Genomic DNA, 66,930 nt, shown 5'->3' with positions numbered 1-66,930 from the left:
GTTTTTACCGGTAATTTAAAAATAATTTTGGTTGTATTTTTTTTACTAATATACATAAAATATGGTTTTGTTTCTTTCTTTACCTTAAATTTTAATGATTATATCCTATATTAATTCATAATATTATTTTTTTAAAACAATGATAGGTTTTTAGAAACAGTAACATAATTAAATTTTTTAAAAAATAATTAGATGTATAAGTATGGAGATAACAGGATACAAGACTCCTATGGTTAAATTAGATCACATATGGTCTTTCTGATGCTGCAAAAAATAATGATAAAAAATATATTAGATTATACTCAAGGTCACGTGTGAAGATGATATGCAACAGTATATAATAGAAAAGGCAAGTAAGAATGGTGAATGGGCAACGGATATTGAATTGCGAAGTGTTGCCACACTTCTCAATACCCCGATATTGGTGTTTGCTAGGTATGGAGCTTCATTTTGCTGGCAAATGTATCCACCATTTAAATATGATGATGGAAATATAAAAAAATTTGACTAAAACATTTATATTAACAATTCTAAATCCCATTTTGTAAATGTTATTGATTTTTAAGATTAATTACAAATGTTGATATTTTATATTTTTTACCAAAAGTATTTTAGTTGATTGTATTTGTCTTGTTTTTATGCATATTTTTTATTTATTTCATATTATAAATAGATATATAGACTACAAAGATATCTTTTTTAATCATACCATGTTTATATACATTTCATTACAACATCAACACCATATTATCATCCCAATTATTATTTTACTTTGATTAATTTGTAATGCTAATACAATTTTTACATTCTAAAAATAAATTTGGAGATATTTTTAAAATCTGAATTAATCCTCTTTTTTTAAATCATCAACTCAAAAATGACTATATAAAAAATTTAATATAACATGAATATCATTTTTTTAAATAAAAAAAATTGCCACCAAATAAGTTTTAATAATGTTTTAACACTGTCGGGAGGGGGGGGGGGGGTATTATTTTTATGGTATTTTTTTAAATTTTTTATTTTTGCCTATAGGAATTGTGTTATTTCCACGTTTTATCATAGATAATTAATTCACATTTTTCATTATCATTTTATTTTTAATCATAATTTAAATTTTATTATATGATATATTACATTTTTATTTTCAAAGATAAATTACATTTTTTTTTCACACTTTAGCAAAAACAATTTCTCTATATATATCTTTTTTAAAAATAAAAAAAATAACTAATACAAATTGATGTATAAAAAAAATGTTATAAAATTTTCACCGATTAAATTTAAATAAAAATTGATATATAAAAAAATAAATCAATTGCCAAAATAAATAATAAAATAACATTGATCAACATATTCAACAGTTTTTTTAGGTTCCAACTTTTCTCTATATGACAGTTCCCCAATATGACAGTAGTGCTGGAGAGAGGATTTGTTCCGAAGACAAATGAACCAGTCTCCTATCAGTCTAATACAAATCAATGGGTATATGGGATCAAGAAATGTAGTTAAACTTCATTCTAAGGCAAAAATTAGAAAAAATAAAGAAGTAAGAAAAATATTTAGTAATAAAAATATTTCGAGAATTTTAAGAAAAACAAAAGAAGAAAATTTAGCATTTAAAATTTATATTTGGATAAGAAAGAGATTTAGAGTTATTTTAAAGGTGTAGGTTGAAAAAGAAAAATTATTTTACGGTAACTCATTTAAATTTCGAACTAATTTTTTACAAAATTGTGTATGAATATAATATCTAAAATTAATAACACAAAATTGTGTATGAATATAATATCTAAAATTAATAACAAAGAATTATAAAGGTAGCATTCATAATAGATAAGCAGGCGCGTACGCAGGAATTTGGTTTGTGGGGGAGGGGGGGGGATAATAAATTATTTTAGGAAATATTATTGTTTTTTAAAAATATCAATCATAAATTTATTAGAACTAATAACTATTTCTAATACACCATTTTAAATTAATGTGAATTATAAAAAAATTATATGTAAAGAATCACTTAAATGACCCAAAATAGAAATTTGAATTTTTTGAGCCTTTACACAAAAAGTTTCTTAGGAATAATTGTATTTTGTATGTTATATATTTACAATGTAAAATCCAATCTTCGTTGGGATTGAGTTAATTTTTCAATTATCTAATCCTTGCTGGTCGTCCCTATGTATATTCAAAAGATCCAAACCTTTCAATCTACTTTCAGATGTTGTACTTCTTGGTATGTTTTTCATAGATCTGCAGGCATGGCCCCGGGCCGGACAGTATTTTAATTTTTTAAATATACCTAGGCCGGGCCCAAAATTTTTTTTAAATAAACACCAAAGCCGGGCCTTATTATTTTTAAAAAAACACAGAAGCCTGGCTGTATTTTTTAAAACAGCCTATATTTGAAATCGTATTATTAGCTATAAAAATCAAAACTAAATATAATTTATTTTAAAAAAATCCGGGCCGGGCCTAAAAATTTTATTTTAAAAATAGCCGGGCCGGGGCCTGAAAATATTTTTTAAAAAGCCGAGCCGGGCCTAAAAATTTTTTAAAAAAGCCGGGCCGGGCCTAGAAAATCTTTTAAAAAAATCCGGGCCGTGCCCTGTAAATGGTACTTCTGCAGGCCTCTGTTATTCTTCTTAAAATAGAGAATGTTCTCTCATTTGTTTACTAATGGGAAGAGTTTATAAACCCTTTTAATACATTGAGAATATAATCTAAAATGTGTTTGAAATAATGAAATAATGCAGAGCATCCATAGCATTTTTTGGGACTATATCAACCATAGTTAATTTTATAAACATAGTATCCAGCTAGTAAGGCATCATAAGATACTTTAACATCTTAATAATAAAAATCTAACAAATAATTTTTTTCTATCACCATTTGAAAAAGGTTGGGAAGGCTTTTGTTTAAGTAATATTTGCAGATTAGTAAGTGCTGCATGATGAATTAAAAATTCATTTATTTGGGTTATATTATAAATGTTTCTTTATCTAAGATATACTCTTCTACTGATCCTATATTAATGTTTTAACGATGAGCTTGCCTTGCTACAAGTCGAGGGGCATTAAACACGTATAGCTGCTTTTGACTCAACAATAAAATATAAAATATGAAATTTTTCATCAACATTAGCCCTAATTTCCTTGAGTTCTGATCAAATGCTCTCCGCTATTCTCATCTTCTTAATCAAGTCAATGTCATGTTTTTGAAAAGTAATACTTAAAATAATTGTATAATTAAATAATACATTCCATTGAGAAATAAAATTTGGAATAAGCATTGAATCCAATAGTTTTCTTGCTTCTGAGGAAATATTTATTTCAGGTCATTGTGATATTTCAGTAATAGCAAATAATTGGCTCTTCTAACTCCTTAAAAGCTGTTGCTGCTTGATGGCAGAGACTCTATCTCGTTGGACAAGGTTGCAATTTCTTTTTCCCTGTTGGACTAGAAATTTCAGAAATAATTATTATTTGATTAGAAATTTGAAAATGGTAGATAATTACGCCACTAAATATTTGAAAATAATAAGTAAATAGCTGGAAAACCTGAAATCGAAATTAATTGATAAAATAACTTATCAATGTGATAATAAATGTAATTAAATATATATTTAATATGAGATACGAATAAATATTAACAAATATAAATTGAATATAAATTAATATAAATAATAATATTTGTGAAAAAAATATCCGGCATCTGCATTTTTTAGCTTTGAGGGGGATTTGTTCCCCTGCCTTCCCCCCACTGCGTACGCCAATATAGATAAGATATAAAGAAGTTTGTGTCATAGTTAGTTAAAGGTGATAATTTATGAAATTATCAGAGAAGTTACTGGTAAACATAGAAACCAACTGAATCTAATTTGGACTATGAGATATTTTAGATTTTAGAATTATTATAAGTTATTAAATAATTGATCCCTAGAGATAACAATAACAAAAAAGAAGAAAAATAAATTGCGAAGAAATAGTTTGATGATAATTTAAAAAATTCGGTGAATAGATTATAGACTAAGACGAATATACATTTATTGTTAGAAAATAGTTGATATTGTAATTAAATTCTTATTGAAGATTTTCGTTTAATTTTTATTTTAAGGGCTGCGAGTGAAAAAACAGCCTCAAAGATCTGATTTGTGAATTTAGTATAATATTAGGTTGTTTGTTGATTAACCAATAATCTTCATGAAGAGAAACGGCTTACGTCGTTAGAATATTTATATCGCAATCGAGTCCATTTAGATAGCGGATTTTTATTTTCAATCAATAATAAAAATTGAAGTCAATTAGGCAACATTATTCTAATAATAGTAAAAAGAAAAACAAGAAAAAAATAGGCAAATTCTAAAAAAATGATAAAATATATTTTAAATTGTTTTAATGGGGTTATAGTTATAAGAAAATATAGTGCAGATTGAAGAAATAATTTATTTGAAAAATGAATATGGATACGAAATACTTCGGAAGAGAAAAAAATTTTTTTTTGATATTTAATTAAAATATTAGAGTGTAAAATGTAAAAAAATAGTGATCTGGATTGATAGCTAAATGACGATTACCTGCAAATGGCTCAAAGAAGATATCGGTCTGGGCTTCATTGGGGGTAAAAGGGTGATAGAATTTGACATAATGGTATAATTTATTTAGCATATTTTGACTATCTATTATAATTTTAAGATTTAATTTAGAGAAAAAAGGGAGAAATTTCGAAGTTAAGCTATTTAATAGATTATGTAAGGAAGAATTAGATTAGAGGCGATAACCTTATACATTTAAGACGAAGAGGATATATTTTAAATTTGATATTGAATGTAAAAAAAGTGATAAAATATTTTAGAAGTTATAAAGGGTTAAATAGATTATTTTAGGTAGAAGTAGATTAGATGCGATATAAAATTTAGAGACAATCAAGTGACAATAAAGACAAAGTCGATATCTAGACATTGTCGTAGAAGACCTGAAAGCAAAAGATCTATACGGAGAACGTTAAAAACAGGCGGCTAGATAGAATAAATGGTCAAGACGTTCATGCTGTAATCGTTAATCTTTGACCAATATAGCCAATGTCTAAGATACAAAGACGATCATAGAGACAAGAATTCGTGCAAACAATCGATAATCGTAGACAAATTATCGTCAATCACCATCATTAGTTACGAGAAACCGTTAGAAACAAGCAAAGACTAGGATAATTTACCAAAGGAATTTAAGACTGAATATAATTAAAAAAGAGACTAGAAGAATTCATCGTGAATCGTGATAGCAGGTTCGTTAATTGCCTATAGGGATCAAGAGATAATCGTTTACCATAGGTTGACAAGAAACAGAAGATAGTATTCATGAATTTCAGACTGTTATCGGATACAAACAGTCCTTAGAAGTGAAGAATACTAGACAATGAACAACAATTGTTAAAACTTAGATGACATTAAAGATTAAGCAGAATAGATTTGGTAGAGATACAAGATCAGTAAAGTCAAAATCAAAAGAAATGAGGTCATTCGTAGAATGGTGGGTCTAATCTAAGTAGAAGGGCATTGTTTTTAAACAAAATCAAGAAAAACGAAAGAAATGTCTTATGCAAATTATTATATTATTTAATTTCAGACTATGTAAAACAATATTATAGAAAAAGTAATATAATTGAGGATATTTTTACTGTTACGGATATTTTTTTTAGCATTTTATTTTTACTTTTTCTTATATTGATTTTATTTTTGGTTATGTTTTCACTTTATATTTAATTATAATTAAATTAGTATTTAATAAAAGATTTAGAATTTATATTTTATTATTTAAATTTCTATTTAATTTTTAGACTCTATACAACTACAACAATTCCAATTATCAAAACTTTCTTATGTCAATTATAGTGCCTTAACATATACAATATTTTTTTAAATAATTATCTAGTCCTGCTGATTATTGAAGAAACTATTTAAAAAAATAGTAAAATAGAAATAGAAAATAAAAATTTAAAAAATTGGAGCTTATAATAGAAATATTAATTTTCAAATTGACATAGGATAACTAATATTTAAAAAAATTTAATTTTGATGTTTCCCCATATTATTAATTTAGTTGTTAATATTAGAATTAATATTCAAACTAATTTAGCTTGTAATTTATTTCATATCTGTAAAAGTTTTAAAAAGCCAATTTTTGTCCCTTTAATCCATTATCTCAGGTAATATAATTGTTAAAATTTAGTTTTGATATATAACTAAAAATAAATTTTTAAATTGAAAGGAATTGGTCAAAAGGTATTTGATTTGACGTAGAGTGACCTTATAATTAAAAATATAATTGAATATCTTTAGTGATCAGTATTATATATTTTTTTAAAGATTGTGGTAATAAACCTATATTTTTTGGATAATATTATTATTAAAACATTAAAACTATTACACAGAATTCGAGATTTATTATATTATTTAACACTTCATTGTTTTTGTGAAAAAGTATCATATAAACACTAACATCTCTTCTAAAAAATATATAAGCCAGAATATTGCATAATTTAGTTAACATTAAATTTTTTTGTATACTAAATATATTTTTATAACATGTTAACAATATTTAATAACTTTTATTTTAAAATAGATATTATTATAATCAATTTATTGGGTATGAAAATATTTAATAAAATTATTAATCATACATTATTGGATGTTTCATATTTTTTAAATAATTTATTTTTTCTTAATTTATAATGTTGCCACTGTAGTATTAATTGATCTTCAATAAATTTAGCACATTGAGTGTTGGCAATTTCCTTTTGAAAATTTTTTTCCTGTAATAATTCCAGAAAAAATAAGCATTGAGGATATCTTAGAAAATGTGAATATTGAGGTGTCTTCCAATATTCCAAATATTTTAGATAATTCAAAAATTTTTCATCTTTAAAATAACCATGCTGTGCTAAAAAATTCAGATAATTAGGATTTGAAAGGCATTGGATAAATTCTAATTCTATTTGAAACCGCATCTTGTCAGATTCTTCTTCCCTTTTATTATCATCATTAAGTATTTCAGTAGTTTGATCATTGTTGAGATTTGAATTAGGATGATTGAGAGGAGCATCTAGATTAAATTCCCAAAAACTCATTATTGATTATTATCTTGATTGATATTTAATAAGGCTTTTGACATAATTTTTTTTTCTTCTCTTAGTCTGGGTTTAACATTTATCACGTAATTATAACAGACAAAGCCTAAATTTATTCCTGTGAGTAAAGTAAACCCAAGTAGAGTATAAACAGTTGATTTATGTAAAGTGTCTAATATTTTTTTATTAACCATGTGCGTGTTTTAATAATAATGAACCAAACATACTAAGTAATTGATACCTGTCAAATATCGCATGTATGGCATTCATGCTATGTCAACATATTATTTAATTAAAGATTTTATATCATAATTTTGATTTTAGTAACTGTTAAATTTCTTATGTTTAATTTCTAAGTCGCCGAATTTCTAAGTCGAGATTTACTTAATCTTAAATAATGTTATCTTTCCATAATGCTGAATGGATTTTCTTTTTTCAATTTTATTATTTTTCATACAACTTTTTTATTTTTCATTTTTCTAAGAAAAAACAAAATCTTTTTCCAAAAAAATATAATTTTTTATTTTCATTTTCTAAGAAAAAAAAACAAAAAAAATCTATTTCAAAAAATAAAAATTCCAAGAATTGGTCAAAAAAAATTAGTCACAATTCAAAAAAATCGATAAAAGAAAATAAAAAATAATAACAATCCAAAAAATCTATAAAAGAAATAAAAATAATAATATCTCCCTAGATTTCATAACAGTAACATTTAATTTTTGTAATCTTACAAAGATCTAAATAACAAAATACGAAGTGTCGGTATCCTGGAATTACACAAACATAGATCGACCTCGAATTCTTTTGTTAACACTGAAATTTGAAATTAATATTGCAACATTCCTAATATCACTTTGATCCCCATTGCTTACGACACAATCAGTGCTTTTGGATTAAGAGCAAGAGAATCTTCAAATTACTCGGCCAAAAAATCTTAAATTCGTGTGTTCCACAGGAAAGCTTTTACCCACGGCAAGAAATTTCAATTAAAATTTTTAGACCACACAGTATATTAATACACAGTGCCATTTTTTAGAGGCACCTTCACACATTTCCTTAGACACATTTTTTTTTATAAAATTTATTATTATTTTAAAATATCTTTTTTCTCTTTTTAAATATTATTATTTTGATATAATTTATCGTATCTAATTTTATAAATTGAAAGTGTTCTTAAATTCAAATTAAATAATAATGATCATTTATAAATTATACTATAACGAGAAAATGGCTCGTCGTGACGAGGAATAATATATTTCTATTTTTATATGATCACTGGTAGATCAGAATTTCCCCATTGTTTTATGATGCATGAATCAGATATTAGCCAATCCATTATTTTTATAAAATTTGTTAATGTATATATCTAGTACCTTCGCTATGAACAAATAATTCGATCATATTTGTATTTATGCTATTTTCAATATATTTATATTACATCATATCTGATCACATATAAAATTTTTGCTACTATTATTTTATACATTTATATTTGTAATTTATGACCTAAAAATTTAATTTTTCGAGAAGACCAAATTATTATCTGGAATAAATAAATAAATTTTTTTAAATATAACTAATCAATATTCATGGCTAACATGGGATATGAATTATACCACAAATACACAACCCTAGAGGTGAAAAGATCATTGGAAAATGGTCTTCAGCAAGTAAACACTTGGGCAAATTTATCTAAATTTTGGATTTAGTAATAATAAATAATTTCAATAATTGGTGATAAATTCAAAAACCTTTTATAAACATTTTTATGGAAGTAATTGTTCTTCCACTTTCATGCATTGGGGGGGGGGTGAACAGCAATGCCGATTAACAGGAACTATGATGTTCATATATGCGTAGATAATTGGATGGTGATGAGCCATATAGTTTCAATGTAAATAAAACTGAAAATATTAGACGAAATATGTCTAATCTCAAACCTCGGAGTAAAGTGCATTTTTGCTGTCTTGTATGGACAATATAAAAATTTCACATGTAAACTAAAGTATTGGCCACCCTAATATCTATCATTTTATGGTGATCATATATTATAATTTTTAAATGAAAAAATAATAATTTTAGATTATAATATGATAGTATGCAGGTATTGTAGGAGAATAATTAGTCAATAAGGTATGCAATAAAGAAAAGAATGCAAGCACAATCAATATTTAAAATTTTTTGGTTAAAATAATAAAAGAAAAGTTAAAAAAATTGTAGGTTTGATTTATCCATCCTCAAACGAAAGAGAAATATTTGATTTACCCGACTTTTTATAATTTCTTTATCCTTATATTTAAGGGATGAAAGATGACAGAGGAAATAAATGAATTATTTCTAAATAGACAGAAAAGAATGATCAAGAATGAGGATTGAGAAAAGATTAATAAAAAAAGAATAAAAGTGATTTAGAATAAAAATAAGTAGGAAAAATAAAAAAAAACTAAAAATTAAAGAAAGATTTTATTTTTTTTATAAAAAAATAACGTACTTCTTTTGAATGGGAATTTCATTTTTAATTGACCCTTTTTCTTTTTTGATTGGACTTTTTCTTTTTAATTGACACATTTCCTTTTTCATTTGACACTTCTCTCTTTTTAATCAGACTTTTTCTTAAGTCTTTAGGACGTTTTCTATTTTTATTAACACTTTTCCTTATTTTGATGGATTTTCTTCTATGATTGGCATTTTTTCTTTTTTGATTGGAAATTTTTAGTTTTTAGATGGGAAACCCTGAATATTATAAATTATAGTTAGATGTTTAATCAACTAATCAGAAGGTGGGTGCTTAGGTTGCTGCACATGCCTTCAGAATGTCGTTAATGCAAATGAATTTGCAAATTTTTAAATAAAATTATAATTTTGTAATATGAAATTAACTTTGTCTTGCGCACTTCCTTTTTTTAAATTTATTAATGTTTGGTGTGGCATAGGCGTAGCCAGTATTTTTGAGGGGCATGGGCAATTAAGTTGGTTTTCTCCCATAAATACAAAATTCAAAAGAAATATAAAAAAGATTATACAGCTGCCATGCCAACAAACTCTTGAAGAAGTATTTAAAGAACAAACATGATCATAAAAAAAATCTATTAAATAGATTAGAGAATATTAAAAATATTTTATTTTCCTAAATGACCTTGTCTAAATTTAGAAATAAATATCTTAGACTATTCGTAAAATCGGAGTAATCTATACTTCGAATTATATAGTGATTTTATATTGGCACTGACAGCTATTCAAGTTAGCTTAGAGAATGTTTTTCAACAATAAAATTTATACAGAGTAGTCATTTGTCTGTAAAAAAAAGTATTTTAATAACTGATTCTTACCATTGTTTTAAAGTAAATAATGAATTTATAAGTTAGATATTATTTCCTTATGGAGCCTCGGCGAAGATAAAATTCTATAAAAAGTTAACTTAAATCACTGGAATCTATATCTAAGGCAGATAATATTTTTCGAGATAGTAGATCTTATTTTACCTCAATCCTCGACTCTAATGCCTGAGAGAATAATTATTTAATCCACCTCCACCATTTTATTTTGAAAATATTTTAGTTTCTTATTATTTTAAATATTTAATTTGAAATTGAAAATATAAATAAATTTAATTTAATTTAAAAAAAAATTAATATTTTATATTATCCACCTTTTTTTTAACTAGCTTCACTCTTGAACCTTTATTTTTATATGAACATATCAAATAGTTAATACAATTTAATTTATTCCTCTTTGAGGGTAAGGACAAAATATTTTAGATTCAAAAATTTATTTGTTTTGACGACATAATTTAGGTTAATCAATATAATAAGGAGTATAAGCTAATACAAAAAAGATAAATTATTTTTGATATAAAATAACCTTTATTTTGTTCGTTTTAATTATTTTAAACTTTGCTGGAATCTCTCAAAATGTTAAGTTGAAAATTTAAAATGAAAGTTTTAGGTAAATATTATATTAATTGGGGGGGGGGGGCAAATATTTTCAAATTTAAAAATAAAATTTTATCTACGTCTTAAAATAGATAATGAATACGATAAAATAATTTTTTTTATATAAACTTATCTAAGCCAAAATATTATAAGCAAAATAATGATTTGCAACTTGTCAAATTATTTAAGAAAGAAAATTAATCTAAAAAGTGGAAAAGTTTTGTTTATCGTTTTCATATTATTACACTTTATTATTAAAACAGTATCAAACAATTTTAAATCTATTGCTTAAAGGTCCATCCCTAATCTCATCATTTATTTATTCTTTGGGCCTCGGGTAACCTTTGAAGAATAAATATGGTGGAGTTCGGTTCTAGACTAAATATAAAAACGGAGCGGACCGGGAAATTTTGTTAAAAAATTATAACGGGCAGGGTCTGGGCATAAAGAAATTTAATTTAGGATAATTTATTTATAAAATATCTGGCAGGGTCTCGCAGATCTGATTTTTCATATAATATTAATAAGTCGCGCGGGCATTAAAATTTTAATTTTTTTTTTTTAATTTCAAGCTTAATTTTTTTATTTTAAATTAATACTATTTGAAACTAAATTACAAAATATGTTTGTTTCTTTGCATTTTAAAACTGTCTAATAAAAATACAGTAATATATTTAATTAGAAATGTCTTTTTTATAAAATAGGATTCAAGTTAGGCTCGGGTTGAGAGAAAAGCCAAATTGATTAACTACTCTTTGTTTGGTTCAGTTTACAATTCTGAATGCAACACATGCGTTGACATCTACCTCCAAAATTTATTCTTACACTTTAGAGACCGATCTTAAACGAATTAATGAGAATCGATACACAGCGCCGCTGGTGCGTTAAATTTAAAAAAATGTCGGGGGGGGGGGGTGTTTTAAAAAATGCTATTTAAAAAATATCAGACCGGATTTATTATTTAAAAAAAAATTTCCAGCCCGGACCGAGTTTTATATTTTCAGGCCCGGTACGGATTATTTAAAATACGGTATATTTTTATTTTTTTTATAGCTAATTAAAATATACGGGTTTAAAAATAAAAGGCCCGGCCCGGGTATTTTTATAAGAAAAATTTTAGGCCCAGCCTGGGCATATTTAAAAAAAAATTAAAATATGGACCGGCCTATGTACCCAAGCCCAAGCTTAGGGTTGAGCCGGACCTGCAAGTCTCTGGAGAATATTTATAGTTATTAAATAAATTACCAAAAAACGTAGCAATAGAAAAAATATTAATTCATGAAAATAATTTTTCAATTAAATTTTTTTTAAATTATAAATAATGTATTAGTGTTGTAAAATGGCCCCCGGTTAATATTTTCGCCAAAACAATATTAAGTAAGCCTCGAGATTCGACAAATATAGGTTCAAATCTTACTGCCACCTATATGAGCAAAATCTCCAGGCTTAAAAAAATATTATTTTAGCTACATTATCAAATTTTTGTATTACATACTACCACTATATTGCAAGAGTTATGTACAAAAAATAATTTAGGTTTATCTAGAGAAAAAATTATTTAGTATATAAAATGTATTCGCCTCGTAACCCCCCCCCCTTAATCATAGTTAGCGAGTATTCACGGCGAATTATATAAAATACGCTGTATCTTCTCCGCCACGAATTTGAGCAAACTGTGATTGCAGGGTAAAGCTTTTAGATTTAGGGCAATAGGGAATTTTTGTTAAAGACCTGATTTTGCTAAAATGGTATTCCGCCACCTGTTTACACAGCTTTAGAATATTTATCCTGTAAATTTCGGCAATTTGCAATTTCGCAGTTAATTTTTTTTGTTTTTTAAAATTTATATGTGCAAAACGTCAATAAAAATTAATGGACAGGTTAGGTATAAAAAACTTCATTCATTCTCAAACACGATTCTCTAAAATCAGGGGTTTTTTTAAAAAATTTTAAAAAACGCGCTTTATAAATGACTTAAGTTTTTAAAATTTTCTAAAAAAAATCAAAGCCAATATAAAAGAGCCTAGAATTTACGAGCCATACGTACTATATCTATGGGTATTAAAAATTTGATAATTTCCATATTTATAAATGACCGTAAAGGCCTTTTTGAAAAACAAGGAAATGAAAGGAATATAGTTATCTTTAAGTAACTATTTATTATGTTTTACTAAATTTCACATGTTGACGAAAGGGATGGGGAGATAATAATTATATAAATGAATTATCTAGGCTCAAGGAAATTTTTAGATTACTGATAATATAAAAAAATATATTCATTTTTCTAATAGTCCGCTAGTTTTAATAAATAGGATGCTACTCCATTTTTATAATATGGTGCTTATTTTTCACAAAAGATGATAGCACATAGCCGGATACACGTATGTGTATCTGATTTACATATCAGTTTCAAATCTTTGACGATGTTAACTCTTTCTTTTTTTTGACGTGCCAATAGTAAATATAGACTACGACCTAAACAGTTTTCGACCCCCTTCCTACTAGTGACGTCAATACTTTGTATCCCAGACTAATACAATAATAATCAACATTTATAGAAAATTATTATATAAAATTTAAAAAAAAATTTTACAGTTTCTTTGATTTAAAATAAGGGGAAGTGAACAAAAATATATTTTATAAGAATATTCACAACGTAATATACTATAACAAAAATATTGTTTACGTTAGATTTTCCTGGAATATTCGCTACGTTAATAAAATATTGTTTGCTATGAGAAGGTGTATATACAATATAATATGATATCATTTATTACTTAAATAGCTAATATTAATCATTTTTATTTTCCATTGTAAAAAAAATAAATTTTGAAGAAAATTTTAAAATCGATTTTAAGCCATGATTATCTATGGAGTAATAATTTTTACTTGCTTGATCAAGGAGTCTAGTGCCACAAGTAGTTTTTTATTTCAATTTTCTATAAAATGAAATTTTTTTTTATATGAAGAAAAAGGTGGTAATGAAAAAGTTGATGCTATATTTGACAAGAATGAAACTATTAAATGGAAACCCGGAAATTGTACTGGTTTTGAAAGTCCTTTCCAAAAGATGGTTCCGGAAATTGGGTATGTATATATTATGTTTATATATAACCATGTTAAACACAAAATCAAATTTTTTTTAAAAAAAATGATACAATCAAGAAAAGAAAATGTTTAATATCAATTATTTAAATATATAAGCGGAATTTTATCATTGATATGCTTGTTTTGTTTAAAATATTAAATATTAGGATATTTTCAATCATCCATTTCGCCCTTAATTTTAACTCTCATTGCATTATTAAAAAAATTATATTTTAAACTCATTTAGGTCGACAAATGTGAAATTTGCACCATGTAAAGTAAGCGAAATAATTTATTGTATGTAAACTTTTTTTCCCCATTCTTTGAAAAATTAATGCAAAATATCAAAAGAATTCATTATGGAAATTAGTTAAATAGATAAAATTTTTATTAATACAATTTAAACGATATAAAATCACTTTATTTTACCGATCTAATATATTAAATTTATTAAAATTCTAGTTAATGAATCACTTATGTCTTGAGAATTTTTTTGAATACACTTAATAATTTCTTATGCTTTAGGAATATTCGAACATAACATCTAAGGAAGCAAATACTAAAAATTGTGTTAAAGAATATGGGCAGAATTCTACTTACGCTGAAAGTTTTTAAACCATATATAATATATAGTTTTTTAATATATGGTAATTTAAAAAAAATATATAAAAATGTATATCAACTTTTAATATTTTATTTGTAATTAATTTTTATAGCTAATGGTTGCATCCTCCGTTGTAAAAAAAATGATAAAGATATTACCAAGAAAAAAATATTTGTTTCAGATGGCACTAAATTGCCGGATAATTCCATATGCGTAGGTGGGAAGAATTACAGATTATCCAAGTAACAAATAAAATTCATTTAAAAAATTTATAACTTTAAACGAAATTCATTTTCTTTGATTATAACAACGCATTAACTGCCTTTATATGTAGGCCCTTGATTATTGGAATTCACCCCATCGTAAATTTGCCTATTCTTGAAAATATTAATTTAATATAATAGAAATTTTCCCCCTACACACTCCACTCAAAATGAATACAATGATTTGAAAGAAAACTTAGTAAAAAAAAATATTTTAATAGGGAAATTTTTAGAAAAAGGAGCATTTTTATAAAACAAAATAAGTGAAACCCTAAAAATTATTTTATAAAAATTTAATATAATCAAAGGCCTAAAATAAATGGACCTAAAGACCTTCAATAAAATGTATAGCACAAAAACCCATCGAATAATATTTATCTACTCCACCCCCCCCCCCCCATCCTGGGCACATTTATGAATGAAAAAAAGACCCTGGATTTGCGTCACGAATCATAAACAAATACAATTTTAAGTTTGTTTTCACTAAATAATGATCATAATATTATGATATTGACTAAATTAAATTATGCAAAATATCATTTGATAGGCATTTAGGATTTATGCTAATAAGTCATAATCTCTACTTAAGTTCCTTATTTTTTTTATATCCAAATCAAAATTTTTATTAAATTAACCAAAATTAAGTTTCAATTTTTAAATATAATTAGCTTCAATTTATAAGTATATTATGATATTTTGAACATTACAACAATTAAATTATTCTATACGTATCATTATTAATAAATTAAAATGCATTTCAATTTATTATAAACATTGACAAAATTTTTATTTTTACAAAAAATAAAATTTCAAAAAAATGATTATATTCTTAAAATTTTTTATAAGGCACCAGGGTTTGACTAAAAAAGTAAATAGTTCAAATAAATAAGTGACGACATTCTAAAACATATTATAAGCTGAAATATTCAATTATAATTGAGTTTTAAAGTATGACCATTCTAATTATCTCAAAATAATAAAATTTTTAAATATTTTTCACACATTTTATTTAAGCAATAAACGATATAATATAATTAACTTAATATTTTTTTGTTAATTACTAATTTAGGAATGGAACAGAATACGAAGATGATTTGGAAGCCTTCAGCAGAAGGATTATGTCTTTAAAAATATTCTCATAATTAGCTATTAATAGTTTATGATTTATTGGGTTTATAATATTTTTAAATTGCTATCCTTTTTTCAATTTGGGAACTCGAATTAAATTCAAATAAAAATGATTAAAATTAACATAACATAGCCAATAAAATGGTTTAACCTAAAAATAGTTATTCTTATATATACGAGAACATTTTCGAAGAGATAATTTGTATAAAATATAGTTTAAGCCATTTATCCCCCTTTTAGGGTAAGGACAAAATATTTTAAATCAAATTAATTGATTTTGACTTATAATTCAGGTTAATCAATATAAATAGTAATATAAGCAATTAAACAAATTCAATAAGATAATTTATTTCTGATTTATTAAATTTTTAGCCTCGTTGAAATCTCGTTTAAATGAAAGTTATAGGTAAATATTAATTTTAGGGCCAAATATTCATAAATTTATAAATAAAATTCTATATATTCGTAATACGATAAAATAATTTTTTATAAACTCTATTATATCTAAGCCAAAATATTATAAGCAAAATAATGATTTGCAACTTGTCAAATTATTTAAGAAAGAAAATTAACCTAAAAATGAAAAAGTTTTGTATCTTTTACGGTATCATTTATAATAGTTTATTAAAACAGTTTTACACAATTTTTAAATCTGTTGCTTAAAGTACCAAACCAATCCCAATACTAAACTCATCATTTCTTTAATCCTTGGGCATCAGGTAAATCCTCTGAAGAAATGGTGATAGTTAAATTTTTCAGATCATACATTACAAATAAAAAGCTTAAATATGTAGGCTAAAAGATTTTATATTCAGTAAATAAAGATAATTTTTTTAAAGATTATGAATTTGCTACATCAACATGAGCTAGCTATTATCGCATCTCCCCTTAACATTGTTGGGAAAGAAAGAATATATGAAATATCATAGAAATATTCAACATAATATAAAACTAAGGTAAAATTTTTATAAATACTGATTGGACATTAGAAACAAGCCTGAAAAATAAAGTAAGCACAAATCAATATATTAAATCTTTTGATTATAAATTTTAAAAAAGAGGCAAAGAAAATTGTGGACCTAATTTATCCATCATGATTCACCCGTTATTCTTGATGGGTTAGCAGCTTGTATGATTATATTTTTATTACTTTATATATTCGTTGGTATCAAATTTATTTAATTTTAAAGGTATAATATAATCAAACGATCCAAATTCAAAAATTGTGATGAAATAATTTGATATGCAGAAAATATTAATTTTAAAAAAAGTTTAAAGGTCAAAGAGAAATAAAAATTAAGTGAAATGTAAAAAAATATAAATATGAGGAGAAAAAAAATCATTAAAAGCAAAATGTTATTATGTAATGTAGGATGGGAAAAAAAAGGAATTTGTTAAAAATGAAATAAAATTAGAAAAGGCGAAAAAAATAAAATAACGTGGATTGAGGAAAAGATTAAGAAAAAAACAAAGATTTTATTGTGACCTAAAGAGATCGCTAAAAGTTAGAAATAAAATAAGTAGAAAAAAAGAGAAAAATTTAAAATTTAAGAATAATTGACAAGGAAAAAGATTTATAGTATATTTAAATTAAAATACCAATTTTACTTTGTTGATAGGGGCATTTTCGATTAAGACTTATCCTAATCCTTTGGAACTTTTCCTTTTGTGATTGGCACTTTTTCTTTTGTGATCGCACTTTTTCCCTTTCTGATTAGACTTTTTCCTAAGCCTCTGGGTCTTTTTCTTTTTTGAGTAAGGCTTTTCATTTTTTTTGATCGGACCTTTTCCTTTTATGATTGACGCTTTTACTTTTAGATTGGGACTTTTCCTTGGGGTTGGAACTAAAAGAGATAGGGGCAGAGTTTACTGTACATGCCGAATATCGCTGGTTAATGCAGATTCATTTAGAAATTTTTTAAAAAAATTATAATTTTATAAAATGACTTTTTAATTTTGCTATAAGGGGTGGTTGGGGGGAGGGTAATTAGGTTGACTTTTTACATTAAATTTTATTAGAGATAAGAATCCCCATAACAGTTATGGTTTTTTTTTGTTTTTTATAAAAATGATTTTTTTAAAAAAAACGTGTAATTATGCTCATAATTTTAAAAAATTATAAACATTTGCTTATCTTTCTTTACAAATTATCATTTGAAGTGATATATTACGTATATTTTTGCAGAGGGAGGCAGTGGATCCTACACTTTCTGAGCACAGAATATCCCCTAAAAAATACACCCACCATCTCCCCCCCCCCGAAAAACGGTTAATTATTTTTTGACACCTTTTCGGCATTATACATAATTTAGTAGGAATTGTTAATAAATATTTATATAAAATTGATAAATTAAAAGGAATTCTAGTATGAATCATAAGTATCATCATCTTCAGAAGAAGAAAAGGCTAAATAATGTATATAAATATATTTTGATAAAATTATTTTACAATTCTCAGAATCTACAAATCTTTATATTCTTTAGCCTCCAGGTCATATGTAATAATTGCATCCCTCGTTTTAGCCATAATATAAATATTTCTAAACATTTTTTTAAAAACTTGACTTGAATATCAATCGTAAGATTCACAGATATCCTCAATATCATCCTTAACTAATGTCATTTCTGCCATTCCATTTGGTGTAAAAAATTATGTTTGATTTAATAACTTTATCGATTTATTAAACCGCCTAATATCAAATCAGTTGCAGCAGCATAATCTGGTTTTATAGATAAGATTAAATAATATAATTATCATGAAAGTATATATATTATCCTTTTTTTATTGTAATGTTTGAAGTCTAAACTTTCAAAATCATAAGGTAGATTTCTCCTCTGTGCCTTTGAAAAAACATTCACAAATTCAGTGTTATTATCTATTAGGTTCGAAAAATAATATGAGACAATAATTTAAATTATACATCTCTAAAATCAAACAATCTTTGGCAAATTAAATTTGATTTAATGCAAACCCTAGATCTTTCGAAATAGTTTGCAATTTTGTACTATCAACAATATTTTATCCATAACACAAAGTATAAAATAAAATCACATTTTATATTCTAAAAACAATAGCAGTAGCCATGGTAGAAGTGGCAGAATCTTCAGAATCCATCAAATTTGTCAAACTGCCCTCAAGGTATTAAAAAGCAGAAATTTTTTACAAAAAAATAAAGAAAATACTAAATAAATTGTGAGTCTATACGTTAAGAATTCGTTATATAAACAAGAGTTGTCATATAATTAAGTGTGAATTTAAACATTAAGAAAAATAAACAAAAATCTGGTAAGGTAAATATAGAATATAAATCTTTTAACACCATTGAAATACACGTGAATATCATCTAGGATCCCTAAAATATTTATTAGTTCTTTTATCGATTGGCATAATAGAATAATGTTTGGATTAAATAAGTTTGAGATCTAGGCTCTTATCAAAGCCTGTACTCCTATGATTCTTCTGCTCATATCTGAAGAACAATCAGAACTTTGTTCAACTAAGAATTCGAGGGGTAGATGCATGGAACTAAGTTTGCGTATTATATTTATTTTAATATCAAGACCAGTCGTGCTACCATTTTCAATATAACTTACTAACAATAGCTTCTGATTTCATATCATATGTACTATCAACTATAATTGAAAAACACATGTTAAATTCAATCTCTTTTTGATTATATTTTTCATGATTTTAATGAGAATATTTATATTATTATACAATAGATTAGAATATAATTTGGATTATAACTATGTTTTTTCTCTCTTCATTTTTTTGAATAATTTGAGATCAGGTCTGCAATTAATTTATTAATGTCTTTAAAAGCTACCATTTCCAAACCTTTTTTATATCGTTAAAATTTAGCCCACCATGTCTATCTCTAATATGGTAGGTCCATATATAATCTCTTATATTATGCCGTGTGCAATTATTAAATAAGCTTTTGCATTTTTTTTTGTTAATATTTTTGGGCATATTTTGAAATTGGAAAAAGAATAGACAAGAAATAATTTGGTTATGGATGGATGTGGCAAACAAAAAAGGAAATAAATTTTTTAAAAAAATTTCTCTTTTAAAAGGTACCCCCATTTAAATTTTAAGAGACGGTGACTTCTTAACACCCCACCCTTTGTTGTAAGAGCCACTGGGGAAGGTGTTTGTAGGGGAGAAATGTTTATTAATGATATTTACGAGAACAGGAAAATTTCCGAAGAGGGGATTAAAATTTGCAATTGCCCCCCCCCCCCCCCACTCGGCAAGCCATCATGGTACAAATAATCTTTAGCTTCATATCAAAAAAAATCATCCTACATAAAGAGCTTGCTAAAATTAACAAAATATCATGATAAACGCCAAAAGAAATAAAAGATTTTGATGCTAACATGCCAACAAACTCTTGAATAAGAATTTAAACAAACATGGTCATAAAAAAAATTTATTAAAAAGAACAGAGAATATTAAAAATATTTTATTTTCTTAAAGAACCTCTTTCAATGAATATCTTAGGCATTTAACAAAATCGGAGTAATCGATATCTTAAATCACATAAATTTCTAATGTTATATTGGTAATGCATGCTATTCAAATTAGCGTAGAGAGATGTTTTTCAAAAATAAAATTTATACAGAGATGTAATTTGTAGAGTTTAAAAAAAATCTTCAAATATTTTTTGCCTAGAAGATCAAAAAAATTGAAGGATTTTTCGTAAAAAAAAATTCAGAACATGCTACAAAAGATTTGAGAAAAATAAAATTTTAAAAACATAGGAGATTTTTTTTTTACAAAAAACATTTTTCGTCGCTCAAAATTTTCGCTTACGAAAAAATGTTCAATTGTTTTGATCTACAAAAGAGTAAAATTTTTGAATTTTAAGCTAATGTTAAACCCTGGCTAATGTATAAAATATTTTAATAGTCTCGCTATACAATATTGAAGATAATACAACTGACATTTATTTGTTATCATTTAAAATTTGTCATAAATACACAATAATTGTACATAAATAGTAATAAATAATCTGCAGCATATATTTATATTTATTTTATGCTTCTCCTCTCTCTACGCAAATTTAAAGGATCATATCAATAGTTTTCCACTAAATTCGTTAGTAAAAACTAGAAGGGCAGTGCAGTTAGGCCATGTTTTGATCTTGCAATGTTTATATTATTTGTTAATTGCAAGCTGAGTAGACTAAGCTTGTCCTATCAATAGAATGTTCATTCATAGGGTCTCGTTATTGATAGTATAAAGCAGTGATAATTACTCTTTATTATTGAAAATTGGAGATACTCTGACAGATGTTAGTGGACTTCTGATATTCCAAGCTTTTTAGAATATTTATTAAATGAAATCCTTCAAATATAAAGATTCTAAAATTAGTTATTAAATCTACAAACTGGAGATAAAGAAAATCTATATTTCAGGCAGTGAATATTTTTCGAGATATGTATATCTAATTTTACCTCTATCCTCGATTCTAATGCCTGAAAGAATAATTATTGAATCCACCTCCATCATTTTATTTCGAAAACATTTTAGTTTTATATTATTTTAAATATTTAATTTGAAATTGAAAAATATAAATAAATTAAATTTAAAAAAAAATTAATATTTTATATTATCCTTCTTTTTTTTAACTAGCTTCACTCTTGAACCTTTATTATCTGGGTCTATGAAATAGTTGATAGAAAGAAAGAAAGAAAGAAAGAAAGAAAGAAAGAAAGAAAGAAAGAAAGAAAGAAAGAAAGAAAGAAAGAAAGAAAGAAAGAAAGAAAGAAAGAAAGAAAGAAAGAAAGAAAGAAAGAAAGAAAGAAAGAAAGAAAGAAAGAAAGAAAGAAAGAAAGAAAGAAAGAGAAAAAGAAAGAAAGATAGAAAGAAAGAAAAATAGAAAGAAAGTAAGAAAGAAAGAATAATTTGTTTTGATGACATAATTTGGGTTAATCAATATAATAAGGAGTATAAGCGAATACACAAATTGAAAAAGATAAATTATTTTTGATTTAAAATAACCTTTATTTTGTTTCGTTTTAATTATTTTAAACTTTGCTGGAATCTCTCAAAATGTTAAGTTGAATATTTAAAATGAAAGTTTTAGGTAAATTTAATGGGGCCAAATATTAACAAATTTAAAAATAAAATTTCAACTACGTCTTAAAGTAGATAATGAATACGGTAAAATAATTTTTTTTATATAAACTTTATCCATATCTAAGTCAAAATATAAATTATCAAATTATTTAAGAAGGAAAATTAACCTAAAAAAGTGGAAAAGTTTTGTTTATCGTTTTCATATTATTACACTTTATTATTAAAACAGTATCAAACAATTTTAAATCTATTGCTTAAAGGTCCATCCCTAATCTCATCATTTATTTATTCTTTGGGCCTCGGGTAACCTTTGAAGAATAAATATGGTGGAGTTCGGTTCTAGACTAAATATAAAAACGGAGCGGACCGGGAAATTTTGTTAAAAAATTATAAAGGGCAGGGTCTGGGCATAAAGAAATTTAATTTAGGATAATTTATTTATAAAATATCTGGCAGGGTCTCGCAGATCTGATTTTTCATATAATATTAATAAGTCGCGCGGGCATTAAAATTTTAATTTTTTTTTTTATAATTTCAAGCTTAATTTTTTTATTTTAAATTAATACTATTTGAAACTAAATTACAAAATATTTTTATCTTTGCATTTTAAGAACTGTCTAATAAAAATAGCAGAGGTACCATTTACATGGCCCGGCACGGATTTTTTTTTTTTTTAAATTTTCAGCCCGCCCCTGGTTTTATATTTTCAGGCCCAGCCCGAATTATTTAAAATATGGTATATTTATATTTTTTTATAGCTTAATATTGCCGATTTAAAATATACGATTTTAAGATAAAAGGCCCGGCCCGGGTATTTTTCTAAAAAAAATTTTATGCCCGGCCTGAGCATATTAAAATAAATAAACTGGACCGACCTATGTATCCAAGCTAGGCTTAGGGTTGGGCCGGATCTGCAAGTCGCTGAAGAATATTTACAGTTATTAAACAAATCACGAAAAAACGCAGCAATAAAAAAATATTAACTCACGAAAATAATTTTTCAATTGAATTTTTTTTTAAATTATAAATTATACATTAGTGTTGTATAATGGCCCCGGTTAATATTTTCGCCAAAATAATATTAAGTAATCCTCGAGATTTGACAAATATAGGTCCTAACCTTACTGCCACCTATATGAGCAAAATCTCCAGGCTTAAAAAAATATTATTTTAGCTACATTATCAAATTTTTGTATTACATACTACCACTATATTGCAAGAGTTATGTACAAAAAATAATTTAGGTTTATCTAGAGAAAAAATTATTTAGTATATAAAATGTATTCGCCTCGTAACCCCCCCCCCTTAATCATAGTTAGCGAGTATTCACGGCGAATTATATAAAATACGCTGTATCTTCTCCGCCACGAATTTGAGCAAACTGTGATTGCAGGGTAAAGCTTTTAGATTTAGGGCAATAGGGAATTTTTGTTAAAGACCTGATTTTGCTAAAATGGTATTCCGCCACCTGTTTACACAGCTTTAGAATATTTATCCTGTAAATTTCGGCAATTTGCAATTTCGCAGTTAATTTTTTTTGTTTTTTAAAATTTATATGTGCAAAACGTCAATAAAAATTAATGGACAGGTTAGGTATAAAAAACTTCATTCATTCTCAAACACGATTCTCTAAAATCAGGGGTTTTTTTAAAAAATTTTAAAAAACGCGCTTTATAAATGACTTAAGTTTTTAAAATTTTCTAAAAAAAATCAAAGCCAATATAAAAGAGCCTAGAATTTACGAGCCATACGTACTATATCTATGGGTATTAAAAATTTGATAATTTCCATATTTATAAATGACCGTAAAGGCCTTTTTGAAAAACAAGGAAATGAAAGGAATATAGTTATCTTTAAGTAACTATTTATTATGTTTTACTAAATTTCACATGTTGACGAAAGGGATGGGGAGATAATAATTATATAAATGAATTATCTAGGCTCAAGGAAATTTTTAGATTACTGATAATATAAAAAAATATATTCATTTTTCTAATAGTCCGCTAGTTTTAATAAATAGGATGCTACTCCATTTTTATAATATGGTGCTTATTTTTCACAAAAGATGATAGCACATAGCCGGATACACGTATGTGTATCTGATTTACATATCAGTTTCAAATCTTTGACGATGTTAACTCTTTCTTTTTTTTGACGTGCCAATAGTAAATATAGACTACGACCTAAACAGTTTTCGACCCCCTTCCTACTAGTGACGTCAATACTTTGTATCCCAGACTAATACAATAATAATCAACATTTATAGAAAATTATTATATAAAATTTAAAAAAAAATTTTTCAGTTTCTTTGATTTAAAATAAGGGGAAGTGAACAAAAATATATTTTATAAGAATATTCACAACGTAATATACTATAACAAAAATATTATTTGTTTGTTTACGTTAGAATTTCCTGGAATATTCGCTACATTAATAAAATATTGTTTGCTTAAATGAGAAGGTGTATATACAATATAATATGATATCATTTATTACTTAAATAGCTAATATTAATCATTTTTATTTTCCATTGTAAAAAAAATAAATTTTGAAGAAAATTTTAAAATCGATTTTAAGCCATGATTATCTATGGAGTAATAATTTTTACTTGCTTGATCAAGGAGTCTAGTGCCACAAGTAGTTTTTTATTTCAATTTTCTATAAAATGAAATTTTTTTTTATATGAAGAAAAAGGTGGTAATGAAAAAGTTGATGCTATATTTGACAAGAATGAAACTATTAAATGGAAACCCGGAAATTGTACTGGTTTTGAAAGTCCTTTCCAAAAGATGGTTCCGGAAATTGGGTATGTATATATTATGTTTATATATAACCATGTTAAACACAAAATCAAATTTTTTTTAAAAAAAATGATACAATCAAGAAAAGAAAATGTTTAATATCAATTATTTAAATATATAAGCGGAATTTTATCATTGATATGCTTGTTTTGTTTAAAATATTAAATATTAGGATATTTTCAATCATCCATTTCGTCCTTAATTTTATCTCTCATTCCATTATATATGAAATATGAGTAATATACAACATAAAAAATTATATTTTATACGCATTTAGGTCAACGAATGTGAAATTTGTGCCATGTAAAGTAAGGAAATAATTTACTGCACACTTTTTTTCCCCATTCAATAAGGCAAAATATCAAAAGAATTCATTATGGAAATAGTTAAATAGATAAAATTTTTACCGCTCGGATAATTTAACTTTAATAAAGTTCTAGTCAATAAATCAGTTATGTCTTGAGAATTTTTTTTATAACAACCTTTCACTTGATAGTTTCTTATGCTAAATGTTACTTCTAGAAATATTCGGAAATGACTTCGGAGAAAGCAAATACTAATCGGTGTGTTGAAGAATATGGTTCGAATTATAAATACGATAAAGGTATATAAACAATATATAATTATATAATTTTCAATATATGTTAATTTAAAAAAATATATATATAAATTATACCAACTTTTAATATATATTTGTAATTAATTATTATAGTTAATGATTGCTTCCTCCGATGTAAATAAGTAGAAATTGATAAAAATAATCAAGCCCGCAAAAAAAAATTAAATTATATGTATTAGATGGCACTAAATTGTCTGACACTACCATATGCATAGATAAGAAAAAATACAGATTATCCAGGTAAAAAGTGAATCCATTTCGAAATTTTTTAATATTTTAAACAAAAGTAATTTTCTTTGATTATAACAACGCATTAACAGCCTTTATATGTAGGTCCATGATTATTGCAGTTTCACCCCATCGCAAATTTGCCTCTTCGTGCAAATATCATTTTAAACTAATAAAAATCCCCCCCCCCCTACACACTCCCCTCTCCCATCAAAATGAATACAATATACCATAAAAAAAATTTGAAAGAAAAATTAGTAAAAAAAAACAAGAAATTTTTTTAGAAAAAAAAAGTATAAAAAAACACGTGAAATCCCAAAATTATTTTTATAAAAATATAATATAGTCAAAAGACCTACAAATAAAATTTATGGCGGAAAACCCTGCCAAATAATATTTATCCCCCACCCCCCTCCAGATACGCCTATGAATGAGAAAATTGACCCTGAATTTAGTAAGCGATTTTAAAACAAATTTTTATTAATATTTACGGATATAATCTTTGATAAAAAAAATAATTTGAGCATATGTTTTTTGTTTTTGAAACCTTCAAAAATGTAAATAAGGCGATATTAATAAATTATTAACAAATAAGGAACTAAATGTTTAACTTATATCAGAGACCTGCAGAGGTACCATTTGCATTTTTTTGAAAAGTTTCTGGCCCGTCCCGAATATAGTTAAAGGCCCCTGTACCATGGCCTGGTTTGTCTGATTTATATTTAGTAATATCAGAAATATTTTTTAAAAAATATATAATTTTAAGTTTGTTCTCATTAAATAATATTATTGATCTTGACTAAATTAAATTATACGCAACACAAATCATTCGATTGAATGAATATAAAGAGTAAACCCAGAATAAAATAAACTCTGTCCAAACCCTATATTCATTATATCTAAAATTTGGTTTAGTTTTTAATAATATCTATAGTTCAAATAATTAAGTGACGATATTATAAAACATACTATACGCCAAAATATTCCACATAATTTTATATGTGAGTTTATGACCATTCATTCTATTATCTCAAAATAATATAAAATGTGAATTAATTTAATGAAATAATTTCACGCATTTTATTAAGGCTGTGTCTTAAACGTTTTTAAACCTCAAAATTTATAAATTTTAAGAAAAAAACTGAAGAAAAAAAAACAAAAAGCGAGAATAAAATAATAAAAAAAAAATTTTGTAAAAGACGAAATGTGATATTTAGAACACTATTTTATTTTTACATTAATATGTATTTTTTTTTCTTCAAATTAATAAATTTATTTTTCTTATATTTGGGACACAGCCTAAATAATAAAAAAAAATATAATATAATTAACTCAATATATTTTTTTAAATTAATTACTAATTTAGCGATGGAACAGAATTCGAAGACGATTTGAAAGCCTTTAGAAAAAAGAAGAATATTTTGTTTAAAAAAACATATTCATAATTAGATGTTAATACTTTATAATTTATTGGGTTTTATGTTATTACATTGCCATTCTTTTTTCGTTAATTTGGGAGTTCAAATATAAATTCGATTATAAAATGATTAAGATTAACATAGCCAATAAAATGATTTAACCTAAAAATAGTTATTCTTATTTCGAAGTGATAATTTGTTTAAAATGTAGTTTACGCCATTTATTCCCTTTGTAGGGTAGGGGACAAAATATTTTAGATTGCTAATTAATTGATTTTGCCGATATAATTTAGGCTAATCAATTTAAATAGTAGTCTAAGCAATAATACAAAATTGAAAAAGATAAATTATTTTTTGATTCAATATAGTTATAACCCTTCTAAAAACTCATTTAAATGAAAGTTATAGGTAAATAGTTTATAAATTTTAGGGCAAATAATCACAAATTTAAAAATAAATTTCTATATTCGTCATAAAATAAATAATGAAATAATTTTTTTAAAAAATAAACTCTAACATATCCAAGCCAAAATGTTTTAAGCAAAATAATGTTTGCAACTTATCAAATTAATTAAGAAAGAAAATTAAACTAGAAAGCGAAAAAGTTTTGTTTATCGTTTTCTGTGGCTATCCTTTTATTATAATTTATTATTAAACAGTATCACACAATTTTTAATTCTGTTTCTTAAAGGTCCAATTCCTAAACTCATCATTTCCATATTCTTTGGGCCTTGTCATCTGAAGAATAATGGTGAAGTTCGGTCCTAGAAATCTAAAAAAATTAAAACAGACCGAATGGGGAATTATTGTTAAAAAAGTCGATAATAAGATATGCTCCATCCAACTATAATAATTTTTACCATAAATTACAAATAGGTAAAATATGTAGGCTTAAAGATTGATAATTTTTTTTTTAGATATTATGAAATTGCTATATTAATATGAGCTAGGTATTATAGCATCCTTCCCCTGTTAGGAAAGAAAGAATATATGAAATACTATAGAAATATTCCTGATATAATATTTTATTAAGGTAAAATATTTATAATTACTGATTGAACATTCAAGAAATGAAACTCAGACCTAAGTGGTTTGGCAATAATAAATTTTTACGGAGATATAACAATGTGAAATGCATGTATATCAAAAAGTCTATAACCGTCACAGGGTAAATTATAAAGGCTTTATTTTTTTTAAATTCTTCTTTCATATCCTTGTTTTTTATTTCTTTCTTCCTTTTTCCTCTATTTGCTCCCCTAAAATCTTCTCCCCTGCATTCACGCAATGGAAAGCGAACAACAATACCGATTAAGGGGGATTCTAGTGTTCAGGTAATTGTGTAGTGAATTGGGTGTTAATGAGACATACAGTTTCAGTGTAAATAAAACCGGAAATATTGGACGAAATATTTTTTACCTCGGAGTAATGTGGATTTTTGCTGTCCTGTATGGACAATATAAAAATGTTTCAGCCAAATTATCTGTCAACCCTTATATCTATCATCTTTTCATGGTGGTCTTATATTATAGTTTTTAGATATAAAAAGGGTAAATTATATTCTATCATAATAATTATGAAGGTTTTGTAAAGCAATAATAAATAGTCAATAAGGTATGCAACAGTAGCGTTACGAGAGAGGGGCGTGCAGGGGTTCGACCTCCCTGAAAGATTTGAAGAGCCCCCAAAATATTTTGAATTTTTTTTATACCAAACATAATTTTGATATGGCTAAAAAAAAGTAATACCCTGAGATTCTAAAGCCTAGTGATGCCTCAGATATGCAATAAAATATAAAGAAGGCAAAATCAATATTTAAATTTTTTTAAATTATTATTAATTATGAAAAATGGGATAAAAAAAAAATTGTAGATCTGATATATCCATCATCATACGAAGGAGAAATATCTGAATCACCCGTTATTCTTGATGGGCTAGCAACTCGTATGATTATATTTTTTATTAATTTACATATCGTTTGGTATAATAGTTCAAATTAATTTAATTTAAAAAAAAGGTATACAATATAGTGTTGTAAACGAACGCGTTCAAAATGAACGCGTTCATGAACGAAGTTCGTTTTTTTGAAAAAAGGTGATGAACGGCGTTCCTTTTTTTTTTACGAACTTTGAACGTGAACGCGTTCCTTTTCTTTGATGAACGCGTTCAATTTCACGTTCGTTCAATTTTAAAAAACACTTTTTATTTATTTGAAAAATTAATATTAATCCGCATTTTTTAACAAAAAAGTCTTATATTTTTATTTATTTGAAAAATTAATATTTAATCCAATTTTTTAACAAAAAAGTCCTATATTTTTTAATCAGCTGTTTTTACTTTTTCCTCTTTCATATTGCAATTAACTTACCATAACGTGCTACTGCTAGAGAAGATAAGATTAAAGTTTATTAATTTAAATATTTTATATTTTAATTTAATAGATTAGCATATGCATGGATATAAATATTTCATCATCAGATTCTGAAAATCAAAATTCAATATTAGATGAATTAGAATTACCATGGCCCAAATATCAAAAATATTTCACTGTTTTAAAATCAATTCCGAGATATCCTTTTTTTTAACGAGGAAGAAGAGGGCAGATTGGAGGATGATAACATAGCTCAATTTTTTGAAACAATGGATAAAACATTAAATGTTTTTCCCCCTTTTAAAAGAATTGTTTATCAAGTATAACACCGCAATCCCTTCATCTGCCCCTGTTGAGCGAGTTTTTAGTATAGCTAACGCTGTATTAACTGCCAAGCGTTCTTGCCTATCGGATGAAAATTTTGAAAAGCAATTATTATTAAAAATTAATAAGAAATTTTTTTTATAAATTTATTTTTTTATCGCTCTATTATATTGTATTTATAATTATATTATTAAAATAAAACTATTATTTTTTATCATGGCTAATATATTGTGTTGAAAAATATAAGGTATTTATTTATATTAAATTAAATTTAAAAAAAAATTTATCATAAAATTTTGAACGCATGAACGCGTTCATGAACTTGAACGCATGAACGCGTTCATGAACTTGAACGCATGAACGCGTTCATGAACTTGAACGCGTTCCTTTTTTGAATTTGAACGTGAACGCGTTTTTGTCAATGAACGTTGAACGCGAACGCGTTCGATTTTTTTAAAAATGTTTACAGCACTAATACAATATAACCAAACGATTAAATTTAATTCAGAAATTGTAAATAATGTGATATGCAGAAATTAAGAAAAAGGTTTGATTGCTTAAAGAAAAATAAAAATTAAGTGAAATTTTAAAAATATAAATATAAAAAAGAATCATATAAAAAATTAGGAAAACGAATTGTTAAAAAATGATATAAAAAATAGAGAAGTGAATAAACAAGGAAAATAAATATTTTATTTTTAATAAGGCAAAAAAGAATGTTCAAAATGAGAAGCAACAAATTGAGAAAAAATTAAGAAAAATAAAGATTAAAAGTGACCTTAAGAGATAGCATGAAGTTGGAAATAAAATAAGTATGAAAAAATAAAAAAAAATTAAGAATTTAATAATTGACATGAAAATATTATAATTTTTTTAAAAATATATTTAAGATACGGATTTTCCTTATTTTGAATGGGAATTTTACTTGATTGGCATTTTTCCTAAGCTGTTGGAGCATTTTCTTTTTTTGATTGGCACTTTTCTTTTTTTTGATCAAAACTTTTTTTAGTAATTGACATTTTTCCTTTTGTGATGGCACCTCTTCCGTTTGATTTCCTTTTTTGATGGGACCTTTTCCAAAGGCTTTGGTATTTTTCCTTTTTTAATTGACACTTTTCCCTGTTTGATAGAATTTTGTTTGACACTTTTCCCTTTTTGATAAGACCTTTTCCTTATGACTACACTTTTCCGTTTTAAGATGGGAAACCCTGTATATTAAAAATCATATTAATCAAATAATCAATGGTTTGTCACTAAATTTTATTAGTGACTAAAAGAGCTGGGAACAGAGGTTGCTGCACCTGCCGGCTTATCAATGGTTAATGCAGATTCATTTACAAATTTTTAAATAAAATTATAATTTTAAAATATGACTTAGTCTGTCACCCTTCCTTTTCTTTTATTTATTCTTACGTAGTAGAATAAGCGTAGCCAGGATTTTGCTATAAAGAATGGGGGAAAGGCAATTAGGCTGTCTTTCTCCCATAAATTTTATTAGATATCTCTAAGATCTCCTTAAGAGTTTTTGTTTTTCATTTTTATAATTTTTCCATAAAAACTTTGTAATTATAGTCATCATTTCAAAAAATTATTAACTTTTACTTATTTTTCTTTCAAATTATCATTTATAGTGATATATTATATTTATTTTTGGAGAGGGGGCAGTGTCTTCTACACCTTTAGAGCAATAGTGGCAAAATTTCTCCCTGAAAAGTACCCCTCCCCCCTCCGAAAAATAGTTCATTATTTTTTTGACACCCTTTCGGCAGTATACATGATGTAGCAGAAATGCTTAATAAATATTTATATAAAATTGATATATTAAGGAAAGCAGAAAAGTTTTAAAGTAACGTTAAGGTAAAATAAAAGAATTCTAGTCTGAATCATAAGTACCAAACGGAAGAAGAAAAAGCTAAATAATGAAAAATATTTTAATATTATAAATATACAATTCTTAATATCTAACAAATTTTAATTTTCTGTAACTTCAAGGCCACGTGTCATAAATACATCTCTCTTTTTAACCATAATATAAATATTTCGAAATTTAGACATTTTTTCAAAAACTTGACTAGAATTTAAATGGTAAGATTCACAGTTATTCTTAATATCATCCTTAACGAATGTCTTTTCCGCCATTCCCTTTGGTATAAAAAATTATGTTTGATTTAAAAAATTTCATTGATTCTTATTGAATCTTCATTAAACTGTCTAGTTATCAAATTAAATGCAGCATAAACTGGTGTTTTACAGCTAAAATAAAATATTATATTTAATAATGAAAATATATATTCTCTCCTTTTTGAATTGTAATATTTGAAGTCTAAACCTTCAAATTCAAAAGGTAGATTTCTCCTCTTCTTAAAATCTTGTGCTTTTGAAAAAACATTCACAAATTCAGTGTTATTATCTATTAGGATTGAAAAATAATACAAGACAATAATTTAAATTATACTTCTCATAAATCAGGCATTTGCTAATTGAATATTATTTATTGCAAACCCTATATCCTTCGAAATGGTTTTCAATTTTGTACAAGCCAAGTTTATAATCAACAATATTTTATCCAAAACACAAAGTGATAAAATAAAATTTTCTATTCTAAAAACAATAGCAATAGCCATGGTAGAAGTGGCAAAATCTTCAGAATCCTTTAAATTTGTTGGAACTGCTCTCAAGATATTAAAAAAGTATAAATTTTTACATAGCTTTATATGATGATATCTAGCTTCTATAATTATTAAATAAAATCTATACAAATAAGATAAATATAATATTTCGAGTGGTATTTATGACGCCTAAAAATCTTTCAATACATAACTCTGACATACTGCATATTTTTTAATATCTGAAATGCACGTGAACCTCATCTAAGATCGCTAAAACATTTATTAGTTCTTTTATCGATTGGCATAATTAAATAATAATTAGATTTAATCGATGACAATGGCGCCAAATAAATTTAAGATCTCAGATCTAATGCCTGTACTCCTGATTCTTCCACTCATGGTTGAAGCACAACAGAGCTTTGCCGAACTAAGAATTTGAGGAGTAGATTCATGAAACTAAGTTTGCATATTATATATATTTTTAATATAAAACCAGTCGTGTTATTATTTCCAATATATATTACTAACAAAGTTAATGCTCTTGATTTCGAAGCATCATATTATGTACTATCAACTATAATTAAAAAACATAGGTTAAATTCAATCTTTGATTTATTAACATATTTTTCATGGTTTTAATGAGAATATTAATATTATTATACAATAGATTAGAATATAATCGTTTTTATTTTATCTCCAGTCTTTTTTCTTCATTTTTTTTGAATATACAATTTGAAAACAGGTTCCGAATCTGCAATTAGTTTAATAATGTCTTTAAAAACTATTAATTCAAAACCTTTTTATATCGTTAAATTCAGTCTACCATGCTAATTTCTAATTGGTTTGTCAATTTATCGTCTCTTATATTATGGCGTATGCAATTATTAATTAAGTATTTTTAATTTTTTTATTAGTATTTTTGTACATATTTTGAAATTGGAAAAAGAATTTTATGGTAAGACGAACTTTGGTTCGGGTGCGCTCCATATACTCTTAAAAATATCAAAAAAGCAAATAAGCAAAAAGGGCTATCAAAATGGCCCCTATAAGTTTGAAGCGAGATATTTAAAAAAATATTAAAAATTTAACTTTTATAAATTAGATAGATTTTACTATTTAAGTATTTAATATTATATTAATATCATATTAAGAAAAATTTATTAATCGTATTAATAAATTAGTAAATACCTTAAACAAATATTTAATATAATTACATAATTAATATTAAAATCAAATTTAATATAAATGGTATTAATATAAATTTTAATAAATATATAATTGTAATATTTAACATAATATAATTTTAATATAATATTTAAAGTAATTAATATATTTGATTTAAATTAATTTGATATAAAGAACAATATATAAATTGTATTAATATAAATTGTATTAATATAAATTTTAGTAATATATAATTGTAATATTTAATATAGTATGATTTATATTATTATTTATGATATTATTTACATATATTATATATTTATAATATTATTTACCTATTTAATATAATTTATCTATAATTCAATATTATATATATATATTTTAAAATATTATACATATTCAAACATTTTTTTATATATATTATATAACTTAATTTACTTGTTAAATTGAGCATACAAATTTTAAACTTAAGCAATATTTAGCAAAAAGTCACGCGACAAAACATCAAAACACAAGTATATCATGCGGCACGATACCAAGAACATTTGGTAATGGATGGATGTGGCAAAACAAAAATGGAATAAAAAAAATTTCTTTATTAAAAGGTACCCCCTTTTAAATTTTAAGAAGCGGATACTTCTTAGCCCCACCCTATTGTTGTAGGGGCCACTGGAGAGTTGGTTTATGGGGGAGAAATGTTTATTAATGATATTTACGAAAACAGGCATATTTTCGATTATAATTTGCAATCCCCCCCCCCCCAGTTATCCCTATTATGAAAGGCCATCATAGTACAAATAATCTATAGTGTTATATCACAAAAAATCATTCTCCATAACGAACTTGCTAAATTTAACAAAATATAGTGATAAAAGTCAAAAGAAATAAAAGATTATGATGTTGACAAATTCATGAACAAACATAATCATAAAAAAATTTTTATTAAAAAGAACAGAGAATATTAAAAATATTTTATTTTCTTAAAGAACCCCGTCTAAATAAATGAATATCTTAGGCAATTACATCTACATGAGCGGGAGGGGTAGGAACAGTTCGCACCCTATTTTTTTGTTTTCCAAATAAAACTTTCTGCTATCCGTTTAAATGTAATTTAAAAGGTTTACATATTTCGCTCATAATGCCATAATAATTAATTCATTGTAAATAATGGAGGTTTTAATTGAATTTATTATCTAAAAAATAAATTCTTTATATTCACAAAATATCGATAGTTGGTAGTAGAGATTGATTAATTAAAGTTATCCTTTATAAATTTTCTGTAAAGAATATCAATAATTAAAAAGGTAAAAGGGGTAGGCAAGGGTTTTTGAAGGGGGTTTGCATCCAATTAAAATTCTGTCATGTAGACTCTGGGCAATTAGCACGGAGTAATCGATACCTTAAATCACATAAAAAGTCTGATGTTATATTGGTAATGCATATGCTATTCAAATTAGCTTAGAGAGATGTTTTTCAACAATAAAATTTATACAGGATGTAATTTGTAGAGTTTAACCAAAATTGTGAATATTTTTTTTTGCTCAAAATTTTAGAAGATCATAAAAATTGAGGAATTTTTCGTAAAAAATTTTTTTAAGCATGTTCAAAGATTTTTGAGAAAAATTTGAAATCATAAAAATTGAGGAATTTTTCGTAAAAAATTTTTTTAAGCATGTTCAAAGATTTTTGAGAAAAATTTGAAATCATAGAAGATTTAAGGATCATACCAATCCACTAAATTCGTTAGTAAAAAGTAGAAGGGCAGTCCAATTAGGCCAAGTTTTGATCTTGCAATGTTTATATTATTTGTTAATTGCAAGCTGAGTAGACTAAGCTTGTCCTATCAATAGAATGTTCATTCATAGGGTCTCGTTATTGATAGTATAAAGCAGTGATAATTACTCTTTATTATTGAAAATTGGAGATAATTAAATTGTTCAAAAAGTCGACAAAGAGAATTATAATTTTTAAGTGTCGGAAATTTTTTTAGCTATTCTAGCAACACATGATATCTTGTCAAAGCTAAAAATATACTATTTAATTGATAATATATTTTAAAAATATTATTACTTGTGAAATGGAAGAATATATATATTCTTAGATTTCCAATGAAATATTTAAAAGTTCATAATATCATTTTAAAAAAAAATTTCAACTAGGTTTTAATACATTTACAAGAAAATTTCTGAATCAACTTTTATAATTTCTGATTTATACAGTGCGATTAAAATTATCATATTTTCATAGACTTATATTAGCAAATGGCCAGTTGGTTAATCTTAATGTATTTAAAACATCATTAATTTAGGCGCCATCTTGAAAATAGCTGGTTTCCATGATCATATGCTTAAAAAAATCATAAATTTTATTTATTTAGATATCATATTAGATAATTAAGTATTTGAAAAAATTTTAAGAAATTCTTAACTTAACTTAACAAAAAAAAAATGAAGAACTTTGGTGGTTGATCTAAATTGATTTAAATTATTTATAAAATTTGAAAAATAATAATATATAATAAAATATTCTCTTATTTTTTAAGAAATTTTTTTAAATAATGAATAACATTTTGAGTTACCACCACTTAAAAAAAGAAACACATCCTTTTGAAGTGTTTCCTTTTCTCAAAAAAAAGTAAAACATTATTTTGCATCAAATGTGTTCTGAAAATAGTAATAAAATTACATTCTGATTATAAATATTTATTTTTTACATAATTTTACTTCATTTAAAAAGGGTAAATTTATGCACCCATGATTAAATGAGAAATTTATAATTCACTCATCATTCTTTGAGGGCTATGTGCTAGTAATTAATATAATCATTTACATATGTTGTATAACTCATATCTTTCTGGAAATAGAAAGTTAATATAAAGAGTAAATCAAATAAAAGAGAGATGTCAGTAAAAATATGATTATTTTTTAAGCTCTAAAGATTCAACAGATATATAATATTTAGTCTATGGGCAAATTCAGGGTCTGGAAGACACAAAACAAAAAATCATAAGAGTATGAAAAAAATTGATTAGACTTAAAATAAACCAAACTAATTAAAGGTTGCCCGTTTAACATAATTATTTCAGTTAAAAATAAAATTAATTATTGTAATTAGTTAAATTTGGTTTTACACATATCATAGATATTATTTGATAAAATAATTAGATATATATATTTGGTTTACTCAATATTAACAACTATATATTATTTTTAAGTCTAAAAAAAAGATTTAGATTTAAATAAAATCGAAAGTGGTATATAATTGGTATATAATTGGTATATACTATATATCTGAATGAATAATAATATTATTGCAAGGATTTAACTTTACAACAAAGAATAAAATATACAAAATAATTTAAAACCAGTTATGATCAGTCAGATGGGCCAGATCAAATTAAGAAAATCTAGTATTACACATAGAGATATAGTATCCTAGCAAACAATGTTCTGTAAGAATTTAACCACTTATGTTTATGTATATAATGCTAATAAAATATTGAAATTATTTATTAAATATTGTAACTACTTTGGAAAAAAAAATTATAAAGCTTTTTGAATAATATTTTTTATAAAAAAAAATTAATTTGTTGGTTTTTTATTTTTCTTAGATATTTTAGGTCTTGTTTTTCTTAGAGCATCCATATTAGTTTTAAGTAGATTATAAAATGTCTAAGATAATAAAAAGTATTTAAAATTATATATAGTATTTACTTGTTGAAATTTTGTAACATCTTTATGGGATATCTAAAAATATGTAAAAATAATTCAATATTTAAATTTTTTACATTGGTGCTTATCTTTTTGCCTCTTCCTAGTGTAACTCTTATTAATACTTGACTTTTATTCTGTGATTCTAGGGTTGAAGAACTTATGGGCAAACTTGGTGCATTACTTGAGTCCTTGGTAATTTTATCTTTCTTTTTACTTTGCTTTGTACTACAATCAGCTAAATATTTGATTACAATTTTCAAATAAAAACGATATTATAATTACATTTTTTCATAGTAAACCTAAGAGACCCAGATGTTTTCGCCTTTGTCATAATTTTTGTCAATTCTGACATAAACTAAGAAATGAAAATAATACACATATTAATTATTAAATTACTAATTCATTTTCTAAAAGCACCATAAATAAAGCGTGTTTATAGTTTTACGCCAAATAGCCAAATATTTTTTAATGATTTATGGCCTTACCCAACTCAGGTAAATTGTCGTTTGCACAGCTGTTTTAAGCAATTAATAAAATAATTTCAATATTACTGAGTTCAATCATGTAATTTTAGAGAATATTTATTATATAGGCTAGTTTAAAAGATAAAAATAGAGGGAGATTTGATAATTTATAGTTATATTAACCATCAAATGTTTTTTTTACATTGTTATATTTATTTCTAAATAAATTTCTAAAAAAATTTATAAATAAATTACCAAAAAAGTAAAATATTTAATAAAAATGTAATATTGCATAAAAGAGAAACTAGACTAGCCTTTATATTAGTTGCCCTTAACTAAAGTAAAAATTTTATAATAAAAGTTATAATAAATATTATATATAAACATTATAAAAGAAACAATATTTAATCTAAACAAACAATAAAAGTATATAAATATAGTATTAATTACTTAGTGATTTTAATTTAAAATACAATGAATATAGTAATAATTATTTATGAATGATATTAATTTTACTTATTGGATTAATTTATAATATATGGAGAAGATATAAATTAAAAAATATATTGGAAAAAATTTTAAAATTATTTTAAAAATTGATGAAAGGGAAAAAATAATTAATGTATAACATAACTAAATTTAAAAAAGAATTAAAACATTAATAATATATAAAAAAAAATAATATGGTTATAGAAAAAATTGAAAAGAAGGAAAATGAATTTAAAAAATTAGAAATGACAGTATAGTTAAATGACTGAAATTGGGCTTCTCAAATAGTAAATTTAGAGGCAGTGCATTTTTTCGATCTTTGGATAATAGAAGAAGAAATTACAATTATGGGGTGAGATTGAATACAATGATAAAACTGGTAAAATACCAGGAGCATCGGTAAAAGTTGGAGAGTTCCATAATAAGGAACATGAAAATTTTATAAATACGATTCCAAAGCATATGAAAATAAAATATAGTGAATAATTTTCCAAAAGCTTGTTATAATATGAAAAAGAACTAAAGAAAATAAGGTTCAATAAAATAATAACATTAAAAATATGGCAAATAGAATTGGGAAAATTTATTTTCTACTATTTTAAAATCTTAATTATATTGACGTCATTATAGAATTCAATTAATCAAAAATCTAAAACTCCAAAAGTCACCATAATTTTACATATTTTTAAAATGGATGCATCTACTTTAATAATTTTAGTATCCTAACTTTGGATAATAAAAATCCTCTGGAAATTTTTTGCAAAAATTAGAGAAATTATTACTGCTCTAAGATATAAAACGACAGAGATTGAATTTGAATTCGAGGAATATCAAAGAAAATGCCTAAGTACGATAGATTTAACATCAGACATGTTAGATCTTCACAGCATTGATCCATACCCTGATACCCGGTTTCAAATTGGCAATTCCAATGATAATAATAACAATAATTCCAGGCATATGAAAACCTAAAAATTAAATATCAAGCACTTTCTCAAATTATCAAATTATGAATCTGATCTGGTAGAACTATTAGCATTTCTTTCGAAATTTAAAGAAACTGTCGAATTTCATTCAGTACAAAAGGGCCTACTTTAAACTTGGCGTTACTTTTTAGAAGTGAAATTGAAACACATTTAATCTGAATTTCACTTAAGAAAAATATGCTAAAAAACTTGCGTTACGATTTCCGATTTGTAATCTGCAAGTAATATTATATAAGTATATACTTTTATTTTTTATTTAAAATTATCTAGGTATTGGTTTCTCTTTTAGATCCAAGATTTTAAAAATTGTCAAGTGTGTCAAAGTATTTAATAGAGCAAAATTGCTCAGCTTCAGAATTTATAATAAAACATCTTAAACTTATAGAGAATAATGAAAATCAGGTAGTAAATATAGCTAATGAGGATAAAGATGAATGATTAAATTCAAGTTATTTGACAAAATTGGCAAATAAACATGCAACAAATATAAATTATGATTCCAAGTTAGGTGACTTAGAACAAGAATGCCACAGTTTTCTAGAAAAATGACATTCACAAGATATGGACGTTCTAAATTTTTGGAGAGTAAAGAAGAGTGAACTTCCCAATCTTTCCAGGCTCGCCAAAAAAATTCTTTGCATTCCGGCGACTAGCACACCTAGTGAAAGAGTGTTCTCTACCGCTGGATTGACGTTAAATTCAAGGAGATCATCAATAAAATAATTTTTATACATAATTAAATTACGAAATCGATTTTGGATAAATAAGGTTTCTATTAAATGAATATTAAAAAATATGCCGAGATATCTGTAGAATAGTGTTATTTATTTGTTTTTTTTTTAAAATTAATAAGCAATTATTATCTTATAAAAATTTATATATGCGCTGATTTTATTGACGGCGGCTAAAAATCGGCGCCGCAGGCCGTTGATTAGATTTATTAAAAATTGCGCAGGCCACCAATATTTCGTCGGCGCACAGGTCTAGGTTTAAGAATTAAAATTTTGCATAGAAAATGTTATTTCGTTTTTTTTCAAGAAAATTAAATAAAAATTATATAATGGGTGTAATCTAAAATCAAATAGTTAGTTTTTAAATTTTCGTGATTTTATGTATTTAACAAAGTAAATGTTAAGAAATTTTTTTGAATTCTTATTGTGAATTGAAATATTTTATTTATTTTGTTAAGCCTATAGTATGTGTAAATTATAAGTTTTTTTTAAAAAAATATATATTGCCTATGATAAATAAGTATTATATCCGTAGGCCACATGCCAAGATCCAAGTGAACCATACCATTCTAGGAAATCCATTGGCGGACTCCTGGGGAATAGGTTGGTTCAGCAGAAAATCCTTGTCGTTTCTAGGGCTTATCTTCCTACGAATGGACGAAGAAATCCTTATTAAGTGCTTGCGACGAGATTGAGGACATAAGGCTCTGCAATTTCCTTGTTATGGTACCAGTTCAATAAGAGGACGTTTGGAATGCTCAGCATGGGTGCAGAGAGCCAGTAGTGAAATCTGTGCTAAATCCGCTATCGTTGACCTCTCCTGTTCCGACGGTATCTTTCCAAGTGCGAAAAGGTAGAGAGTGAACGAGCTTAGAGATTTTCAAATTGGATATATTCCTGGCGCCGGATGATAATGAAGTAGGTTGGGTATTCAAATTTACATTTATTTTTCAAAATATACAAGATATAAAAGACATTTAAAAAAAAGTAATCAATATAATTTTGTTTAAAAAAAATATATTATTTTTCTCCATTTGTGATATATTAATTATTCTGTATAACTTGTTATTTGGAAATATAATCTGTAAGAAAAAGAAGTATCAAATCAATAAACAAATTATCTTAGACTTAAAATTGTGTGTTATCTTTGTGCGAAAAAGAATAAACCAAGTCCTCTGTGAGGCGGTTGAATATAAAAAAGGGATTAGCCAAAGTCCACTTGGGTGAGGCGGCTGAATATAAAAAGAGTTAATCAGAGTGCTCTTATCTGTAAGCGACCATCGCGTTAATATTTTTTCATTAAGACCCACGGAAATGCTGCCCGTTTTTTATTTATTTTTACAGTAAAACCTGTCGCATACAAGTGCTGCCGAAACTTTTTTACAAGGTAGACCGCTGAATTCCTCTTCTTTTGGGGATGAGGTTATGTAATTATATATTTTTTACTTTATTTGCTTTTTTGAAATGATATGTTAAGGACCATAAATATTGATGATGTATGTGTTCATATTCAAAAAATAGAGAAAAAAAATTTTTTTTTTTATCCACGATGTGTTTCGTTTTTTTCAAAAAAATATTATATTATTACAACATTATAAATTTCTTGCATATGTTTTTTTGGAATATTAGTGTTTGATATTATATGTTTTTTTGTAATATTAGTGTTTGATATTAAAAAGGAATAAAATATATGTCCTCAACAATTGTTTAATATTGAAAAAGAATAAAAATATACATCATCCATTTAATTTAACAAATTTAAAAAAAAAACATAACACAATAAAATAAAGATGCTGAATTATATATGAAATACATATAAAAATCTAAAAATTCTGAATGAAATAAATAGTTTTGAATCTAAATTTTTGTTTTTACAGGATTATTTAAATTATTTTACTTCATTTCAAATCATATGTTTATAATGTTACTCAAAATTAAAATTTTTAAAAATATTTCATCAAGTTAAGATATCACTGAGTTTGGTTATTATCATAAAAAATATTTAAAATAAATTGTTTATTCAGGGTAATAATTTTCATAAAACTTATATAGAACTGTAAAGTATTAAACTAGAAAACCTTATATAATATTCATAATAAAATAATTATCTATATCATTCTATTTTTTAAGAGTATCGGTATAATGATATTTTTAAAAATATCTTGATATATTTTTAAAATTAGTTTTTTAGGAAGTCTGTTACTTATATCTTTAAGAAATTAAAACTGCATATAAGTATAAATTTAATGCTAAACAAAATTTTATTTAAGAATATAAACAAAGAGTGATTTATCTGATAACAGGGTTTCTCCTTAAACCATTATTATATTAACTAATGAATAAATAAATAAATTTTTTAATAAATATCTGAATAAAAAATCATTAAATATATATATTTTTTAGAAAACATAAATTATAAAGTTATATATCATGTTGGTAATTTTTTTCTTTTTCCTGATATTGAGGTTTGCAAGCATTGTTGAGCAGATACGAAAGATGGATCTATGCTAAGAGAACTGTGTAGATCAGAGATAGCCTCATTAAAATTGCCTTATAATATATACATTATGAAAATAATGAAAAAATATTACAAATTTTACTATTTTTAATCACTAAGAAATGAATTGTAATATAAATTAACCTTAATATTATATAAATAAATGATTTAAACCTAATTACTCATTTTTCAGTTATTTATATTTTATTATACTTCCTATTTTTATTTACTATTTAATTCAAATTCTTATTTGCTTATTCATAAAAAAATCCAAAAAGTGATCAAAAAATGTAATTCACAATTTAAAATTTTTAGGCATATCCTCCCCATAAGAAAAATAGTTATACCCTTGACTATAGCCATATTCTAAACTACATTTATTGTTTTACTTTGGTGGATAGTAAAATTCAATACTGTAAAAATTTAATAATGAAATCAAAAATGTATATATAAATATATGTATTTGTATATTCACCTAGACGATAATATATGAGCCCACGATTGTAATAAGCTGGAGCTAATTTATTGTTGTAGGAAATAGCAGATGTGTAATCTTGAACAGCTTTCTCAAAATCAACTGTAAAATATTTTAGGAGGCCTCTGTTGTTATACGCTAATGCTAGTTTCTGTTTGCTTTAGATAAAAATATAAAATAATAGAAACTAAAGTAGAGTTAAAACCCTAAGTTATAACATATTATATTTCAATAAATTGAAAACAATAAATGTAAAGTTTTAATAACTACTAGGAAAGATTTAAAAAAACTTTAAATATCTGAAGAGTTTGATAATTATGTAGATAGATTGTTACATCTTCATAAAATCATTGCTAATTATTTTGCTCTTACAAAAATAAGATAAATTCATTTATTATCATTATTTTGCTATAAAACTCAAATAGAATTCCTTATAAGAAAAAATTGCAAATCTTATTTTTATTATATACTTATAAACTGTGATATTTATATATGTATATTCATTAATTTTCTAGCATACAGTTGATTTTGTAGCGTTGTTGAGGGGAAACTAGTGCTAGGATGTTTAAAACAAATCAGACTATTATCGATAAACGAATCTAGGAATTTTTCAGCCTCATCAGCTTTTCCATCGTTTATTAAGCCTTCACATTTATCATATAAATCAAATAAAGAATTTACATTCATATGATTTTTAATAAAATATATCAGCTGATAAATATTTCATATATTCTCTCCGAGAAACATAATTAAACAATAAATGATATTTTATTTCCGAGAAACATATAAAACCCATTATTATACAATATTTTATAGCATATTTTATTATCAAGAATGCATAAGATTATTCAGGGGGGAAGGGTAAACCTCCCCCTCATTTTGCTTGCTCCCATAAATCATTTTATGCTAAAAAAACACCTCTCCCATACATTACCTCCCTCCCCAAATACAAAATTTTGAAAGAAAAATAAGTAAAAGCTAATAAATTTTTTAAATAACCATTATTTTTTATATATTTCGAAAATAAAAATTTTTATTTAAAAGAAAGTTAAAAATCAAAATAATTTGTATAAATTTCTAACTTCGTTAAACGCTTATATTAATTATGCATAAAGACCTCCAATAAAACCCCATCATAGTGCCCACTCCCCCGCCTGAGCATAATCTGGCTGTGCATATTCAAGAAATACTCCGACATATTATTTTAGCTCGATAGATTTCGACAAAATTTTGATAAGGACTGAGTAGACCTTTAAATTAAAGAATTATATTTAAAATTAAGGTAGTAAATAGTCTATTTTTTAAATGAAAGTAAAAGTTCAATATATAAAAACTTTAATTTAAAATAATCCCAAGAATCAGGCTTTTAATGCTATTTTTTCTGTTTATACCAACTAGTGTTTTTAAACGGCCCGACTTTTCAAAACTGCCCTATTAAGATTCAACTCAAAATAATAATGTCTAGACCTCGAGATTTGGAAGTTTAAATCTTTCTGCCATATATGACAAAACTTCATACATAATTTTATTATGGCGAAAATTCTGATTAGACCGTTTCAAAAATCGGGCCCGTTAACAACACTAATACCAATACATATTATTAAAATTAAAAATTAATGCAGAAGAAATCAGGTAAAGTTGACAGCTCGATTAATAGTTATAATTAATGAATCAGCAACGTTCTCACATATACCAAATTATTATTTAAAATATAGAGAATCCATATCCAATGAGGCAATATTTTTTTGATTTAATTGAATGGCAAATAAAGTATCACTGTCTGTGATTTTACTATGATTATCATTTTTTCCCCATAAACCTGGGAATTAAATTTGAAAAATCACGAAAAATTGGCCCCATTGAAAATTAAAATTTTAAGCTTAGGTTAATAAAATTAATTATTTTAAAATCGTTATAAACCAGTTTAACCCGCTCAAAATATTTACAACAGTTCGGGTTGCTCTTTTTCTATTTTCTTCATGACTGTTCGGTTATGGTTCACAAAACTATAACGGTACGGTTCGAAACCATGATTTAGAATTTGAAAAATATCTAACAATTCTGGTGCTAGGTAAAATAAAATAGTTAAAAATTTAGACTTATAATATTTATCAATCAAACATACATTAAAAATAAAATACATTTTCAAAAATGAACACAAATGTAATTTTTTACTTTGGTATTAAATGAAATATACTTCATTTTAGAATAAAGAAGATAATTTTATAAATTAAATCATATATATAATCTCCATAATAATATGATCGTTTTAGTATCATCTTAACGTTATTAAAATTTAAGGAGACTATATTGTGTATTATTAATTTTTTGCCATCTACCAGCATCGAACCACAAACCTCACGTTTCAAAAATACACGTTTTAAGTATACACTAACTTGAATTATAATTACATTAAATATCATAATTATATATATTAATACAATTCAATTGCCGTTAGCATAGCTGACATTTTTAAAATTTTGCCATTTATTTCTATTGTAACTTAATAACAATGTCTTAAATTTAATTTTATATTTAGAATAAAATTTAAATTTGTAATAGAAATCATAGTGGATAAAATTTAAAATAAAGATGCTTGAAATATTTTTAATTTTAAATATGGGCTATGGCCTAAAATCCCATGAAAATCTGATTTGATTGTATTTTAAATTTGCTATGATTTTTTAAATTTTTTATTCCAGTTCTTAGCTACCAAAATTATTAGTTGGTTCGGCTTGAGGAAATTTTTTCAAAATTATTATGGCCTTAAACCTTGCTTGGGAATTTTTTTATTATTAAATATTAGGTATGGGAAACAGTAATATTTTAATAAATAACATTGACATGGGTATCAAGTAAAAGCTTTAAATATATTTTAACTCAAAACATAATATTTACACTTAGTTTTAATGAATAGGACCTAGTCTGAAGGGGGGAGGGGGTTATAAATTATAAAAATTGGATATTATTCTCAAATAACAGGTAACAGATATCATAAAAGTAAAGTAGAAAATTCTCATTCGTTATTTTTGACGAGCTCCGCAATGCTGACTACCGGGAGCTCTGGTACTCTTAATTATTATATTTTTCATTTAGCCCACCAAGAAAGAAGGATCATCATACTTTTCTCCCTTATTCGATGATTGAAGAATCAAAAAGTAAGTATAACTTATGAGGTGTGATTCACAAATTTACTTCTCCTAAATTTTAATATTTTTATCAGAAACCTGCAGGCCCGGCCCTATACCCGGCCCGTATTTTAAATTTTTTAAATATACCCGGGCCGGGCCTAAAAATTTTTTTTTAAATATATCCCGGGCCGGGCCTTAATATTTTTTATAAAAATTTTTACATTATGAGTTAATGGTTATAAGATTATATTATATTATAGTTATGATTAATATAATATTGGATGATGGTTTACACCCACAGATCGATCTAATTATTAATTCCCTGCAAATTTATACAAAGTATTAATATATTTTTTTATAATTCATATCTAAATTTTTACAACATATTTTACCAAAACAATCAAATAAAAAAATATCTTAAATAAGCCCCAATATTCAAGTATTAATAATATATTTTTTAAAATTCATATCTAAATTTTTTGAATATTTACCAAAACAATCAAATAAAGGAATATCATGGCACAAAATACTAATGATACAATTAATAAAATTAAAAATAATATTTATTCTTTTAGAAATACAAATAATAATTTAAAATCTGAAATATGGGCTAAATTTAACATCATAGATGAAAATAAAAAAACATTGGCTACGTACAATGTAAGAATTGTTCAAGTATATTATCTTATAATTATAAACATGGTACATCACATCTAAAAAGACATAAATGTGATGGTAAATCCATGAAAATTAATAATTTTTTTTTACACCAGAAAAACCAACCTATAAATGTAATATAAAATATTTAAAAATTATAAAATAAATTATATTAATATTGCGCAATTAGATTATATTTTCAAAATACTATTTATTATACATGCATTTTTTTAAATAACGATTTACAATATATTATATTCTCAAAATATTTTCCATTTTTATAAATTAAATATTAGTTTTATTTTTTTTAAATGCAATATAAAATATAGTATATGCTCAAAATATTATTACCATTTTTATGAATATTAGTTTTATTTTTATAAATGCAAAAAATATAGTATATGCACAAAATATCCATTTTAATAAATAACAGTTTTATAATTTTTATAAATTCAATATAATATTCTCAAAATATTAGCTTTTTTCATGTATTTTTTAAATAATATGCGATAATATTCGCTGAAAAATATGGTAAAATACCTCATGGGTGAATTTTTGTATATACCAGGTGGAATATAATTTTAAAAAATTCCGAGCCGGGCCTGAAATTTTTAAATCCGGGCCGGGCCGTAAAAAAATTTTTAAAAAATATCCCGGCCGGGCTGGGCCTAAAAAATTTAAAACCGGGCCGGGCCGTGCAAATGGTGCCTCTGCAGGTCTCTGATTTTTATAAAATATATTAATAAAGTATATTTAGTACCATATACACAAACTAACTAATCACCCCCTCAACCCGGTCATTCTTGACGGGTTATTAGCTATTAATTTCATATTATCTGAAAAAACTGTAAAATGTAGAATTGGTATATTTTTCTCGGGCCGAATATTCTATTAGGTGGTAAGTCTTCATGGAAGTACTCCATATACCTCTCTCATAAACGCTTCCATTACGATGATATATAATAATGGAAAGAATGATCTTGATGCTGCCCCATCTTTACTTCAAAGCGTTCACTATAATTATCATGTGTTTTAATGCCAACCAGTCCTCTACAACTAATTATACCTTACACGGAAAGATATATTTTTTATAATACATTTTTGAAATTTATGTAACTGCATAGAATATTTGTTGAATTAAATAAATTTATTTTATAAATATAATAATATTGGGTTTAATTCATTAGATCTTTTTGTAAGAAGTGAATATAAATACATATATATATTGATAGAGAAAAAAAATGACTAATTATTCTTGATAATTAAATTTAAATGAGCTTATTTTAGTTGATGATTTATACCTAAATAAAGATATTGAAAATTTATCTGATATTCCTAGAGCATGTGTAAGGAGATTAACAATTGAGAAAACTTTCCTATGAAAAATTTTTTTTATTACAAAATGGGTTTACATTTATACTATACTGGTATCAATTAAATCAAATGCTATTTTAAATTCTATTGCACAAATTTTCCTTATTTAAAAATAATAGCATTCATTACGATTTTTTTAAAAAAAATAAAATAAACATTAATTAATAAATATAATATATTTTATTTATGCTTTGTACATATGAATTGTATATTATATCACATTTATCAATGCTAAATAAAATAAATGCTTAAAAATTTCTTTAACATGACCTTTTCCCATTTGTTTTTTGCCGATCATTCTTTAACCAAATCGTTTAAGGCTTCAAAACTATTGTCTTCGATAAAAAGATTCAATTCGAACCCTTTCATCTAAAATAAAATAATTTGATATTGTCAAAAAACATACAAAAACCTGTTCAAAAAATAATTCAAATTTCGGACATAATTTTTTAAAATTTGGCGCCCGCCTCCATATATAAACTATTTTTTATTACCCCAATATATTCAATTTTAAGACAATGTTTTTGGTTAGAAATTTTTAAAATAAATTATTTATAATTATGTATTTTATTAAGGAAGGTTCATGAGCTAAAAAAAACGTAACTAATTTCGTTTATAAATTACACTCTGCTTGTAGCTAAACTACATTAAAATAAATTACAGCGCATATTTTGCTTATATTATATTATTTAAATATCAATTTATTTATTTTTTTCGGAATAAGAAACGTTTTGTAAATTATCTTGCAAAATTGTTTAATTTAAAAGAAAAAAACTAATATTATTTATAAATTATAAACAAATTATTAGTATATCAACACTAGCTAAAAATACTTTCCGCTATTTATGAGAAATCGAATTCCTTATAAATCGTTTTTCTTCTTAATTTATAATACAAGTTCTCACCAATTTTATGTAACTTTGAACATCTATTCTGATCTGCAGCTTGATTTTAGACTCGTCGGTTACTAAGTTTGTAATAGGAGAAATTTGAGCTAATGCGTTATCCGGGTTGTTGGGGGTTGTCAGAAGCCCTTTTACCTTTTTTAACCTCATCAAACTTTCTTCCGTTCTTTGGACATTTGAAAGGAGTTCTTTTATCTTAGCGCCGTATCTTTGAACAAGTAAATTACAAAATATCGAATATTAAGTAAAGCAATTAAAAGTTTGAATTAAAAACAAAAAAAATCTGGAGTTTTTAAAAAAAAAAAATTAAAAGCTTCAATTTGTTAGAAAGAACCAAAAAATAAAAGCATTTCTTAAACTATATTTTCCAGATCTAGCCACAACATAATTGCAAAATACGGATTGCTGAGGCTTGTTAAAATTAATATTTGAAGATTACATTCGATTATCTATGTTAAGTGAAGATTTGAAAAAAAAAATATTATTAATTTTTCCTATAAAAATATTTATATTTTTGGGTTTAGACATTCTGTTTTTTTGAAAAATCACTTAGGCCGTGTCCTGAGTTGAATTAATACCAAATAGTCAAAAAAAAACAACAGAAAAAAACATAATCAAAAAAAAAACGAGAATAAAATACGAAAAATAAAAATGTCCCCAAATTCTTAAAACATACCAAAATAGGGTGCCCTGGCTCAAAAACATTTTAGCCTACTAAAAAGCAATTAAGTATCCAAATTAAGCCGACCTGGTACACAGTCTTAGTATTTGGGAAAAGGAGGCACTATTGTGTGTACTAAAAAAAAAAGGCTATACATAATATATATATTATAAACTTTATAGTAAATGATCTCAAAGCTTGGGACAGTATTTCGGTTTTAATAGGTTCGCCATCTTTTGCGCCATCTATCATTAGCCCTGTGCTAATTTTATTTACAAATTTTTCGAAAGAACGCACAAGTTCGTTTACGTAATCCGAGGGATTTTGAGGGGTCTTGTATATATAAAAAAAATTTGTTTGAAATGATTTATTTTTAATTTATTCTTCTCTTCGCTTCTTCATTATATTACTTTTATTTCTACTTTTTTTTAAAAAAAAATATTTAATTAATTCCTATTTGTTTCTTCACTCCTTTCTTACTCCTTCCAATTTAGATTCCCTTCTTCAAAAAAGAAAATGGTTATCTTATAATCAAAATTCTCATCTTTTAGTGTGTCTGTAGGTCTTTGGTATGTCAAATATTTTGTCAAAACAACGTTCATTGGAGGGATCATTAACGAGCAACTTGTTTATCAATAACTTTTTGAGATGAGGTATTACGCCTGATTGGTATTCGGATATGGTTGATTGACATACCGTGTCTAGCAGATAAATAAAGTTAATTCAATAAGAAAAAAATAAATAGATATTACCGTTAAATTTCAATCGGCATTCAAGAGCTTCAGAAGAATCTAAGTTGTCGAACGATTCCGATAAAGCAGGTTCTATACACGTGGAATAGATCAACGGTAACTGTGAAACATTTTTAATTAGTAATGATATGTGTTCTTGGTTAAATTTTTCCTTAAAATAGTTTTGTAAATATGGCATTGTACCCTCTAAAAGTTAAGGAATTAACTTATATTAAATATATCCTTTTTATAAGCTTGTAGAAGAAAAAAAAATCGAACAAAATAACTTGGGCAATGAATAAATCGATATCCACCAACAAACCGAGCGTCAAGGTTGACCAATCAGTATAGTTCTCGATATCGGCTATGAAATCCTAAAAGAAAAGGTAACATTAGAAATCGATAATTAAATTCTTTTACATATTATAAATTTTCGTAGAAAAAAAATATACTTTTTACCTTAAACGTATCAATTTCTTTCAAATTTCAAAATTTATATTCTTTTCCCCAAAAATATATACATTTCAAATTTTCGTCTAAAAGTCAACTAAAGATAGAATTTCTCTTTTATAACATAAAAAAGGGCGACATGGAAACCAGGGATCTAAGCCAAACCCAAACCAGTATTAAACGTTGTTTATCGAGCCTAACCCACCAAGCCAGTTGTCAACCGAACCTTTAAAAAATTCCATGAACTAGTTTGAACCTTTGAATATTCTAACTGTTTTAGGGATTATGGGTAATTCCATGACAAATCGACCAGTGACTCGGCCGACCATCTTAAAAATGGATAAAACTTGGCATATTAGTTATTTATGTTGTAAATGTTAATAAAATCAAAATTTTAGAGTGCTAGCTCAACCAGATCCAAAGATATACGCCTTTAAAGTCGTGATTTCATTATATCTTGTTTTTTTTAAAAAAAACTTAAGATAGAGTTACAAATTAATATCATTTTATAGCCCTTAAAATTTTACGTTGGAAAATATTGAAAAAAAATTTAAAAATTCCGAATGTTTTCTTATTTCCGGTAAAAATAAAATATTAACTTTGTTAGGAAGGGATTTTTTTGGGAGTTGATTCATTATTTTTATATTAAACGATTTAATAAAAAATCTCGATAGCCATTTTTGTTTTTTAAATTTTATTAAAATCTTTATTATTTTTATAAATAAAAAAAGGTAGTATAGATGGCGTTATATTAAAATGATTATATAATATAATATATTTAATAAAAATATGTATTATATTGTTATTAGAATTAAATAAATTGATTAAATATAACCAATATGATATCCTGGGAGAATAAGTAAGAAAGTAGCCAATACGGATATGGTTATTAGGACGATAGTTATTGAAAACAATTAGATTAAGAAGATGTGGAAGAAGTATATGAAAACATTATTAAATGAAGAAAATGAGTGAGATAAGGATGCGCGACGTCATAAAGTTAAAGGAAGAAGTTAGGAAAATGTTAAAGAAGATGACGAGAAGTAAAGGAGCAGGCCCAACAAAAGTGTTGGCGAAAATGATGGAGCGAAGAAATTAGAGTAGAATGGATGACAGATCTGTGCAGATCCTATGCGAAGGAAATATTCCGGCTAACTGGGAAAGAAGTGTAGTGAGTGATATAGGTTTACAAGGGAAGTGATCCACTAGATTGTGACTCATAATAATAACGTAAAAATGGTGGTTTAAATATAGGTAATGAAGCTCCCCTGGACAAAGGGATGTTTTGTTATTTAGATGACACGATGAACACAGATGGAGGTTTTGATTCTGCAGTTGTTGCAAGGGTAAGATATGAATGAAGGAAATTTTGAGATATGTCGTCTATTTTAATTGATAAGAACGTATATCTGAAATGAAGGGAAAAGTTTATCAATGTTGTGTGAAAAACTGTATAGTCTACAATGGCGAAACGTGGGTAATGAAAGCGGCGCATGAAGCTAAATTGGAGAATAGAGATGAGAATGACCCTATGAGAGAGAAAGAAACGCAAAAAATTGAGTAAAATAATTGGCATAGAAGCGTCTGGAGTGGTTATGTGAAGAAATAGACTAAGGTGATTTGGGCACGTAGAACGAAAGGGCAAGATCGAAGACGTGGAAGAAAGTCATAACGGGCGACGACGCTCAGGACCGTAAAAAGTGGAGAAAAGAGATCAGACCGAAAGCTGGCTTACACGGTAGAGTAAAAAATTATTGACTTCAAAACTTGTGCTCTCTTCTTTATAAAAGATAAATTCTATCTTAGAGCGTTTGAATTATATTTGAAAAAGAATAGTATTAAATAGCAATTTTAACATGATCTTAAAACTATCATTTTATAGTAACTATTAATAAAAAAAAATATAGAGGTTGCGTCTCCCTAACTATTTTCTTTTTAGAATTCTAATTTAACTGTCTGAAAAAAAAATATACAAATTTTAAACTAGGAAAAAATAAGAATAAATATGAGTTAAAAACTTTATAAACGAATTTTGAAAATATCAACAGATTTTGGATTCCGAATCCATATTCAACTCCGTTTAAGGAATCAAAAAAAATTTAAACAATAAAATAAGTCTCTAAAATTAGTCACAACATTTTAAACACTTGAAAACGAGTTCGAACCAATTCTGAGAAATTTTAAAAAAGGGTTTCGGTTCAGGTTCGAGTCCCTAAAAATCGTCGGCTGAATATTTTTTTCATGGATAACTCAATCCTCAATACTGTATTCTTCCACATCACCAATAAAAATGTTAAAGTATAAATTTAGAATAATCTTTTATTCGCATCATTATGGCGCGATCTCATATCCACCTTAAATACAAGGAATATTATTTTATTTATTTATTATCTAAATACAAAAAATTATTTTAAAAAATGGATATAGTTATAATACTAACACGACGAAATGTTCTGGTTCCAAATTCTTAATTAAAATCGATATTAAAAAATCCAAAAAAGAAATCAGCTGTTTACCGAATAGAGGCGAAAAATTAATATGAGCTAAGATGCGCAACCTAAAAATTTGGATATATTATATCTTTGGGGGCGGTTAGTGACCAATTGATAAATTATATATCACAAAAAAATATATAAGAGCCGATAAATTTGCTAAAAACCTTTTCAATCCAAAAACGATGTCTAGACAAAATTTGAAGAGTTAATTTCCAAAATTTTTGGGACAAGGGAGGAAGAAATGTTTGGCGCCTATCCCAACAGGTTTGAATCGAGGTATGCATGCACATGGTTGAAAGTAAATTGTAAGGTGGTAAATTTTTTTCATCTTAGTAAAGAAAAAAAAACGTATGTATAACTTAATAGCATATAATTACAAACAAATATGTGCAAAAAATGAGAGATGCTAAGCGCGATATCGGCCATAATAACAATAAAAGAATACAAAAGTCAAACAAATGCATTCGCTATATATATTTGCGCTTACTATAAATATACCCTCTGAGCTAAATCGTTAGAAAAGGATGTTTAAGAAATTAAAAAATAAAATGAAATATAAATTTTTAAAAATCCTTGCCTATATCATCTCCAAGAAAAAAAACTAAAAAAAAAAAGCAAATCGCCTCAATTTATTTTTGAAAAAATGGTTAATTCCTATATAAGATGAATATATTAGCGTAAATGGCGGAATGAAAATATATAATAAAATTTCATATTTTAATACTAATATCCGAGCTTCTTTCGCATTTCGCGAAAGGATCTTGAAGCAGAACCCTTTCAAAATTGCCAGCGATTTCTTGAAATCTAAATATTATATAGAAATAGTATAATATATATTCTTAAAAAATGGTAAATGGAAAAAAACGATATTCAAAAGTTAGGTTATATTTTGTAGTAGATTAAGAAATTTTTTATAAACTTAAATCATTTATAGGGCGCCTTTTTTAATTCTTTAAAAGATCTGATTTTTCCTAAATAGTATTCGAACATGTTTAGAGTACCTATCTACTGAATTTTATATTATTTTTTTAATATAAATACAAAAATATTTACTAAGAAATTGTGTAAAATTAAAAGGCCAAGGCCGTATTTGTACTTAAACGCATTATTTTGAAGCGCTTCGTTATTACAAAATCAAGCCAATAAATAGGTATAATTTATAGACATAGAGCATTATGACGAAGGTTATGATAAATGATTTCGATAGCGTTAAATAACGCAAAGCTTGAAGATAACGCGTTTGCTATAAACGCAGCCTAATTCTTCTACACCATTCCGACAAGATCGCATCTTTCAAACTTATAAAAACGCGGGCAAAATGGACCTAATTGTAAAAATTTGCTAAAACCACGGGTTAATGGAATATGGACTCTGAATTCGCAAAACCTTTATGAATTTTAACGAAACCTAAAATTTTCACTCCCTAGGATAAAAAAAAATTGAATTTTGAACCTAATTTGAAAGTAAATGGTCAGGTTCCAGGGCTTGTCTATGAATTCGTGATACGTAGGCGTTTCCCTGAACTCCAAAACTTCCTTCCGCGAACCGAAATGGGACTCAAATTCGTCCAGGAAAACTAGAGTGGCGACATAATTCTTCGAAATAATAAATATGTCGATTATATTTAAAATATATCGAAGCCAATTTGCTTAATATTTCTAGATATTAATCTAAGGCACACAGGTGATTGTTTAATTACCGTAGATCTAATCGTGATATTTAAAAACGATATTCAAAGTCTCGCATTATAATCATTGTTTCTATTCTTTTAAAGTATTCCAATATTAACATAATGATAATTTAAAAAAATGGGATGGTCCAAGGTATGAGTCGAAGGCGTTAGGCTTAGGTATTCGAAGCTCAAGAGCTCACCCACCATCCTAGAAATTGTCAAAGGTTGGTCCATTTATTTACAGAAAGGTACGCGCTTACGCGATCCCCGTTATATTAATATATCAGGGGAGGGGAGGAAGCAGCGTCTAAAATGGGATGAAGAAGCTTCCGTTGGGCCCGAACAAAACATTTTATATTCTATAATCTTCAAATATATATTTTATTTTTTAAATTATAAAGAAAGAGTAACCGAGTGAAACGTGTCTGGATTGATACAGGAGTAGATATAGTCAGATAGCCGAACCTTGAAGAGGTGAACTATTTCGGGCCAAATAGAGTTTTTCAAGAAGTTGAACCCAGATATTCTTTTATTTTTTGACATAAAATATAATATATAATCAGTTTAAAGAAGCCCTGGGAATCGGGACGACAAATATAGAAAAGAAACCGAAATTATGCTCCTAACATATCTAAAAACCGGAACTCGGCCATTTTTTTAAAAATATAAATATTCCGCATTTTTAATCTATGTTCCGAATTGCAAACAAAATCATGGAATAATTTTTATATTGTCTCTAGAATGCAAAAATACCATACTTTATTAGAATGAATTCTCTTCTACCCCATCTTACAATTATTCTAAGTGACCATTTAGGTAAATTCACCCCAGAAATGTTCTCAAATTTATCAAGGCAGGCTATGGCCGCTAACATTGATATTATAACGATCTCAATAATTAATAAACTTAATATAATTTTTTTAAAAAACCCATTAAGAATTCCACATTTTTCGGTCGATGTCTGGTGAATAAATATATCGCATTTTTCGGAAACGAATACCAGTATTTCCCGGTAAATGGTCTCTAAACCGCTTAATGAGCGTTCTGTAGTAGAACAGGTATACTTAGGAGGGCCTTGCAGATTCTCTAGATCTATTATCTTTAGAAAAATTGCGAAAAATAATATAAATACATTACATATTTAGCATTTATTTTAGGCTGTGTCCTAATGATCTGCATCAGACCTATTTTTTCAAGCCCGGCATGAAATTTTTTTTATAAAGTTTTACCCGGCCCGGCCCGAACCCGAAATTTTTTTTAAAAAAATTTTGCAGGCCCGGCCCGAATTTATTTAAATATAGAAATTAATTCTTATAATTATTCAAAATAAATGATATATGTTATATGGCGTCTACTTTCTATAAATAAAATCACATATTTTTATTTTACATAAAAAATTCAACATAAAATTGATAAATTTACATATATTTTAAAAAAATTTAAAAACCCGACCCGGCCCGTTTCAATGTAAAAATAAAATAGTGTTTTAAAATCTTTATCGTCATTTACAGGAATTTATTTTTTTTTCTTTCGAAAAATTAATTAGAACACTATTTTATTTTTACATCAAAAATAGCTCATGTTATTTTTTTCCTCAAAATTACTAAATTTATTTATTTATATTTTTTTTTCATTTAGGAAACAGCCTTATATATATAATAGTAAAATATTTTATATGAATGTTGCGCAAACCGATATTTATAAAAAAATTCTTAAAACCTTTCCTAAATCTATTCCGACCATTTTGGTTGCTAAGATATTCTCAGCATCACTGTAACGGTTCAAGTAGCTGTAAATCTGTAAAAGGACATTCAAATGATCGGTAAATATTTGAGTCTTGCTAGGTGTCGATCTTAGGTGGTCTATCAAGGCTATGAACAGTTTTTCGCATTGATCCATGATTTTTGATAGAATATTTTCTAATTTCTAAATAGCAGGGCAAATTAATTTATTTAAAAAAAAATGATATCATATAGTGATAGATATATTTATGAAGATTTATATAATAGAATTTTTTTTAAATCAATAGTGAATTTAGGGGTTTGGTTTAGACATGCTAAATAATTACAACCCCCCCCCCCTCCACACACCTCCTTGATCTAGCTATCAAACAATGTAAACTGTTTCAATAAAATAAAAATATAAAAACACAGTAATCAATTTTTTTCCAACATATTTATTTGAAATTGACTAGGGATGTAAAAAAACATTTCAAAAAATATTTTTAAAAAAAAACAATATTCCGAAATCTTTACCTGTCAGTCAATCATGTAGGTGCATATGATTTAATTCTTTCTTATGACCTATTAATCGTTATCTCCTTTCAAAGCAAAAGGTTTTTTTTCCCCTTATGCTTCGTGATTTTTCAAAACAATATTTATATATTGATAAATCAAAGTAAAGATAACCCTAGTTAAATCAAAAATACCTAATCAGAATTTTTGATAGGCTGGACCCAGCTGAAGCCATCAAGTGAGGGTTTGGGGACAAATCCTCGCAAAACAAATAACCACCCCTTGAATAAATCCTGGATATGCTAATGTAGCGGATAATTTTTTCTCTGGTATTTTCAAGAAGTAAAGTAGGAAAGGATAGTGTTGTTAAAAATCAGCTAAATTAATATTTCAACCAGAAAAATATCACGCCAGCCTGAAGATTTTGGTCATAGAAGGAACAAAGGTCTAGACATATGTTAGTAAAATCTCGAGGCTCATGCAATATTTTTCTGGCTAAAATATTGAGTTCTGTTAAACAACACTAGGAAAGGGCCTCTTGCCTGTAGAGATCTCTAAGAGACAAATTTTTTTGACTTAACCTAACCTGTAGAAAAGTCTTTTCCCTAAGTGACCCAATTCAAAAAGATTTTTTAAAAACAACTCAACTCAATGAAATTACCATTTGATAATAACTTTATGTATAATATTGAATTCTTAATGTTTGATATTGATTTATTAATTTTATAAAATTGTAAAATTTTCGTGTTAAAAAAAAAGAAGCAAAATTTTAGCTTATGATTTTGGAAAAAAAATTAATGTTTATAATTTGAATTTCATTATAATTATAATCTTTTTTAGGGTTGATTGATTAATTTTATGATAAATAGCTTAATTTTAGAAAGAAAATACTTTTTATACATTTGTAATACTGTCTCATAAAAAGTATTATAGGGAATTTATGAGGTGTATTGATATTTGAGAATATATTAGATTATCATGTATCCTGAAATGGATATTAATTAAATAATTATCTACCCATTTTCTATACCCTCTTGTGATAAAAAAAATTCACATTTTAATTTTTTGAAACTCAGATGAATTGATTTGATTGGCAGATTATATAAAAAAAAAGTTTTTCAATAACTTACACTCCCTCATATACAAAGGTGTATCCCGGGAGGAAACAAGGGAAAATCCCCAAAAATTTACCTGTTCCTGTAAATATCATTTTAAGATAATAACCCCCCCCCCCCCCATCTATCCTCTACACCCACTCTAACCCTCCTCTTCCACAAAATAGTGTATATAACATATCGCTATAAGCAATATAATAATTTTTTCAATAATAAATATTCCATTAAAATAACAACGCCGCCATTTATGAAAATGGCGCTAATGCGCTAGCACGATCCGCGCATAATTTTTAAAAAAATAATATTTATATTTTATACACTTTTTGATTGGTCAGCTTTACTGTTGTAATTGTATAATATCATCAGAGAAAATGTGTAATTAAAGAAAAGTAATTTCTCTTCACAAAAAGGGCCTACAAACTCAATTACTTTTCAGAAGTGAAACATAAATGTATTTAATATTAAATAACTAGGAAATTATTTTACTTAAGGAAAATATGTTAAACTTGGGTTACGATTATCTGTTGCAATTTGCAAGTAATATTATACAAGTATTTTAATTTATTTATACTTTTTATTTCAAAAAAAAATCTAATGCTGCGTTTATAGTAAATGCGTTATCTTCAGGCGTTGCGTTATTTAATGCGCAGCTTTCACAGCTGATTCAGTTTTAAAAACTAATTTAAGATAAAGTTAAAATAGGGATGATTATTTTATATAATATGTAAGAAAAATCATATACCTTTTTATCGAATTCGATATTATTTTTATAATCGTATCGCTTATTTTTTATCAATGCATCTCAACATATGTTTTTCAAATTTTATCATAAAGTTATCATAACGCTCCATATTTATAAATTTATACCTACTTATTTGACTTAATTTTGCAATAACGCTGCGTTAAATAACGCAACACTTGAACAAAACGCGTTTACTATAAATGGGGCCTAAGTGTACTTTTCTAGACCCAAGATTTTTAAAACTAAAATTGTGTAATATAGAATATGAGATATTAGATTAATAAATATAGAGATTGGAAATCAAGAAGAAATATCAACATTCTACAAGTACAAATTATGACTTCATAAATGACTTTGTAGAACGAAGATGCCATATTCATTTCGGGAAATTCCATTCACCGGATATAGATTTTCTATATTTTTGGAGAGAAAAGGATAGAAATTATAAAATTTTCCCCACTAACTAAAAAAATTTTTTATATTATAAAATTAGCACAATAAAATTTTATACCACTGGATTGATGTTAAATACAAGGAGATCATCTTTAAGATAAGATTATTTATTAATGATAACTAGTGGTCTGCATCGGGCCTAATTTTTCAAGCCTGGCCCAGCCCGAAATTTTTTTTAAAAAAGTTTTGCCGGCCCAGCCCAATGTCGTTTAGTTTCAATATATAAAATCGATATTTTTATTTTACATAAAAAATTAAATATTTTAAAAAAATTCAAGGTCCAACCTGACCCAGCCCAAATTTTTTTTAAAATATTAGACCTGGCCCGATTATTTTAAATTGAATTAGGGCCTGAGCCCAACCCTAAGTCCATTTGGGCTGGGCCAGACTCGGGCCTAACTTTGCAGATCTCTAATGATTATAAAGTTACAAAATTGAATTTGATATGCCGATAATCTGTGTGTGTGTACATTTTATTTTAATTTATCTTAAATGAATTTAAATATCAATTCAAAATATATATTATAAAATTGCTATTAAATTTATGTCTGTTGATTTATGGCACTTCTGTTGATGGCAGTTAAAAAGAAGTGGGCCACCGATTAGATTTCTAGAACTCGTGTTGGTGGGTAATAGTTTAGTTGGTGACAGGTCTAATAATAACATATTTTTATTATTTTGAGAAAATTTGAATTTAATAAACCAATCAATTATTTGTTAAAATAGTATAATTTAAAATTTTAAGAATAAAAGTATAAAAACAAAACTATTATTTAAAAAAATGTATGTAACAATTAAATGCCTAAAGTAGGTTCTTACTCCAATAATATTAGTAGGGAACCAACCTCCCCCTTAGAAAAACCCTGGCTATACCTAACCCTGCTCCATTTTCTAAAAACCTTAAACTTAGATAATTCTTACATAGTTTGACATGAATTGTAACAATCCCAAATTGGCAACATATTTAAATTTTGTAAATAAAATTTCAAATTTCGTATTTAGACATACATATATATTTATGTAACCTCTGGGGTATATTGAAGACTGGCAGATTTGTCATATGTATTTTTAATAGTAAATAAATAAGGATATTCAATAGCACACCTTTCAATATTTGCCAGAACATTTCCCATATTTTGTATTATAAAATTATCATTAAATCTGTTGTTATAAAAAAAATATTACAAGCTACCAAGCATATAATTACAACCTGTTCACCTCTAAGTTTATATCATTTATTGGTAACTTTAACAAAGATTTATCGATAATCAAATCATTTTCATTTAAAGTTTGGTCAATTTTATTCAAATTATTTAGCAAATAATTACATAAACGTTCATTTTCCTAGTTACTAAAAATAAATAAAATATAAACCAGATATACTTTAAAGTCAATATCATTTATCAATATTTCAAGATATTGCTTGTTACTATTTTCACTATTATTTATACTAGTATAAACTAACTAAATTTAAAGGTTGTAATATAAGAAAACTATATTTACTTCTATTTCATTTTTTAAGGCTTTCAATGGATTATTAAAATTTTCATATGTATTTTCAAATTCAGACTAATATATATTAATTAACAAAATATTATAAGTAAATACTAATTTGTTCGTAAAATCTATAAAATCCGAATAATTTTCATTTATTATATCATATATTTCAGTGCTGATTTCCTTTGAGTATAAAGCTAGATCATGCTGCAAAGTTTCTAAGTCAACTTTATTCTTAAATTCCAATAGAAACTCATCACAATCAAAATTATCCTTTAAAATAGTGTTATAAAACGTATATATATAATATTCAAACATCTTTAAATAAGTCTCTATTAAAAGAAATATCAGAGTCCTTTTGATTAATAATCATGTGGAGATTTATGAATATACTTTCTCTATAAAATCTAATAACATACAACAAGTGACAGCTGTTTATATATATTTTTTGGATCCCCATATTTAAAAACAAAATTTCTCCGTAATTACACCTTTTACATAAAATCCTACAAGTCCTTTCTTGCCATCAAGCTTTCTTCCTTCTCAAAAACTTTTTCTTTATTCCAAAAATCCAACATGCTTTCCGCTCTTCCCCACTTTTCTTATTCCCCGAAATTCTCAAGAATTAACAATCTAAAACTCTTTAGAAGGCAACCTCAATATAAAATTCAGCCCAAATTCTTGGATGCAGGTCTCTCTATCTTCGAAATTTGGAAGTCTTGGCCTAAGATCACCTGGGACACTCAGCCTTGATGCCTTTTTAGCCTCAGAAACAAGCTAACGCTTAATTATTCTATCACTTAGCAATAACTCCACCGACCCCCCACCTCCCCACGCCCTAACAATCTGGAAAGAGAATTCCTTCTCCTCTCCAATCCCCACATCACGAAAGCAACATGACTGGGATCTTTCCTTAATACGCCACTCCGTTGAATATCTAATATCGAGTGCTGCTTCTAAGGGATCCACATCAATCCTTTCACATTTATTATCGCCCATTACAGTTGATGAATCCTTAACAGTTGATAATCTATCTCTCCCACAACTGCAAGTTCCACAACTTTTGCCTTCCCTATCGGGCTATGAATGGTTAGAAGCTTTGCCCAGCTCAAACTTAGGACTTCTCTTAACAAACAAAGAATTACGCATAGCAATAGGTCTCCGTCTTGGTTGTAAAATACTGGCCAACTCCACATGTTCATTATGTTTCCAACCCGTTGATTGTTTTAGACATCACCCTCTTCATTGTCGATACTCTAAAGGTAGACATTCTCGCACAGTGCAGTTAACGGCACCTCCGCGCTCTACGTTCAGCTCAAATTCCTGCAACCCTTAAAACCTGTAGTCTCTCAACTGAAAATAGTATCCGGCCAGATGGGCTGACCTTAATACCTTGGAATAATGGAACTCCATTAGCATGGGATTATAGCTGATTCGACCGATTCGCTTCCTCGTTCAGTAACAACTCATTCATACGAGCGGAAAACTCTAAAATTAATAAATACATTTCCCTAACCAATTGCGATCTCATACCAATTGTATCCGGCATAACCGGTTTTATTGGCAATCAAGCCCTAACCTTCTTCAAATCCCTTGGCAAAAAAATTCGCGCCATCACTGGTGACCCACAGGACCGCTTCTATCTTTAACAGCTTGTATCTAATGATATATACAAATCTAATTGTATCGCCATCCACGACTCCCTTTTTTGACCTCCACTCTCCCAACACAATTTATTATACTAATTTTATTTAATACAGAAGTTATATAGATTTTATTTTATAAAAAGTTTACATGATATTTTTAATATATATTTTTAAATTACACATATAAATAAATACTGTTACTTTAAAAAAAAATATAGCAATCATGTTGATGCAATTTCTATACTTTATAAATATAGGAATATATATAAAACAGCTAACCTAAAATACTGAAAAATACAAGTAGTACTCATAAATATGACAAATCATCTTCTAGCATATATTTTATTATTATATCCGGTTACTTATTTCCTGTTTTAAAAAATTTTACCATTATATAATCTTAAAGGCCTACTATTAGGCTATATAAAGAAATTCAAATATGACGCTTCTAACTCAATTATATCCAACGCCTAATTTTTCGACATATAGAGGCTCATATGTAGTGTTATTAAACTGCTCATTTTGAGCAGATTTTTAAAAACGGCTAACTCAATATTTCATCCATAAAAATATTGCCAAAGCCTTAAGATTTCCATAATATATGTCTAGACCTTTGTTTCTTCCCTGTGCAAAATTTTAAAGTTTACTCAGCATTTTTCTAGGTGAAATATTAAGTTAACCGTTTTTGGAAATAAGCTCAAAACGAGCCGTTTGGCAGCACTATATCTCATCACAACCACTGTTTTGGAATTGGAAGCTAATAATATACAAACTCTATTTTCGAAAAATCTGAAGAGGAAAAATTTTTTTTTCTTGATTTATTTACCATATATACTACTAGATTAGTTATTCACTAAAGCGCCATTTTTTTGCCTGCATCGATTATTATATTAAGACATATTAATGTCATTTTTTTGATCTGTAAATCATAAAATAGTGGTATGGCCTGACTTCTATGTATTAATACATTTAGATGCATTTAATTTTCAATCGCCAATATAGTAGTTTAAACAAGTCCGTGTATATCAAATAGAATAAAGAAGAAAAAATTTAATGTAAGGAAATCAAATTTTGAAAAATATATATTTCCCTTTTTGGCCAATATTTCTTCAATTCATGGCTAGGGATATTTGACATCCACAACCCACAGATTTTGCATATTAGAAAGAGTCGGCCATTGGCTTTCTTCGCAGGCGCCAATGTAGTGGCTAATTCTCTGTATTGTACGGGATGTACCATTATATCCCACAAAATCTTCTACTTCTTTTCTAATATCCACTTCATAACCTCTAAGGCATCCCAAATCTTTGTTGAAAATTTCTTGATAATTTTGTACTAACCTCCGAAATTTGTCTTGCACTTTTGTCATTATCTTCTTCATTAGTTGTCAACTCTACTTCATCGTTCTGCGCCTCAGAATTTTTGACCTCTCTGTTTCTTTGATACTACAATTAGTCCCTTTCTTCTCTCTTCTCTTAATATCACAATATCCTTTAAAAAGTCTAACTCCCCCTGGACAATTTTTACCTATATTTCCCCTATAATTATTTTTTCCCTTATTACACTTTTAAAATTCTCGCACTTATAATTCTTTCCTCCCATTTCGCTCTTTAAATTTCTCCTATATTTCGGTCTTAGATTTGGCCAATTTCATTTATAGAATTATTTTCCCCTATTTTGCTTTTATAATGCATCCCCCTATTTTCCTCTTAAAATTATTATTTTCTATTTCGCTCCTATAATTATTTTCCCTTATTGCCTCTATTATATTTTCCCTTTAATTCTCTATTAAAATTATTTAACCCTATTTCGTCCCTCTAATTATTTTCCCCTATTTAGCTCCTATTTATCTTCTCCCTATCACTTTTAAAATTATTTCCCCCCATTTCTCTCCTATAATTAAATTCCCTTAGTTCACAATTCAACATAGTCTCAACTCCCGGCAACCCATGCTCACTCTTGATAACTTCATAATAGTCACTAGTTTTTAATACAAATACGCCTCAACATGACAATACCCTAAAAACTATTCCATGGACCTATTCAAGTGAACCAATCTAGCCCAATCACAACTTCTATATTTCGATTTTTAATCCACAAATCTAAAACTTCAACTCTCATTCAATATTGCTTCAATTTACCTTCCAATTGCTGCCAATTGAGTCTTATTGAATTGTAGTATTCTTAATCCTTTATTCTCTTATCTCCCATTCAGCCTACTACTCTGATATCTATTGCATCCAATTACCGAAATAGTTATCAAACAACATGGGAACTATTATTCCATTTAAATTTTACATTACTCTAGGACAAAAATCATGTTCAACCATATCTTGTAGCATAATTATACACCTCCCTCTTATTTATTTTTCCCTAGGAAAGCACTCCCTTTATCACTCTTAACCGCTTCGCCCCGACCTTTATTGCACATTCTCTGCCATCATATTGTCACATATTTCTAAAGCCATTTGCCACATGTCGCTCTTTTCGACACAAGAAACATACCATAGCTATATTTAGTTTCTTTTATATTGAGCACATAAACCACTTCTATTTTCTCTCTTTCAATAGCCTGCATATTTAAAGCATTCTGGCCTATCCCTCTCTCTTTAAGACCACTTTTGTCGTTGTAATTGCTCGTATAACACTCCTAAACACTCCTACCTATTATGACCAAATTAGCCAAGCCGGCACAATCTAATCTCTTTTGTTTAATTGAATAGAGATGATATGTCCAAATTTTTCATAATCAAAAGATTTTGTCTCATGGCAATATCAGGGCATATGACCTGGTTTACTGCAACTATAAAAACATCCCTCCCCTACCTTGAGGCTCAAAATTATGTCTTATTACTATTCTTCTTACCTGCGAGTCTCTCTTGGCTCTCTATATGGCCCACAACGCTTGATTATCATCAAAATTCTGCCTATCAGAACTATGCACTGATTTGCTTACATCACTATTCCTTCACTCCTTAATTTACTCCTAAACTAATAACCACGTTACCTTACCCATCACTTATTCTTCCCCATTGTGTGCCTGTACCGCTTTATTTTTACCCTCTTCCTCCTTCCGACAAATTAAACTACATTCCATATTACTAATGTTTCGAAAATATTATAATGTATTTTCCAGAATTTAACAAATTTTAATGTCTTCATTTTTGCTTATAAAAAATTAACTATCACTCTTAATATCGGTCAGGTTAAAATATATCTTATTATTAAGACACAGTTTCTCTAATACAACGCTTACGTAACTATTTAATTGAAATATCTGACACACGGAATATCTTAAATTACGCTTAACTATTTTGAAATGTCCGACATAAAGCTTATCAAATACAATTAACTAATTATACTTGAATTGCCCTACATATGGCTTATCTAATACAACGCTTAACTAATTATATAATTGAACGACACACGGCTCGTCTATTACAACGCATAACTAATTATTTTATTGAAACTTCCAACATACGGCTTATCTAACACAACGCTTAACTAAATATTTAATTGAAACTACCGATACACAGCTGAAATAATTAATTAAAAAGATAACTATTTATTAAATTAAAAAACTGTCCTTGGCCACCAGATTTTAAACAGGTCCAGTTTCTGGATGTTTTTTTACAATATATTATATATGTTTCTATTTACCATTTTTTTTATTTTTCCTGTTACCTTTATTTTACTAATTGACAAAAATATTAAACGAGAATAATTTTATTTTTGGGACACAAAAACAATAAATCTATTAAAGGTTACTCAAAAAAAAAGAATAAAAATAATAATAAATTTGGAAGATAATATAATGCTTGCTTGTTTTTAGCGAAGTATAGTAAACGACTAGAATATTCGTTTTTTATATCTATTATTAAAAATAAATATAAATTGATTAATAATATAATTAATTTAAAAAAATATGACTGAAACAATTTTTTATAATTATCCTTTTTTATTTCTTTTACAAATAATGATAATAATATATTAAAAGAATGATTACGCAAGATAATCAAAAAAATATTCAACAATAATAAATTAAAGAATTTACAATTTAA

The 66,930-nt window shown here is 26.1% G+C and overlaps 3 protein-coding genes and 1 long non-coding RNA gene across 4 annotated transcripts; all 4 read right to left on the bottom strand.

Annotated features, from left to right (window-relative positions):
- Nucleotides 1-37,073: 37,073 nt before the first annotated feature.
- LOC135930001 (signal recognition particle 14 kDa protein-like) lies at nt 37,074-38,053 on the bottom strand. Its single transcript, XM_065466760.1, has 5 exons — nt 37,861-38,053; nt 37,747-37,819; nt 37,539-37,699; nt 37,465-37,497; nt 37,074-37,422 (listed from the first exon to the last, which is right to left on the bottom strand). The coding sequence occupies exons 1-5, from the start codon at nt 37,882-37,884 to the stop codon at nt 37,333-37,335; spliced, it is 381 nt and encodes a 126-aa protein (XP_065322832.1). The 5' UTR covers nt 37,885-38,053; the 3' UTR covers nt 37,074-37,332.
- A 4,374-nt stretch (nt 38,054-42,427) lies between these two features.
- On the bottom strand, nt 42,428-43,836 carry LOC135929943 (tetratricopeptide repeat protein 32-like). The gene is made up of 3 exons (XM_065466697.1): nt 43,627-43,836; nt 43,107-43,264; nt 42,428-42,684 (listed from the first exon to the last, which is right to left on the bottom strand). Exons 1-3 carry the CDS (start codon nt 43,791-43,793, stop codon nt 42,563-42,565), a joined length of 447 nt encoding a protein of 148 aa, XP_065322769.1. The 5' UTR covers nt 43,794-43,836; the 3' UTR covers nt 42,428-42,562.
- Nucleotides 43,837-48,515: 4,679 nt separating this feature from the next.
- On the bottom strand, nt 48,516-61,603 carry LOC135930298 (conserved oligomeric Golgi complex subunit 2-like). The gene is made up of 16 exons (XM_065467079.1): nt 61,540-61,603; nt 61,335-61,496; nt 61,230-61,295; nt 61,110-61,190; nt 56,902-57,108; nt 56,112-56,281; nt 55,594-55,708; nt 54,963-55,105; nt 54,235-54,314; nt 53,675-53,838; nt 50,853-50,939; nt 50,587-50,686; nt 50,379-50,535; nt 50,010-50,168; nt 49,174-49,381; nt 48,516-48,637 (listed from the first exon to the last, which is right to left on the bottom strand). Exons 1-16 carry the CDS (start codon nt 61,594-61,596, stop codon nt 48,563-48,565), a joined length of 2,031 nt encoding a protein of 676 aa, XP_065323151.1. The 5' UTR covers nt 61,597-61,603; the 3' UTR covers nt 48,516-48,562.
- Nucleotides 60,182-61,070, bottom strand: LOC135929701 (uncharacterized). Its single transcript, XR_010572632.1, has 3 exons — nt 60,937-61,070; nt 60,752-60,887; nt 60,182-60,379 (listed from the first exon to the last, which is right to left on the bottom strand). It is a non-coding gene; the product is annotated as an uncharacterized LOC135929701 (long non-coding RNA).
- Nucleotides 61,604-66,930: the final 5,327 nt, after the last annotated feature.

The sequence above is a fragment of the Gordionus sp. m RMFG-2023 genome, chromosome 5 (assembly GCF_954871325.1).
Source record: "Gordionus sp. m RMFG-2023 chromosome 5, tfGorSpeb1-WG-v2, whole genome shotgun sequence".
NCBI lineage: Eukaryota > Metazoa > Nematomorpha > Gordioida > Chordodea > Parachordodidae > Gordionus > Gordionus sp. m RMFG-2023.
This window is presented reverse-complemented; position numbering and strand designations above follow the sequence as displayed.

Coding starts and splice junctions, on each gene's coding strand:
- LOC135930001 (XM_065466760.1), bottom strand. CDS start 37,884: ATGGTGCTTTTAGAAAATGAATTA. Junction 37,820..37,860: donor TGCTTTTAGAAAATGAATTA/GTAATTTAATAA, acceptor TTCATTTCTTAG/TTTATGTCAGAATTGACAAA. Junction 37,498..37,538: donor GCAAAAAGATAAGCACCAAT/GTAAAAAATTTA, acceptor ACATATTTTTAG/ATATCCCATAAAGATGTTAC.
- LOC135930298 (XM_065467079.1), bottom strand. CDS start 61,596: ATGATTATTAATCAAAAGGACTCTGATATTTCTTTTAATAGAGACTTA. Junction 61,296..61,334: donor TAGATTTTACGAACAAATTA/GTATTTACTTAT, acceptor AATATATATTAG/TCTGAATTTGAAAATACATA. Junction 61,191..61,229: donor CCTTAAAAAATGAAATAGAA/GTAAATATAGTT, acceptor CTTTAAATTTAG/TTAGTTTATACTAGTATAAA.
- LOC135929943 (XM_065466697.1), bottom strand. CDS start 43,793: ATGAATGTAAATTCTTTATTTGATTTATATGATAAATGTGAAGGCTTA. Junction 43,265..43,626: donor ACAACGCTACAAAATCAACT/GTATGCTAGAAA, acceptor TTTTATCTAAAG/CAAACAGAAACTAGCATTAG. Junction 42,685..43,106: donor GCTCATATATTATCGTCTAG/GTGAATATACAA, acceptor ATATATTATAAG/GCAATTTTAATGAGGCTATC.